Here is a 72089-nt window from a genome sequence, read left to right as displayed (position 1 = left end):
AATCGTGAAATGAGTCTTTTACTTTTTATAACTATACAAACATGTTAGAAAGATGGATGTCACCCTGTCTTTATCACAGTATGGTGATTTTTTTAACCACCCAAATGAAGAATTGAGGTTCATCAGAACATACGTACCTTATTCTCTTACTAACCGTATCCTTTTTCTTACTTTACCCATTATAATTCGTCTCAGAGAGTGAGATTAATTGTATAATTAATCCTACCTTTTGTGCACATGCATAATTAACTTTCTTTAGTTCACTTTAAACAGATTTTAGTTTCCAGATCTAAATAACAGCCCCTCCATTTGTCACATCTTGACCTCTTTACTGTTTGGTACCCTTCCACTCAGCATTGTTTGTGGGATTGTGGTTCTTCTTACCTTCCTCCCTACATTCCTGGGTGCTTTTAGTGGTCTCTTAAATAACAGGATCTGCTCAGAGATTTCTTTTATCTCCTTAGGCCTTGACCTGCGTTTGGTAAAGGCTGCATTTTTAGCTTTGGATTTACTGTCTTTGACGAACCTTTTTCTCTATCTTATGCCTCCCTGGTCAACTGCTGTCTTCGGGACCTCAACCATCCACCACGTACTCTACCCAGATGTTTTCTTCTTTCTTTAACATGTCCAGTTTAGTTGCCTGTTTCATCCCCTACTCCCCATCCACTCACACCTATCCAACACACACACACACACACACACACACACATACACACAGTGCATTCTGGAACCTGGGGTCTCTTCCCCTTCAGGCACCGTATGTAACCCACCCTGCCCCTCAGCTCTTGGGAAATGTTTCCTTTATCCCACAGAAACACAAAAAGAAAAACTGTAGGGATGTGAGTCCCCTCAACCCTTCGACTACATCTATATCATAAGGTTGAAAAGGAAAAGGCAACAGGTTGAAATGTACATCTCTAAGGTAAAGAAACTCCTACTGATACTAAGTATTTAAAATACAGACTTCCCCAAAATTTATCTTTCAGCATAAATATGCCCTTCCCTTTTCTCCCAGCCTTCCTTCAATCTGTAGATAGCCTCCATAATTCATAGCCAGTTTGGGTAAAGGCATTATTTTGAGACATTTAATGAATTTTTTAGGAAAAATGAAAAATGTAGGGTCAAAGATTCAAGAGTATATTGTGTTTTATGTGTAGGCATAGCTTTTAAACTATTTTGGAGTACTTTAAAGTTTTAAAATAACTTACCAGGCTTCCGTATGAAGCATTTTATTCTTTGAAAGTTTTATAAATAATATGATTTCTGGTGTCAGTATGAAAATATTCACATAATTGTAATAACTCTCATGAAATAAGGTAGACTATTCCGTCATCTGTGTTTACTCTTAAAACACATTAGAAAATGGTTGATATCAAAGCTTACAATTTTGTCTTTCTGATTGCCACCCTAAAGCAGACCGCTCCTCAGACCTTCCCCTGGTACACTAATGCTGCTTTCAATGTTGGCAAACCATACAACTCAAAGTGTGGGCAAAACTGGAGGTAGAAATCCAACCTTCATACAGCTTTATCAAAATGACAGTATTCTATGATACTTTTCAAATTACTGTATTTTTCTCATAGAGGTTATCAAATGAAATGAAGCATTTAAATATGTTTTCTAAGTTCAGGAATGTGAGGTATGAGAGCTTTTAACGTTATAGTCTTTAGAGGTGGAAGAGAAAATGAACATTCAGTCCCTTTTCTCCCTAACTCAAGATCTGTGCTCCCTGAATATCATTAGTGCTTCTTATTTCTTCAGTGTTCAGTAGTGAATCATTCATTCACTGATTGTTGAAACAACTGTTGTAAGATTTGGAAATAATATACAGAACATCTTGGAAGTACTTTTTTTTTTTATTAGCAAGAAACAGCTATATGCCAAGTAGTATTAAGAAGGATCATCTCTTCAGAATAAGTGAGAAGTATATCACTGGTATTTTTTTAGATTTTTGCTGAATGTTTTAGTAAAATTTGGGAAGGTAGTTTTTTTTTTGAGTTGGCAATTATATTCTGTCCCTCTTGTTTTCTCTTCCTAAATAATCATTCTTCTCTCTCTCTCTCTGTCTTTAAAATGGGAGCCACAGAGCACTGTGAGAATTGTATACATATAAACCTGAGAACAATGCCTGGCCTGGCACATAGTCAATGCCCAATAAACATTTGTTGCTGCTGTATCTACTGTGTTCTGTTCCCCTTCTATTCAACACCCTGTTTTTTTCCTGGTGGTTTTCCTGAGTACCTAAACAAATAAACATAGCCAAACAAAACAAGAAATTCAGTGCTGATGCTGTGTGCTTTAGAAGCTGGGTCTGTGCTTGACTTGACTGACAGAGATGTGATACTCTGTGTGTGTCTGCAGATAAAGCCAAATTCAAAATTCAAGCGAAACGCCCTTGGACTTGGGAATGAATCAGGGGGACTTTGAACAAGATACTCAGTGACCCTGTACTTCCAAGTTCCCCATCTGTAACATAAGTGGTTTGTTCTCGGAGGTTTCTTCCACCTCTAAAAATTACCATCATTTTGCAACCTTGATGCTTTAAGACTTTGAAGTCCCTGTGGAAAAGAACCTATGAAAAGCGGTCACTGTTTATGTTTCCCCCGTGCATTTTAGTAGCTGCGTAGAGTGTTTTTTGGTGTGTGTCTTCCATCACGCTCAGGTGGAGCTAATGACCTCCTTCTCCAGGGTAGACAATGAAACAAACCAAAACAAAAGCACTCCGTTCATGCACAAAGGCAACCCTCTGCCAGATGCTTAACCCCTTAAATGAGTATTTCGATGACACAGAGGGATCATCACTTCACTTGCCACTGAAATACAGCCATCTCTGGAGTGAAATTTGGCAGCTGTGAAGTAGTCGAGCTGCAGTACTTATATGACAGTTTTGGGAAAAGGAGTGAGACAGAAATAGCAGATTCCAAAATAATCCCATTAAAACGGCAGGGAAAGTGGAATTGGGCAATAAGACAGGAGGATGGTTTGCCCCAAAGTCTGACTTTCCTGTTTAGACAATGTGGACTTCAGCCCCAGAAGCTCTAACTTGTGTCACTGCTGGAATATAGTGACCATAGTCAAGAATCCCCTACACATACCCCAAAAAGGGGGGCTTGTCTGATGTCCCATTGAGCTATCATCTTGTGATTTTTTTTCCTTTTTCCTACTAGTCTATAGTTATCAGGCTGTGTTGGCACATAAATGGATCTTTTTAAAGCTACCTCTTCCTTTTGCCCCCCTGCATAAGATAGTATTGTAGGTAAGCATTTTATGACATCAGAAAGTACTCAGCTGAAAAGGAGTGATGTTAAAGCACCCGTTGGGCTGGCTCTGGAAGGATGAACTGACTGACCGGAAAGGAAAACTCTTCTGTTTAATTCCAGGATCTTGGTAATAACAGTGACAGAGAAGGAAGATTCGAGAAGTAAATGTAGTTGAATACAAATGTAGAACTCTTCAGATTTTCTGGAATGGGGTAGCCATTGTGATAAATATTAAGATACGAGCGTGGAAGTCATGGTGGATAAAATTGAAAGCTACTGAACAATATGCTCAGCAACAGTTTTTAAAAAGCAAAAGGAAGATTTGTCAGCATAGTTAGAAATCATCAGATCCTCAGATAATGAAACATCAGATCTCTCAAATGGAAGATTCCAGGGAATGAAGAAAGCAGATGATAAAGGAACCTGGGCATTTTAGTTTAACCAGAAAAGAGAATGTTACCAAAAACATTTAGGGATTAAAGAGTTAGTTTTATTTAGAAGCACATAAAATATTTATGTAATAAGCAGAATTTATAGTCTACTATTACAAAATAGAACCAAAAATGAATTCAAGAAAAATTTAATAAAATTAATGTAGTGGGAGAAAATAAGATACAATATCAGAAATTCTAGTTTTGAATCTCAGTTCTGCAACTTATCAGCTTTGTGACCTTAGGGAAATCACTCAAAATCTGAGGGTTTCCCCCCATCTTTATAAAATAGAGATAATTATAATATCTGTCTCAGGGGTATTGTGGTGATCAAATGAGATAATGCATTGAAAATGTTTTGTAAATTGTAGAGCCCTCTACATGTGCTATTTCTGTAACTCTGCAGTTTCTTGTGGCATGGAGTGAACTCTTAGAGACAGTAATCACATGGAAATAGCTTAGAGAACCAATCATATCAGAGGCAAAATCTATTGTATAAAAATTTAAAAATTCAATATGAATTATTTTTTCTGCTCCTCATTTTTCTGGCCCAGAAATTCTTCTATGTTTACAGAATTTTTCCAAAAATATTCTGATGAGCCCTGTAACAGAATTGTCCACTCTCTGTTAAGCTGTAAAGCACATGATTTTTTTTTTCCTTTTTTTTTCTTTTTTGAAACAGAGTCTTGCTCTGTTGCCCAAGCTGGAGTGCAATGGCATGATCTTGGCTCACTGCAACCTCCGCCTCCTGGGTTCAAGCAATCCTTTCGCCTCAGCCTCCCAAGTAGCTGGGAATACAGGTGTGCACCACCGCACCTGGCTAATTTTTGTATTTTTAGTAGAGATGAGGTTTCACTATGTTGGCCAGGCTGGTCTCGAACTCCTGACCTCAGGTGATCCACCCTCCTCAGCCTCCCAAAGTGCTGGGGTTGCAGACATGAGCCACCGTGCTTGGCCAAACCACATGATTTTATAGTAAATATTGCCTGTGAGTAAACCTTGAATAACAGCATTAAAGCAGAAGACTGCTATCTTGTGTCATTTAATAATCCTAATTTAGGGAGGTCTGGGCAGAGAAAAGTGAGGAGTGTCTGTGGTCTGGAGACAAGAGTAACGTAAGTAGCATATGTGACGAAGACTTGAAATGGAGACGGTGGAGCGCGGTAAATCTTTACCGAGTGTGGGCTGGTGTGCTGAAGTTCCCTTTATGCATCAGCCCATCTGTCTCATTAGCTTCTTTCTTAATCACAGGCTCCATGAAGTGTCTACTTGTCTTTTTTTAGCTTTTTATCTTAATCTCCTATAAAAGTTAACGAAAGGAAGTCAACTGGCCTGTTTGCTGTTTGTGTATACTCCATGCATGCTCAGGGGCGGGGCCAGCTGTGTTTATGAATGCATGCGAACGTGGGGGTGAATCTGTGTGCATAAGAGCTTATTTGTATGTGCATTCATGAATATGTGTGCGTTTGGGCAGACATGCAAAGACAACACATATGTGCCTCTGCTCTATGCTCTCTTACATGGAAAAGACACATTGACATTAATTAGAAAGGGTGATATGAAACAGTGAAAGCAAAATTCCTTTCGGCAGTATTTACTATTATAATTAAAGTACATGATGTAACATTGTGTGTGCAGGAGAGTTTGCTTATTCATCCTTTAGAACAATAGTAGGAGTTACATATTAACAGGTTTCAGTGTCAGTAAGTGTCTGAATACAGATTCTCTATTGTGTGCAGTTCTTGTAATAAGGCAATGTATTTTCCTTGTGTCTTTGCTTGCTTGGAATTGAAAATGCTTTGGATGAAGAATGTTGCAGAGGGTAATTTGTGGCAGAAGATGTGCCCCCACTGTTTATTTATTATTCCTGAGGACATTAGCAGGGCTGAACTATGGTATGTAGAAAAGAACAGCTTTGTTTGGAAAATACTGTAAGAGCAGTACAAGAAAATTGAATTAAGTAAAGAGACTTGGGGAGTCCATCTTTGACTGATGATATTCCTTATTTGCTCTTCATTATTCCCTGTGAAGGAATAAAAACAATGAAATTGGATTTGAAGACTGGATTAAGACAAATGGCTTTTCAGATTTTTTTTTTTTTTTTCCATAGCTGTTACCAATTTTCCTAGAAAAGCACGTAGTCACTATATAAAGAGTCTGAGTTTATTACTTTAAATCTTCCTAAATAGTGTGCCCTTGAGGTTTGATTTGGGGAATTAGTTTAGAAGATTCAGGGGCTTGGAGTACCTGCTAACTGCGTGATGGCGTGCGTCTCTAGATATTTTATGTGCCCATTGATTTTTATAGAGCAAGCAGAAGAGAAGGGAAGCGGGATGCTGCTTAGTCTTAAGGAGGTCTTTCCTGCCTACAATTGCCACACCCCTTTTTCTCCAGGTAGAGTTGACTTTATTTTCTTCTGGGCTATTGCTGTACTTGCCTAATATTTTTAACAAGGACTTGCAGTTGTGCCTGCAGGTCTCTGCTAACTAAGCTGTAAACCACTCAAAAAGAGGGATTGTTTAATTTATTGTAACTCTAACACCTAACGCAAGGCCATCAACATAATTTGTCAAATGAATGAACAAATGAGCCGAATACCCACTGTGTGCCTGTCCTTGTCTTAGACATGAGGGGCAACCTGTAACACAGGACACAACGTGGCCGTGTCTGCTCTGAAGTGGTGGAATATCTAGCTACAGCTTAGAATAACTGAATAAGGAAATAAATGCTGGATTATAACCCAAAGAATAAAATATCTATTGAGTCCAATGAATAAATAAGTAAGGGAAAAGGGATGACTCTTCCCTACAGCAGAATTTCAGTTAATAAACAAACGAGGAAGGAAGGAGTATGAAAACATCATTAGAACTCATAGTAAGAATTGCCATGAGAAAGTTCCACTGATGGATGCATTAGATGGGCAGATGTGGATTAGATGGATTAGAATGAGTGGGCAAAAGTATATGCAGAAACAGGAAATTTGTAGAATTTCAAAATATCCCTCCCCCAAACATTTAGTAATTACAAAGAGAAAAATAAAAGTTTACAGTGCAAAATCCTGGCAGACATCACCTTAACTGAGTGATCAAGGTTAATGTCACCAGTGATACATATTGACGTCGTGTGTCCCACTGAGAAGGGCATGTCATCTCTGATATCCTCCCTGAACAGGCATAATCTCACTCTAATCAAGAGAAAATAGCAGACAAACCCAAATGGAAGGACATTCTAGAAACTAACTGACCCCTCCCCTTAAAATTGTCAAGGTCTTTAAGGAAGGATTCAGGAACTGTCACAGATTAGATGAAACTAAAGAAATATGACCACATAAAATTCTAAATAGGATCCTGAAACAGGAAAAACAAAAACAAAAAAAATGCCTGTTTGGTGCAAAAACTGGTAAAATCCTAATATATCCTATGGTTTGTTGAGTAGTCGTGACCCAGGTTAACTTTCTAGTTTTGATCATGGTTCTATGGTTTTGTAAGCTGTTAACATAGGGGAAAACGGGGTGGAAGGTACAAGGGAGCTCTGTACTATTTTTGCCACTTTCTGTAAATCTAAAATTATCTTCAAAAAAATCTAGTTGACACTTTGGTTGGCTGAGGAGGGCAGATCACTTGAGGTCAGGAGATCGAAACCAGACTGGCCAGCATGGTGAAACCCCATCTCTACTAAAATTACAAAAATTAGGCCGGGCATGGTGGCTCTTGCCTGTAATCCCAACACTTTGGGAGGCCGAGGCGGGCAGATCACCTGAGGTCGGGAGTTTGAGACCAGCCTGACCAACATGAAGAAACCCCGTCTCTACTAAAAATACAAATAAAATTAGCTGCGTATTGTGGCGCATGCCTATAATCCCAGCTACTCAGGAGACTGAGGCAGGAGAAGCACTTGAACCCAGGAGACAGAGGTTGCAGTGAGCTGAGATCATGCCACTGCATGCCAACCTGGGCAGAGCGAGACTCCATCTCAAAAAAAAAAAAAAAAAATTAGCCGGGCATGGTGGTGTGTACCTGTAATCTCAGCTACTTGGGAGGCTGAGGCAAGAGAATTGCTTGAACTCAGAAGGTGGAGGTTGCAGTGAGCCGAGATCTGGCCACTGCATCCCAGCCTTGGTGACAGAATAAGACTCCATCAAAAAAACAAAACAAAAAATCTAGCAGAGGGCAAAATACTAATCCCCAGGAAGCAATTATAGAGCAATCCACGACAATAGACAACTAAGAATTTGTAATGGGGTGCCAGTGTTAGGTTCAGAAGAGGAATGAGAAATGGCTGGGGATTGGGGTCTCCAGGAAGAGCTTCCTATGAGAAGCAAAACCTGACAGGGACCTTAACAGGATGTGTAGCGATGATAGGTGGAGGAAACTAAGGGGTCTTTCTAGGCACAGTGGCAGCAGGGACGAAAGCATGAGAAAGGGACACAGATGGTCTGTGTGGGATATGTTGGAGGGGCCAGCGGAGTTCTGTGTGCATTGCTGGAGATTGGTATGAAAGAGAATTTGACAGCTGTGGGGACGACAGAGCTAAAGGTCACTAAGACCTGGCGGAGGAGTGTGAAATTAATGCAGCAGGTGACACAGAGTTCCCAGTTCTTGTTTAGGGAAGGGGCTCGGTGAGTTGGTGTGTATCTATCTGAAATGAGTGACAATGTATGTAGGGTGGCCAAAGTTGGGAGAGACAGGGGGCAGGTGAGTCAGGAATTAATAATACATAATGAGAGCTTATTCATTTGAGGGTGTTGGGAGGATGGCAGGAAAGGAAAAGGGGGCAACATATTCAAAGGCATTTGAAGGGGTAAAATAATATAATTTAGTAATTGATGAATTTGGAGAATGGAGAGGAAGGAGTCAAAGATGATTTCTGGGTCGTACTTACTGGACAGGTAGTATTGGTGTCCATAACTGATATAATCCATTCAGCAGATATTTGCATGCCTACATAGAAGAATAATGTATTCTAGGTGAGGAAGGAGGATTAAAAAGAGCATCAACACAGCATCTGCCTACACTGGAATGTGGACCAGAAAGCCTGTGGCTGGACTGAATGAATGGCCAGGTCAGCCTACTTAAGGAGTCCCTGCTGTCCACATAAAGAGAAGGGAAGGATTGCTGTACTCTGGTCCTAGCAGTAGCCATGAACAGTGTTAGAACATCTTTCAAATTGACACTTCTGTCCTCTTGATAAAAATGTTGGGTCTACTGTTGAACCATACTTACACATAAAAACTCTATTAAATCACCATTCTACTTCGGAAAAGGCCATTCATACCCCGCTTAACTCTGCCAAGGTAGAGGATGTTGTGTTCCCAAGGTACCAAAACTGAAAGTTAAAATGCCACAAAAGTACACTGAACTTTATAGTAGAAAAAAAAAAACTGAAAAAAGTGTATGCATGCTTAAACCTCAAACTCTTGATCTTCAGGTACCATGTGTTTTCAACGAAGATAATGTGACCTAGTGGACACATCCTCACATCATGCTGTGGCTGGCATTGGCTGTGTTCTTTTTGTTTTCTCTCAGGCTTGTATCTCACTCTGTGTTTGGTAGGAAAGGGTTTCTGTAGCCTTTATACCCTTGTTTTCGTCACTTATTTCATGAATTTCCACCTATCACTCAAGGATAACCATATTTTTATCTCCGTGACGAGCTGATAGCCTCCCTGCCAGCAATTATAGCCTGTTAGCCCTCACCAAGGTATGGCCTTGCGTCGGTTCAGGGTCAGAACCGCAGGTGTATTCATCTGGGGAAGACTTAGACATACACATTTGATTATGGGTGGCAGTAATCAGATTTATGTTTTGAAGGTCTTCGAAGATCTCCATCCCTTTCTCAGTCAACATTGTACATCATTGTTTCTTAATGGTTGAGTCCTTATACCTTCTTTGGTATCAGTCATTAGGCTAAGTAAACATTTTATTGACAATAGGCAACTGAGGAGAAAATTAACCCTTTTTATAGTTAATTATAAGTGGAAGTTGCTTGATATTCTTAAAAATGTGAAATTGTGGAAGTTCTGGTTCTAGTCTGGGAATTGAGCATTGAGCATCACCTTTACATGTGGACTTAAACTTCAAATACCTTTATGATGCTGAGAATTCCCCATGGAATAGGAACCAGCCATGGCATATCTAAAACATGACTTACATAGCTTTGCATGTTATACTATGAATGCATATTTTATTAGAATTTAGAATTGAGAAAGAGGCTGAATGTGGTGGCTCACCCCTGCAATCCCAACACTTTGGGAGGCTGAGGTGGAAGGATCACTTGAAGCCAGGAGTTTGAGACCAGCCTGGACAACATAGTGAGACCCTATCTCTGCAAAAAAATTTTAAAACCTAGCTGAGCATGGTGGCATGAGCTTGTAGTCCTAGCTACTTGGGAGGCTTATGTAGCAGGATCACTTGAGTCTAGGAGTTTGAGGGGGCAGTGAGCTGTGATCATATCACTGCACTCCAGCCTGGGCAGAACAAGATTTTGTCTCTTTAACATTTTTTTTTTTTTAATTAGCTGAGTGTAATAGTGTGAGCCTGTAGTCCTAACTGCTCTGGAAACTGAGGTGGGAGGATTGCTTGAGCCCAGGAGTTCAAGGCTACAATGAGCCATGATTGCACCACTGCACACCAGTCTGGGTGGCAGAGTAAGACCCTGTCTCTAGAAAAAATAAAATAAAATAAAAGAATGTATAAAAGAATGACATCTTTTGTAGAGCGGACATTGGCAATGGCAGAATACTCCATGAAGTAGCCTCCAGATTCCCTTTATGGGCTTGCTGTGGAAGCACCTATGTTCACATTGGCAGAATAAAGACTCTCTTTATGTCCTTTTAAACTAATGTATTGACTTCAGTGTTTTTTTATAGGGAACATATTTCAAAATTGTAATGGTAGTCAATGGTTCTATATAAAAATACTTTGTCTTTCAACAGACCCATATATACCAGCCAGGTCACCTTCATTCTCAGAGTGCCTGATGAGTAGAGTGCATTCAATACAATAGCTGTCTTGTTTTTTTGGCAGCAGAAGTGGGAGTCACATGCTGAACTCGGGAACCATTTTGAATTTATTCTCATAACAATTGCAAGGTAAAGTCAGGCAGAATCCTTGCTGTGTAACCCTCAACAGAGCTCCATAAGGATTGGGAAACCTATCAGCCATGCTTTGTCAAAGAGAGGGTGCACACAGGCATCAAACAGGTCACTTCTCTTAATTCTTAGGATGCCACACAGGAAGCACATAATTATTTAATCCCTGGATCTTTCTAGAGATGCAACAAAGTGATGAGGGTGGACAGTTTCAGAAAATCGCTGTGTGAGGACCAAGGGTAGAAAGCTGGGGTTTTGGATTAGACAGACTCCATTTCAAATTATATCTTAACTTAGTTTTTATTGTATCCTCCAACAACTTAATGAATAGAATAAGGGGAATATTTACAGAGTTAGGTGTGGGGAATGGTTACAGCTTATTGCCATTCTTCACTTTCATCTGTCTTTCTTCAGTCTCTTCTCCCCTCTTCCATTAGAAGTAAGCCAAATAAATGAATAGTGAATGAAGTGAGCAAGCTGTTTTCAACAAAGTTCACTTGATGTCACTTCCATGGATTTAGTTATAAAAGTGATATGATCCTAGTTTTCTTAGGCAGAATACATATTTCTGTGACCCTCATCTATTTGTGAAATCTGGAAATAATGGGAAAAACCTTCCTGGGAAGGAGAAAAATGACCCACAAAAAAATTCTGAATTGTACTCATAGATGAAGCCCTGGTGAACCCAGAGCCCTGTTGACTCACAAGGACACTCAAAGTAAGGTTAATGATTCAACACATTTACTTCTTCAGTTTCCCAAATGGATTAGAAGGAATAAGAGGGCTTTCTTGGGTTAAACTTACCAACCACAGTGAAGGAAGGAGAAACCCTATAAAAACTTGAGGTATTATAAAATCTCAGCAGTGTGAGGCCATTTCATTTGAGGACAAACAAACCTAGTGGATTGTCCAGCGCAGGTGAATGTAAAGGACATTTCCTGAGATGCAACAAAGAGGTGATGGTACAGTGGGCAAGGATGTTGCAATAACAAGCAACCCCAACTCTTTGCAGTGGAACACAGTACGAGTTCCTTTTTTGATGGTGTTATGGATAATTTGGGGTGTTCTACAGTTGGAGAGGGCGTCTGTATGGTGGTGATTCCCAGACCGAGGGTCCTTCTACCTCAAGGCTCAGAAATTCCTTCGTTGTTGGGAGACCCTAAGGATCTTCTGCACCTGGCAGAAGAGAGAGGTGGGGAAGAGAGAGTGAGTGGTCTCCTGGGAGGTTTGTTGGTGTATTGGCATACACCGCTTCCTTCCATGTTCCCTTGACCAGAATTTAGTCACATGGACATAGTCAACTGCAGGTAAAGCGGAGAATTGTCAGCCTGTATGCCAAGGAGTACAGGGAAACTGTTTTTTCAACAACTAACCAGTTTCTGCCACAACTGGATACCTTGCTGACATCATCTTTACTCTCATCCCAGCCCCAACCGAGGTTTGGCCATGAGTACCCTGTTATTTGCAGGGCATTATATCTCTGTCCCAGGAACAGCAGGAGACCACTGAGTCAATGTATCAGAACTCATTTTTTTTTTTTTTTTTTTTTCTGAGATGGAGTCTCACTCTGTCACCCAGGCTGGAGTGCAGTGGTGTGAGCTCAGCTCACTACAACCTTCACCTCCTGGGTTCAAGGGATTCTCCTGTCTCAGCCTCCCCAGTAGCTAGGATTACAGGCACACGCCACCATGCCTGGCTAATTTTTTTATTTTTTATTTTTAGTAGTGATGGGATTTCGCCATGTTGATCAGGCTGGTCTCGAACTCCTGACCTCAGGTGATCTGCCCAACTTGGCCTCCCAAAGTGCTGGGATTAAAGGCATGAGTCACCACCACGCCAGGCTGGGGCTCTTCATCTTTCAAACCATCCGGGTCTGAACTGACAGTCCCTTATGTTATCTTCATGGGAAGAAGAGCAGGCAGTCATGTGTGGCTCCCTATGAAAAGGCAAGGAACCTTCTAGATACTGACACTAGAAACCAGGTGTGGGATAGAAGCCCTGCCTTTGATCTATACCTATTGGTCAGGAACCTACTTCTACTTTACTTCATTCATCTGCATTTCTTAGGAGCTGGGTCCTGTTCTTGTTTACCATTACTAAATTATGAGGAAATTCCTGAAATTAGCCAGTCCTCCCAGATGACTCATTCTTTGTGTGTATACTCATAGCTTGGTCATGTCCCCATTCCTCTGTCTCAAGATTAGATCTGCTGTCGAAACCTAGAAACAAGTCTTTACTGACTGAGCTCTTTATTAGCCTGTGATTGCCGGATGACTGGACTCGGGAAGGGGAGTTTGGGCAAAGGGGTTAACTATTTTAAATTATTTTGGTGCTCTATTATATGGGCTGGGATGAAGCATTTAGACAGCGGGAGAAGTATAGGAGAGGCAGGCAGATGCCAGGAAAAACAAAACAAAACAAAACACAACACACAACTTTGGGTGTTTCCAGGTACCGAAAAAGAAAGTTCATTTGTAAGTCACCTACCGCCTCCTGATTTCTTCACCTCCTGCCCCCTGCTCATGGTACTAGAGTTTGTCTGTATGATAAGCTTTATAGCTCTTTTTGCCTTCCTGCAAAACTGAGCACTATTTATAATACTGTTTCTCTGAGAAAATGTGTTTGGAGTTTCAAATAAATGACTTACAAATGAACTTTCTATCTACAACTCATTCACAAATTGAGAACTGCCTGTACTGGGCATGTAACCTGGAGATAACTTTTATCTCTGCTTTATCAATATGGGCTTGTCAGGTTGACTTATGTGTACTTCTCCCTGCCTTCGTTTTGATGATAGGCTGTCTCTTAAAATTTAATACTCTCTTTATGTTTGGAGAAACATTCCCTTTGGCAGAGTTTCAAATATTCTTGTGAATCGGAATAGTGATTTTATTTTATCTCCCAATGTATCTTTAGTAGGATTCACGGCTATGAAAATCTTTTGCACAGGCCGCCTATAAATTGTAGAAAAATTGAGAACTATTTGAAAGAAGGGGGCGCAGAAAGAATCCTTTTCTAGTATTACCCTGGGTTGTCAGATATCTTTGCAATATAATTACTGTGTTGGTTTGTAAAGGTTAAAAGAACTCTGACGTTTATAATTCTCTTTTGTGTGTGTGTTCTACACATATAAGGGAAAAATCTAACACATGGAAGCAAAATACTTTTGTTAACATAAAGGTCCTGAGCATTTTGTGGTTTTTCAATACAGATACACAATTCATGGATTTTATATTTGCCTTTACAGCTATCTGGTGAGTCAGTTATTTGCTCCATAGAATCAATTTGCAGATTACAAACCTTGTTTATTTGTAAGCTGTGTGCATGGGTAATGTGTGCACAAAAATGCTCTTGCTGACATTAGACTGTAAAGTAAAAAGGTGGAACACTGGTCCTGGAGATGCACCTTCTCAGGGAACTTACTATCCATATACAAGTAAAAATGTCTCATTGTTAGCAGAGCAGCTGACAGAATATGATCACAAATGTTGCTGATGCTGTTCTGTTAGGAGGTAGAAATAGAATGCCTAGGCCTATGCAAGCTTGTCAGAGTTAGATTGTCAGGGTGATGTGCTTCCATATTAAAAAGAATACTTTGTTCCCCCCTTGCACATGCACCCTTGCAGTGGAAAGAAACATTTATTTCGGAATAAGTGCAAGTTATTCTGACTTGCACTCGTGGGCTCAGACTTTGATGCCAGTGTAGTTAAAATTTAGTGAATACCAGTCATGTTTAATGGTCCTTCCCTTCTGTTTAAAACAGTACTGTAGCCCATGCAAGAAACATTTCCCTTTAATTTTATGCATTTTGTGGTATCTTTTGATGACTTTTCTCTACTGTCAAAACTGTGAGAATAATTTCAATGGCATGTTTTTTTCTACCATCTTCAGTTGGCAGTCATTTTCCCCCAGATTGTCCTCATAGATTCCAGATCACCTTTATGTTTAATCTTCATTAATTGACAAGTACCTTTGAAAGGGTTTTGCAAGAATTGAACTGCAAAGCTGTGATTTAATACAAGGAAGGCTACATCAGTGTGAAAGAAAGCACTTTATGAACCGTAGAGTACTATTTAAAAGTGAGGCATTATAATTAAATATGCTCAGGTTGTTACTGAGCATTGAATGCCAAAGCATAAAAGACGATGCCAGGAGTTCGAGACTAGCCTAGGCAACATAGTGAGAACCCACGTCTACAAAATGTTGTTGTTGTTGTTGTTGTTGTTGTTTTTGAGACGGAGTCTTGCTCTGTTGCCCAGGCTGGAGTGCAGTGGTGTGATCTCGGCTCACTGCAACCTTTGCCTCCTGGATTCAAATGGTTCTCCTGCCTCAGCCTCCCGAGTAGCTGGGATTACAGGCACCCACCACCATGCCCGGGTAATTTTTTTTGTATTTTTAGGAGAGGCGGGGTTTCACGGTATTAGCCAGGATGGTCTCAATCTCCTGACCTCGTGATCCGCCTGCCGTGGCCTCCCAAAGTGCTGGGATTACAGGCGTGAGCCACCACGCCTGGCCTGTTTGTTTTTTAATTGGCCAGGCATGGTGATATGTGCTTATAGTCCAGCTACTCTGGAGGCTGAGGTGGGAGGATCACTTGAGCCCAGGAGTTTGAGATTACAGCAATGTTATGAGAGTAGCTGGAAGTTACTCTGATGCTACAAGAGTTTGGGGAAATCCAGAGCTGTAAAATGCCAACAAAAATTATTAATTAAGGGGGATCTCTTAGCCATCTCTTTGACCCTACAAAAAACATGGTGGTACTGAGTTTTTTAGCCTCACCCAAGCAAAAACAGAATAGGGCATTGTATTTCTTATATCCGGATGCAAAAACATGAAATGTTAAGAGTAGATTATAAATCATGAAGTATCATGGATTTATGTTTTATAACAAGTTGGCGTTTACAGATTTCTAGGCTATTTTTTTCACATAGAGATACATGAAAGCTTTATACTTGTTATTCAACTTAAATCTTTTATAATCTGCTCTCAATTTCTAGGATCCTGAAAAATCCTTTTTCTCTCTTTTTCAAGGCCCTTTCCTCCCCCTGCCATCCAGAGTCATGCAGTTAACAGTTCTGATAGTGCTTGGATTCATTTGTAGACTGTACATACCAAATGGGGCTGGCACCTCTTCATGGAAATTGGGCCCAGTGGGCTGTTTTACACTCGCCGAATGTGCTTGCCTCAGTGGAAGTTTATGTTTTATAGCTGATACTCCATTGACCACAGTAACCTGTTATAAAACATGATGTTTTGTCATTTGTTTTGTGTCTTCAGGGCTGAACATTTTATGGAGAGACTTCATTAACATTTAAAGAGACTTTATGAACCCTAGATATTATTAACATGGTTTACCTGGAAAGTTTTTGAGCAGTGTTTTCATTTGATTCCTGGAATGTTCGAATAGCAAAGGCAGTTTCTGTTTGTGTGCATGTGTATGTTTGTGGTTAAAAGCCAGCATTGCCCAGAGACCTTCTGGTTCATGTGGAAATGATTATTATTACTAGGATTATTGTTATTTTTAAAAATGAATAAATTGGCATTCTGATTTTTTTTAACCTCAACGTTCCTTTAAAAACACTGTTGATTTTTAGGGAGAAGGTTGATTTCCTGGAAGTAATAATACGATGTTAGAACTTCTTAGGCAATTTTTTGGCTTGTTTATCAGATAAACATCAAATAAATCGATTATGGGGAATGATTTTCCAGTAATCTCTTTTTGAAGTTTCTTTCCTAAACAAAATGAAGTGGCCTATTAGGTGGGGTGGTTTGGAGGACGATTGCTCACAGGGACCCTGTCCTTACAGTGTGGAGAAGCAGAAAAAACTCACAGTACTCCAGAGTAGCCCCCTTATTCTTTTTCATAAACTTTAGATATGAAAGACCTGTCCACTTTAAAGCTTTTGCCTGTGAAGATAAAGCAGAGATTGATTTTTAACCACTGTGCTCATATGGGGAAACAGAATGCAGGAGCTAAGATTTAAAGAAGCAGATGGGAAGAAGAGAAATAACCTCTTCTGGCATCCACCTGGAAGTGTCTCCTGAGAAAGAGGATGGACATCTTCTGATATTCACAAGTCAAGGAACTGCTGGAATTCTGCATTCCGTATACAGTATTCTACCTGTCAAGAGCCTCACCCAGGGAAGGGAAGTCTTCTTTATTCAGGAGATGGGGAGCAGGAGGCATTGAGGACTGCATAGCTTACTTTAAAAAAAAAAAAGTGCAATGCATTGCTTTTTAGTGTATTTACAGAGTTGTGCAGCTATCACCATAATAAATTTTAGAACATTTTCATCACCCCAAAAGGAAATCCCATACCCATTAGCAATCACTTCCCATTTTCTCCCAATCCTCTACCCTCAGCTCCTGGCAACCACGAAGCTGTTTCTCTATATATAGATTTGCTTGTTCTAGACATTCCATATAAATAGAATCATGCAATATGTGGACTTCTGTGACTGACTTCTTTCACTTAGCATAATGCTTTCAAGGATCATCCACATTTCAGCATATATCAGTCATTCATTTCTTGTTATGATGGAATAATGTAACATTGTATGGCTATACCTCATTTTGTTTATTCATTTATCAGTTGATGGACATTTGGGTTGTCTCCACTCTTTCACTATTATGAACAGTGCTGCTATGAACATTCCTTTCCAAGTTTTTGTGTAGACATAGTTTCATTTCTCTGTGCAGCCTACTTTTAGGTAGTTACAAATTAAGATTGTAAATGATTTTTTTTTCCTTTTACACATTTGTTTGCTTCACAATGGCTTCCTGTCTCTTCTTACCTATCTCACTCTCCCAAAAATGATTTTTCTTGAGGACATAGAAAAATGCCCTTCTACCATTGTAGAAGGGTAATAATATCAAACAACTTTTGCTAAGTATGAATGCCCAGACACTCTGCTAGGCATCGTATACGTGTTACAATGTTTCTCACTTTATAGATGGGGGCTGAGGTTTAGAGAGACTGCTGAGCCTGGAGGTCATTCAGCTGAGAAGGTGGAAGGGCTGGGATTTGGACCCACATCCTGTTTACTCAGCAAGGTCCACGCTCTCTGTTGATTCCCTCATAATATGACCCCAGATCATGCACCTGTTCAAATCTTAGAGAATTATCCTTCTATTCATGGGCTTCTCCCAATTTGATCCTGAAAAGTAAAGAATATAAATCAGACTCTCCATCCTAAGCCCTTGGACCTGGACCAGGCATTTGTGTCCCCCTGTGACAAAAAGATGATGGAATACTTCCCCCGTGTCTGAGTGCAGTGGTGTCATGGAAGCCCAGGGCTGACCGGTGTTAAGTTTAACCTGACCGTTCTCTCTGCCCTGCAGTTGCTTCATCTCCTCACCTTCAGACTTCACCTCTCCTTCACTTCAGCCTCCCAGAGATATTGCCATACCCTGGACCTGTGTATCAACTTGAACCCCCACATCCCCCACTTGGAACTTTCTAAATCTTAAAATCTCAGACTCTGTAGTTCTCTCTGGGCATAACCTCGTGACCCCCTTGCTTTCCCTCTCTTCCTCAGAACTCAGTTGTCCCCTCACTGTGAGCCTTGACTCATCCGCCACTCTTGGTCACGATAGCCACTTTCTTCAGGCTCTGTGTTCCTGCCCTCTAACCAGCCTAGACCTCACGGCTTGAAAGTTTCACTGTGCATGCCCAATAGCTTAGTGCCATGCAGTCCTTTCCAGGCACGAATCCTGCATGATCTCCATCACCTGTACAGCTGCTCAGAGGGCCCCAAACCCAGCTGATGGATCCTGATGTAAATTCTTACTGTTAATTTGAGGGGAGTCATCATTGCTTCTCTAGTGGGCTCATGATCACATTTCCTATGGGATCTATTCCAAACTTTTCCAGCATCTTCAAAACTTACCCTCACCCTCGCTTTGGTAGAGGGGCATTTATTCTTCTTGCTTTTTTAAAATCTTGAAGAATCCAGGCACGAAGCCTTCCACTCTCTTTTTCCCTTGAATTCTGTCCATTGCTCCTGTCTCAGAGTTGTAGGCAAGCGTGTTGCACGCTGTGCTCACGGATCCAGAGGAGCGAGACGACCTCCCGCTCCGCAAGGCTCTGAGACTCCTGTTTTCTGGATCCCTCTCTACCCTGACTTCTCTGAGGCTTTGTCACCTAGGTTATCTCCCTCTCCTCCTTGATCTTTCATTATCTTCATCTTAACCAAAACCTTATCTTCAGTCTATGAATGTGCCTAGTGATGTGGCCTGTCTTTTAAAAAATAAAAGAGCCCTTATTTTGACCTTGTTATCCTCAGGCAATTTCCATTTCTCTATTCTTTCTTTAACATCAACATGCTTTGAAAACATAGTCTATGTTCTCTTCATCCACATTATTACTACCCACTGAAGTCTGAGTCACCAAATCTTCTCTGTCATCCAAGCACTGGAAACTTTTCGGCCCAATGTCTTCACTGGCCTAAGACAGACTCAAACTAGTAAGCTTTTATTCAGTGGTTACTCCTAGACCTCTTTGCTGTGTTTCCTCTGGTGGCTGCTGCCAGCCTTTTCTTTTCTTTTCTTTTTTTCTCTTTTTTCTTTTCTTTTCTTTCCCTTCCCCTTTCCCTTCTTTCTTCTTTCTTCTTCTTCTTCTTTTTTTTTTTTTTGAGACAAGATCTAGCTCTGTTGCCCAGGCTGGAGTACAGTGGTGTGATCTTGGCTCACTGCAACCTCTGCCTCCCAGGCTCAAGTGATCTTCCCACCTCAGTCTCCCGAATAACTGGGATTACAGGTGCACACCACCACGCCCAGCTAATTTTTGTATTTTTTGTAGAGAGAGGGTTTTGCTGTGTTGCCCAGTCTGGTCTTCAACTCTGAGCTCAAGCAATCCTCCTGCCTCGATGTCCCAAAGTGCTGGGATTACAGGTGTGAGCCACTGCATCGGCCTATTTATTTCTGAAAACACTCTTTGCCTGCCTTTATTTTCTCTTACCCTCTACTGCTCTGATCATTTCTACTTTATTTCTTCCTTCTTTTGTCCCTTTTCCTACTTATTCTTAAAAATTGATTCTGCCTAATTGTGTATACTCACTTTTCTTCCTTGTTTCCATCTTCCAGGTCCTGAAGGAGTGTTGTGACTTGGTTATAGCCTACCTTCCTAACCTTACTCATTGCAGCCCAGGCTTCCCCATAATTATATACATGTTCCTCTCATGCCTCAAGCTCTCTTGGTTTTCTACTTCTGTTGCATCTCTGGTTTCTTTCACCTGGGATCCTCCTCTTGCCTCCCCTCTCTGCGTTTCTATGTATTCTTTTCCAGAACCACATCAAATTCTGTGTTCTCCTTAGGACACAATCTTGAATGACCCCAGGAAGTTATCTTTTTTTCGATTCATGTTTTTAATGGGACCTTTCTTACTTTTACTTGGTTTTCAAATTATTTGTTGAAACACATTTCTTTTAAACTATGGACTTGTCAGACAGTATGTTGATAATTCAGTCCCTGTCCTTCAACACAGTAAATCTTTGGTCAATGTTTGCTAAATGAAAGGGGCGAAAAGTATGGCTCTATAGGAACGTGTTGGTGAATGTCCCATTTTTATTTACCAATGAAGAAAAGCAAAACTTAGCAAAATGTGTGTGTGGAGAGGTGGATGGGGGAGGGTTGTTGTATGGTCTGAATGAAAATAATTAACTATTGTAATTGCAAATCATTGCTTAGTGCACCATTTTGCAATTAACCAGATAGTTTTAGGGGAATATTAAATTATTCTCAAGCTTGGAAAATAGCAGTGAGTGTTACGGCATCACTACACAGCCCAGAATGAACTCCTGGATCCTCCAATCTCTTGTGTCAGATATACTGCATACTGGATACCCAAGGCATCAGGGATTCAGAGAAATTTTTCTGAAGGCCCTCTGGGTAGGAAGCCTGACTTTTATAGAATATTTCATAAAATTCTTTTTATTTAATTTTTCAATAGTTTCTCTACATGGTGTACAAACCACACTAATTACTCACTCCCATTGTCTCCACTAATTACATCACTCCCATTTTGTTCTCCTATGAACAAAGAAGAAAGGAACATGAGGTTGTTTTTTCATCTAGAAGAGGCAAGTTTGATATGTTTGACTACAATAAAGTTGGGATTACCTGTGAATTTCAGCCAGCTCTGCCCTCCAGTCCATCAGGTGGACAGTGGAAAATCGGCTGTGATGCTAAAAATGGTCCTAATCGGGGGAAAGTAAGCTTTACCACCTCTTTTGTGATGATGAATGTGTCTTCAAGGGAATCAAAAAAGTTGTGCTTGACAGGCAAGGTGAAAAACCCAGGGATTTGCTGCAAGAATCTCTGCAGGAGAAGTAAAATGAAAAGATTCACTGGAGTCTGGGACGTTTCAGTTTTGCTGGCCCATCACGCTGAGCACTCTTCTGCTAACCTCCTCCAACACGGGTGTCTGAGAGGAGCTGGGCCCTGCAGACAGATTCCACTCTTCTCTCTCCACCCCGTCCCCTTTAGAACAAGCATATTAAAGGAGTGTCTGATGAGCTCACTATAGTCTTTGTCAAGAGATTTTATTTTTTATTTTTTTAATTTTTATTTTTGAGATGGAGTTTTGCTCTTGCTATCCAGACTGGAGTTCAGTGGCGTGATCTCGGCTCACTGCAACCTCTGCCTCCCCGTTTAAATGATTCTCCTGCTTCAATCTCCCAAGTAGCTGGGATTACAAGCGTCCACCACCACGCCCAGCTAATTTTTGTATTTTTAGTAGAGACGGGGTTTCACCATGTTGGCAAGGCTGGCCTCCAACTCCTGTCAGGACATTTTTACAGCCATTTTTGTTTTAACCCTAACTGATGACCATTGGAAGACCTAAAAATTCAGCTATGCAGAACAAATAAAATTGGTCTTTTTCTTTGCATCCTGAGGATAAATCTAAACAAACCCCTCTCATTGGCATATCTCCAGCTACAACAGAGGGCAAATTTGAATGAATTATGAAGATTGAATTATCCACTTGGTCTTGGAGGTGGTCCCGTCTCCTGTGATGAGGGGGTGCAGACATGTGTACAGGAAGCTTAGCTGAAGGCCTCTGTTTGGGAAAAGTGGAAATCAGTTTCCTGGGCAGTCAATTTTGAGGGTTTAAAAAACTTAATTTTTTTTCTTAAATATATTATAAATAACAAAGCTGTCCAAAATTAGACCACATGCTTTGCTCCATTTATATTTCAGTGTCCTTGGCATGCCTGGTTTCTTTTCTTTCTTTTTGAAGCGTTAATGTTGTTTTGAATTGCTGAATGTACAAAAGGTACGATAGATGTACAAGGAAAAATAACCGTCTCTCTTATTTCTGTGTCTACGTCACTTGAATTCTCACCTAGAAGCAGGTACCATTATCATTTTCTTGTGAGTCCTTTTGAAGATATTTTATGGTTATATAAGCAAAAATATGGGTTTTTAAAAACAATGTTTATACCCTACACACTATTCTGCCCTTTACGTCTTTTCACCTAACAGTGTGTCCTGGAAAACGTTTCTTGTCAGAACATAGAACAGCCTTATTCTTTCTTAGTATCTAAATAGTATTTGATTGTATGATTTTGCCATAACATATTCAGTCCCACATTGATGGACAACCTTTTTTTTTTTTTTTTTTTTTGGTTGTTTCCAATCACTTGCTACTATGAACAATGCTTCAGTGAACAACCCTCTATAAATAGCATGCTGTATGTCAGCAAGGATCTCTGGAGAAGAAATTACTAAAGGGGAATTGTTGGATCAAAAGGAATATGCAGTTTTAATTTTGGTAAACCTTGCCAAATTGCCCTCCAATTTGGCATGCATCCTATTGCATGCTCCTGCTAGCACTGTTTGAGTGTGCTTTTTTCCACAGACGATGTTTTTAAACTTCACGATCTTTGCCAATCTGAGAGGTGAAAACTACTATCTTCTAGTAGCTTTAATATGGGTTTCTGTTATTATGGTGATGGTTGAATATACTTTCGTATGTTTAAAAGCCGTTCCTATTTTTTTTTTCTGGGAAATGTATATTCATGCTCATTGCCCATTTTTCTGCAACGTTTTTGGTTTATCCTGTGAATTGATTTTTTTTAAGGAGCACGTAACAGCTCAAAAGAAATTTAGTCCTTTTGTCTTAGGCTATTTTATTTAAAATTTTTCTGTTTGTCTTTTGACTTTATGTTTTTTCCATGCAGGGTTTTAAAAAATGTAGGTCATCTTATTTATCAGGTTTTTATTTTTTGGCTTTTAATTTTTTGACATACTTAGGTCTCTTCTACCCAGTGATTATAATTTTTAAATTGTCCCACATTTTTTATTAGTGTTTTAAAAATAATCGTTTTGGCCAGGCACAATGGTTCATGCCTGTAATCCCAGCACTTTGGAAGGCCAAAGTGAGAGAATCACTTGAGGCCAGGAGTTGGAGACCAGTGTGGACAACACAGGGAGACTCTGTTTCTACAAAATAATAATAATAATAATAATAATAAATGGCCAAACGTGGTGGCACATGCCTGTGGGCCCAGCTACTTGGGAGGCTGAGGTGGAAGGATCACTTGAGCCCAGGAGTTTGAGACTGTGGTTAGTTATGATCGTGCTACTGCACTCCAGCCTGAGTGACAGAGCAAGACCCTGTCTCTGAAAGAAAATACAAATTAAAAAGGTTTTATTGAGATATAATTCATATATCATAAAATTTACTTTTTTTTTTTTTTTTTGACACAGGATCTCACTCTGTCACCCAGGCTGGAGTACAGTGGTGCAGTCACAGCTTGCTGCAACCTAGAACTCCTGGGCTCAAGCAGTCTCCTGCCTCAGCCTCCTAAAGTGCTAGGATTACAGGTGCGAGCCACTGTGCCCAGCCACAATTCACTCTTTTAATAAATGGGTTTTTAGTCTATTCATAGAATTATACAATCGTCATCACAACCTGATTTTACATTTTCATTACCCCAAAAGGAAAACCTTTACCCATTAAGCACTCACTCCCCCATTTCCTCCACCTTCTGGCCCCTGGTGTCCACTTAATCTATGTTTTATCTCTATGGATTTGCCTGTCCCAGACATCTTATATAAATGGAACCATATAATGTGCGGCCTTACACAACTGACTTTTTCCACTTAGCATAATGTTGTCAAGGTTCTTTTTCATATTTTTATGCTTTCATTGTTTATGTTTAAATCTTTGGTCACCCTGGGATTTATTTTAGTGCAGGATGTGAATTAGGGATCTGTCATGTTTTTAGGTGGCCGTCCAATTATTGGAAGTTCTTTCTCCCACTAAAATGCAGTGACACCCTTATCATTCACTGAAGTCCAGTATTTATTTGGATCGATCTCTTTTCTGTTGACCTTGCTAAGTATTCCTGTGCCCATGCACACTGTTTTAATTTCTAAGGCTTTATAATATTTTTAATATCTGGTATGCTATTCTTTTCTTATTTCTTTTTCTATCATTGTTATGACCATTCTTTCCTGTTTATTTTTCCATAGGAACTTTAGAATTAGCTTTCTAATTGGTATTTTTTGACATCATATACGTTTATAGATAAATATAGAAAGAATTATTCTCTTGACATTGACTTTCTATTCAAGAAGAAGACAGACCTTTGCAGTTGTTCATATCTCCTTCTGTGTCCCTCAGTAGTGTTTAACAATCTTCTTTATGTAGATTTTTTTTGTTTTTTTGAAATGGAGTCTCACTCTGTTGCCCAGGCTAAAGTGCAATGGAATGATCTTCGCTCACTGCAACCTCTGGCTCCCAGGTTCAAGCGATTCTCGCACCTTAGCCTCCCGAGTAACTGGGACTACAGGTGCCTGCCACCACACCTAGCTAATTTTTTTTTTGTATTTTTAGTAAAGACGAGGTTTTACCATGTTTGGCCAGGCTGGTCTTGAACTCCTGACCTGGAACTCCTGACCTCAAGTGAGCTGCCTGCCTCGCCCTCCCAAAGTGCTGGGATAAAAGGCCTGAGCCACTGTGCCTGGCCCTCTTTATGTAGATCTTGCATATAGTCCTCCTTCAGTTTATCCCTAGGCGTTTTATATTTTTGTTGCTATTTAAATATGGGATACCTTTTTACTGGTTGTCCTTTAGAAAGGTTATTGATTTTTGTATATTCTTTTGTTTCAGTTACCCTACAGAATTCTCTAATTAATAAGTTGTTCAACTGACTTGCTCAGGTCATAGCATTTATAATTAATAACAATTTTACTGCCTCTTATAATTTTTATATCTCTTATTTATTTCTCTTATGCAGTTAAATGGGCTAAGATTAACAGATCAGTGTTAAATAACAGAGATGATGGTAGACATCCTCGTGTTGTTCCTATTTTTAATGGGATGCTTCTCATGTTCCCCCATTAACAGTGAGGCTGCCTTTGGGGTGGAGCCTGTTTATTGTCCACTTGGCATTTGTAGGGCTTTTATAATGAGTAGAAAACATTTTGGAAATGCTGGATCTGACTGAATTATTTGCAGAAAGGTAAAGTATGCTGTGTTAGTTCTCCCGCAGTGATAAAATAGTAGTCTGATTTTTCTTACCAGCATTGACAGGAGTTTATGAGTGGGAAGTCTGCGCTATAAAGGAAGAAGGCAGCAATTGTATTTTAATCTCATGCTATTTTTCTTTTGCCAACCAAGTGAAAAGACTAAGAAGCTATAGGAATAGGTAGTAAAGGCTTTTGCTGAGAGAGAAAAGGAAGAAAGGTGGAAGAATGGGATGGAAGAAACGAGATAAAAGTGTACCTCATTTTCCTCAGTGTCCCCCCAAATCAAGTCACCTGATAAACCAAATATTACTAGGGTAGTTTTTTCCCCAAAATATTATTACCAAAAAATGACACAAAGCACTAATTGTGAACAAAAATGATAAAGAGTCTCAGAAGAGGCTTGCAAGAAAATAGTGAAATATTTCATTATTTGTAAGCAAAAGATAATAATAAAGAGTTCCAAATATTGGGAAACCACTAAGAGGAAAAATAATGCCTATTGAAACATGTTTATATGTTGATTCTTTTTGATGGTGCCATTAAAAAAAAAAAAAAAAAAAAAGAATGTTTTGAAAAGTTGCAAAGAAAGCCAAACTGGAGAGGTATTTTATGAGCTAACCCCAAACCTGACATTACTCTAGTAATAAATACCAGGACAGGCTGTCCCTTGCATTAGCAGAACTGGAAAACAAAACAAAAGGCAGTAACAATTGAGGCTTTGATGCTTGTTGGAAACATCTAACATACAGAGTTAGTGTGTTGTGGTCATAAACAAAAGGAGTTTAGGCTGACTCCATAAATTAGAGAAACTGATGCGTCCTGTTGTTTGGAACACACTACACAATCATCTGCATGACAGGCAGGAAAGAAAGCACTGGAGGGCAAACAGACTGCAGAACAGTGTGGCCACCCAGTTGGTTTTAGACACACACACCCCTGGCCTGCAGAGGTGTCTGTTTGACAGCCAGTCTCATGTCAGAACTTTCTTGTATGTGATTTTCCCATTGTAAGAACCACTGGGCTCTGGGTGGGCATCTCAGGCGAGTCTGCCTTAGTGTCAAGTTTGACATATGATAGCATCGTTAGGTGGTGTGTTTAGAAGCCAACCAGGGCCTTGGAGCCAAAAGCATCGAGCTCACTGGCTGTGTGAACCTGACCAAGCTACTGAACTTTTCTGAGCCTAGTTTGTCATCTGTAAGTACTGCCTACAGTTCAGGACTTTTGTATGTATTTATGAGATGTTGTACATCTAGGACCTCACATAGGGGCTTGTAGAGAGCAGTTACTCAGGCAGTGTTCATAAATGGAGCACAGGAAGCAAGGGATGGAAAGAGTATCACATCAGGACCAAGGATGAAGGAGTGTGTGTAGGAAAGACCCCCGAGATGATGGTTGAGATGGATTATGTATAATAAACAGGAAGCATGGTCTTGGGAAGTGCTTCTAAGCATAGAAGGGCAGCATTTTCAAAGGCATGGGTGTGGAGGAACCTTTGAAACCCCGGGAACTGTAGTAGGGTATGGCTGAGTCCCAGGGTACAAGATGGGGAGTTTTACTCATTGAGACAGGACAGATGAGCCAGCGTGGGATTGAGTGCGGTCCCCTGTATCCTGTTCAGACTATAGTCACGATGATGGCGAGTCATTAAAGGCTGCAGACATGGCCGGACACAGTGGCTCATGCTTGTAATCCCAGCACTTTGGGAGGCTGAGGTGGGTGCATCACCTGAGGTCAGGAGTTTGAGACCAGCCTGACCAACATGGTGAAACCCTGTCTCTACTAAAAATGCAAAAAAAATTAGCTGGGCCTGGTGGCATGTACCTGTAATCCCAGCTATTTGGGAGGCTAAGGTAGGAGAATTGCTTGAACCTGGGAGGTGGAGGTTGCAGTGAACCGAGACTGCACCATTACACTCCAGCCTGGGCAACAAGAACCAAACTCCATCTAAAAACAACAACAATAACAACAAAAAGCTGTAGACGTGTGAGGGACAGCATTTCGTTTGCATTTTGGAAATGTGACAATAGTGTCTCTTTGGTGAGTTTAGAGATTGGTGGAGGAGATGAGCTCTGGCCCAAGGTAGTGGTTTCTTCCGTATTTCCCACAAATCTTAGCACAGGGCTAAATGCATAGTAGATTTTCAGGAAAAACCTCTTGATGGACTTGAACAAATGTTATTGTTTTGCCAGGATCATCTTTTCCAGGAATCACTTGTTACACCATTAGTAGATTATTCTTGTGTGGAGGTGATCACCTTAGCCTCCAGATTATTTTTGTCCCTCAGTTACATCATCTTAAATGATTGTGTGTTGTGGCATAAACATATCCTAATCTACTTACAATGTATGGTGCAAGCATCTGTGTCATAAAAGATATCCCCTTCTTTAAAATATGCTAGCCTAGCACTCCATGAAAATGGAGACTCACAATGCTGCCCTGTCCTTCAAAGATGTTTATGCACAAAGGGATAACTGCTCCCACCCCTAAATGCTTTAGGCTTTACCTATACTGCCTTTCAAAGCTTTCCCTATTTTAAGATTTTTTGAGGCCTCTTGGGTCTCTGGAAGGAGAAAGCTATAATAGCTTTTGGTTTCTGATTGTCTTTAAGCAGAGAAAGCTCACAGTCTCGTTTAGGGGTGTGACATATTCCTAGTAGGGATGGTCAGTCCCAGGCAGTAGCTATGGCTATGGGCTGCTGAGGGCCATGGTGAGGGCTCACAGGGTAACAGACAATGGTACCCACGCTGGACTGGGGTGAGTAAATAGCCATTATTCAGAACCATGGATTCTATTTTCAATCAATCTGTCAACTAATATTTTTGAGAGTCCACCAGGTACCAAGCAGAGTGCTAAGTTCTGAAGATACAAGGGTAGACAAGGTAAAAATGGCCCCTACCCACATAGCGCTACGTTATAGTTATTATTGGAGAGTGGATAGAACATATCTAGTCAATTACCGTGCACCAAGAAAGGTGCTGTGAGACGAAAATACAAAATATGGTGGAAGCATCCTGGAGGGACACCTGACCCTCACTTGGAAGGCCATGCAGTATTTCCACGTGAATTGAGAGTTTCCTGAACCCGAACAGGAGCAAGATCTACTTTAGAGAGGTTTTGGGTGAAATAATGCCATGAAAGGGATAATCTTTAATCTAGAAGGAAAAAAATGGAGTATTACACATTTGTAATAAGTGTTCAAGATAGCCACCTTGAAGTCTGTTTACTTGCTGGTCCACGTCAATGATGTGTCCACATCCTAGAGGTGAACAGCCTGAACGAAAGTGGAATTTGAAGAGTACCTCTGAAAAGACTGGAAAGTCATGGTATCTGCGCGATTGCCCACAAGGGGGTCTCCTGAAGTCGAAGCCCTTTGGTTCTCTGGGGTGTTAATGGTTTGCTATTCTGTCATCGGAAATACATGGAGCAGCCACATCCTTAGACAGAAGAGGCCCGGCCAAGTGGCTCTGGAGTAGAGTTTAGTATGAGTGTGAGTGGAAGTTAAACAGATGTGGAAGCGCGGAGTGCAACTGAACATCATTGACGTGGACCAGCAGGTAAACAGACTTCAAGGTGATACACCCCCGTAAGGCAACATTCTGGCCAGCTCCACCAGTCAAGGCTGTACAGCGGATAGTAATTATTTCTGTCACAGCGAAGATAGATGCTGGATGTGGGCAGATGGGGGTAGACTTGTGAAAAGTGTGAGTATCTTTTATAAATTTAGTGAGTGGAGTGGCAACCCACCTACACTTCTAATTTTTGCTGTTGGAAGCTATGTCCAGAAAAGAGAAGAGAAATTTCTCTACCTGATAAATTACACCTTATTCATAACACGCTGTGTGAGTGAAGGTTCTGCTTCCTCTCCTCTCTGCTAATGTAACGGTGTGCACAATATTGTTTCTTTTGAAGCAGCAGAAGGAAATTTTAATAGAAAAATACCTTTATTCCTGTTAAAGGAGTATCTTGGAGTTCTTCACCTGTCTTTATGGGGGACACTCCCCACTACATGGCCTCATAAGGATTTAGGGATGACTCGCTCATTAGACATAGAGTGAGATGGTTAAAAAATGAGTGTGAGTTGGGTACAGTGGCATGGAATGTTTAAAATATTGAGCAATTTAGGATCCTTATTCTGGACTTTAATTGTTTCTAGAGCCAGCCTCTCCACGTGTGAGTAGCATCTTTGAGTGGCAAGAAAACCATTCTGGGTTGTCATTGAGAGCACGTGTCCTTGGAGAGTGCCTTAGCAGTACCTCCTGTGTCCTCTCATCACACATACCCACCTATGCACACATCCACCTTCCTGTATGCGCACAGGTGCATCATGCAGTTTCACAGCCTGAGCACCACCAGAGAGAAATGACTAACATAGACTCGATTTTTCAATGTAAAGATGCTCCTCTTTTTGCTCTTCCTCTCGAATATGACTTTTCTGTTCCTTGTTTATTTTCGGTCTTTTCAAGGAAAATGTCAAATTTTCAGACTTGTAACTTCTGCTAGAATCACAGGCCATTAGGGACGGTAGAGATCTAACATGCCCAACTGGAAGCGCCACAGCAGGGCAGCTGTGTAGAGACACGCAGCAGGCATTCGGAAAAACAGATCTGCATCTTGGAAAGAGAGGTCAGGGCTCAACTTGTGGATTTGAGAGTCACTCACTTAGAAACAGTAGACATAGTACATATCTGATGAAAGCATTCCCCTGTTCAGAAATCTTCAGAAGTCCCTCAGATTTTACAGAATCAACTCAAATTACTCAGCAAGACCTTTGACACCCTCTATCATGTAACCTCTGCTTTCCTCCTCTCCCACTTCTATCTCCCCCCACACATACCTCCAACCACAGGGTCTCTTGAACATATTAGCACACATTTCTTCCCACTTTTTCTCAAGCTGTTTATTCCTTTAGCATTAGCTCAGATTCCACTTCCTTCTGGAATCCTTCTTTCATGAATTCAGGTTGTGAAAGACCAAAGAGAACGTTGGGGCCTATCATGAATTAGAAAATATATTCTCTGTTTTCACCAATCACGAGTCTTGTATGACTTGCTTGGAATAGCTTCCTTTATGTGTTCTAAGGGATATGGGAGCCCGTCTAGACTGGCCTCCTTCACAGTGCTGGGATCCATTCTGCAAACCCATCACAGAAATATATGTGGCTTCTTCCTGCAGTAAAATATGTAGGAACTTATCCAAGATTCTTCTTTTTATTCTTCATTTATGTTATTTTATCTCCAGTTTTATGTCTCCAAGGATGTTAGGTTGAATTATCCCCTCTGAAAAACCGTACTAGTTTTTGAATTAGGATACAGTGATTGTAACTTCAGGTCCACTGTCAACTCATTAGTTTATTTAGGCAAGTTGCAGAACCTCTGCTTTAGTTTATAATCTGTAAAATGGGGCTAGGAATAACTCACTTGAGTTTTATAAGGAAAAATAAGACCTAAAGTTAAAACATTTTGGAAAATGTTTTCAAAGATGGAATACAAACATGAGGTGATATTACTGCTACCATATTGCTCATATTGCTTGTAGTCAAGAAAAAACTTAATCCTTTTTGATAATCTGATATAGACTGTGTCATATTATGTGTTGCAAAAAAAAAAAAAACAACATAGAACTTGACATTCGAAGAGATGAGTATTTTGGCCCTGTGATTTATTAGCTGTGTGTCCATGGCTGACTTACATAACCTTTTTGGGCTTCAGTTTCTTCTTCTATAAATTGGGAATAATGTTGTTGCTATTTATTAGGGTGGCTAAGTAATTCTATTCTGCAACTATTATGCATGAAAGGCACTTTTAAAACTGCAAAAGAGCATAGTCAACAGTAACCATCATGGTCTCACTTATGGCCTAATAATTATGCCTACCATAGGAATAGATCAAAATGTATTTGGATTCCTTTTCTGGGATACCCTCTCAGATTGCCCCAAATGTACAAGGGATGAAAGAAGGAGGAACAAATGTGGGCTGAATATGCAGAAGAGAATGGAAAGTTGACAGGAGCATGTGGTTGGAAGAGGCCATGTTGACATGCAGATTATGTGATAGCCACAAGACCAGAGTTGAGAGGGTGCAGGAGGGAAGGCAAGAGGAAAGCTTTGATATCCATATAAAGCCAATGACCACTTGCTAGGGTGTGTCCATAAGCATGGCATGCCTATTCTTTTTTTTTTTTTTCTATTTTATTTATTTATTTTACTTTAAGTTCTGGGATACATGTGTAGAACGTGCAGGTCTGTTATATAGGTATACATGTGTCCTGGTGGTTTGCTGTACCTATTAACCTGTCATCTAGGTTCCCTCTCCTCCCCGCCCTACTCCCTAACAGACCCCAGTGTGTGTTGTTCCCCTCCCTGTGTCCATGTCTTCTCATCGTTCAACTCCCACTTATGAGTGAGAATGGCATGCCTATTCCTTTTTTTTTGTTGTTGTTGAGACGGAGTTTTGCTCTTGTTGCCCAGGCTGGAGTGCAATGGCATGATCTCGGCTCACCGCAACCTCCGCCTCTTGAGTTCAAGTTATTCTACTGCTTCAGCCTCCCGAGTAGCTGATATTACAGGCATGCACCACCATGCCTGGCTAATTTTGTATTTTTAGTAGAGACGGGGTTTCACCGTGTTGGTCAGGCTGGTCTCAAACTCCCGACCTCAGGTGATCCGCCCACCTCTACCTCCCAAAGTGCTGGGATTACAGGTGTGAGCCACCGCGCCTGGCCAGCATGCCTATTCTTGAATGTGCCCTTTAAGCGGTAGTAGACAACCTGAGGCATCAGTGGCATCCTCTGTGGGACAACAGACACCTATATGGGAGCTGGTTCGGCTTCCCTCACTTACTGCATTTTATAGCCATGTGCCCCATAACAACATTTGGGTCAACAGTGGGTCACATATGTCATGATAGTCCCATAAGATTATAATGAAGCTGAAGAATTTTTATTGCCTAGTAATGTTGTAGCCATTGTAACATCCTAGTGCAACTCATTACTCATATGTTTGCTGTGATGCTACTACCCTACTGTGCTGCCAGTCATGTAAGAGTAGAGCACATGCAATTAGGTACAGCACACAATACTTGATAATGGTAGTAAACAACTGTTACTGGTTTATGCACTTACTATACTATACTTTTGATCATTGTTTTAGACTGTTTTCCTTCTACTTATTAAAAAAAAAAAAGTTAACCACAAACCAACTTCAGGCAGGTCCTTCCATAGGTGTTTAAGAAGAAGGCACTGTTGTCATAGGAGATGACAGCTCCGTGCGTGTTATTGCCCTGAAGACCTCCCAGTGGGACAAGATGTGGAGGTAGAGGTGATATGAATGATCCTGACCCTGTATAGACCTAGGCTAATGCGTGTTTGTTTCCTCGTATTTTATTTTATTTGCTATTTATTTACTTATTTTTTTGAGACAGCCTCACTTTGTTGCCCAGGCTGGAGTGCAGTGGTGCAATCTCTGCTCACTGCAACTTCTGCCTCCTGGGTTCCAGCCATTCTCCTGCCTCAGCCTCCTGAGTAGCTGGGATTACAGGCATGTACCACCACGCCCGGCTAATTTTTGTATTTTTAGTAGAGATAGGGTTTTACTCTGTTGGTCAGGCTGGTCTCAAACTCCTGGCCTCAAGCAATCTACCTGCCTCGGTCTCCCAAAGTGCTGGGATTACAGGTGTGCACCACTGCTCCTGCCTTAGTATTAAAAAAAAAATGCTTAAAATTTTTAAAAAATGAAAATAGAAAAATGTTATTGAATAAAGATATAAAAAATATTTTTGTACAACTTTAAAGTGGATGATGTTTTAAGCTAAGTGTTATTACAAGAGTCAAAAAGTTTTAAATAATGTGTTTATAAAGTAAAAAAGTTACAGTGAGCTAAGTTTAATTTACTATGGAAGAAAGAAATTTTAAAAATAAATTTGATGTAGCCTAAGTGTACAGTGTTTATAAAGTCTGCAGTAGTGTACAGTAATGTCCTAGGCCTTCACATTCACTCACCACCCACTCACTGACTCACCCAGAGCAACTTCCAGTCCTGCAAGCTCCATTCATGGGAAGTGCCCTATACAGATGGACCATATTTTAACTTTTATGCTTTATTTTGACTGTACCTTTTCTTATATTGAGATGTGTTTGAATGCACAAATACTTACCATTGTATTACATTTCCCTGCAGTATTCAGTACGTATCATGCAGTGCAAGTTTGTAGCCAGGAAGCCATACATTGTACCCTCTAGCCTAGGTGTGTAGTAGGCTGTCCCATCTAGGTTTGTGTGAGTAGACTCTACAAAATCCACACAACAGAATCACCTGAAGATGCATTTCTCAGAGCATATCCCATCACTACCCAACACATGCCTGTAGGTGAGGCTGAGGAGGTATCTGTGTTAAACTGTGTCCCCCCCTCAAAATGTTGACATTCTAAACCCCCCAGTATCCATGAGCAATGGCTTTATTTGGAAAGAGATTTTGCATATGATCAAGTTAAGATGAGGTTATTAGAGTGGGCTCTAATCTGATACGACTGGTGTCCTTGTAAAAAGAGGAAATTTGGGCTCAGAGATAGCCTCAGAGGGAGAACGCTGTGTAAAGACTGGAGTTACGCTGTCCAAAGCCAAGAAACTCCAGAGGTATCCAGAAACCCACCAGAAGCTGGGAGAGGGGCATGGAACAGATTCTCCTTCACACGCCTTAGAAGGAACCAGCCCTGTAGACACCTTGATCTCGGATTTCTAGCCTCCAGGACTATAAGACAATGCATTTCTATTGTTGAAGCCCCCCAGTCTGTCGTACTGGGTTATTGCAACCCCAGGAAACTAACACAGGCAGGTAGACCATCGCCACACACAACCACTTCTCTCTGACGCCTGGTGCACAGCTTGGGTCTTGTGGTGAGGCTCCGCGTGGTAGGCATTTGCTGGCAGTGGATGTTAAAAATGACAAGATTTCCTCTGCTTTGGCTTTTGAAAGCAGGTGCATTGAAAGCCGAATCTCAAGGTTTTGGGCAGATTTAGAATGGAATTTCTGAAACATTCTAATTGTCTTATTGCCATCACCTCCCCGAATACTGTATTTTTATGTGCGTTTGGAAGGAACAGGAGTGTAATTGAACAGTATATTTCAGTCTGTTAAACAAAACCTTTTATTTGCTTCTGATTTTTCCAGGCTTGGACACTTTGGTGAGAATATTTGCTGTTCTATTGTAAGTCCGCTTCGGTCAGGGATTTGGCAAGTCCACGACAAAGAGAGGGAATGTTTCTTTTCCCTTTCCTTGGGCTTGCCTGTTCTTTCTCTGGAAGATGCTAGAACCTCCCCAAGGGGAGGGCCTGCCTTTTTCCTCCTTGGGAAATGTTGATTTATATTATATGAAACATTTGTTTTTTATAGAAACTTCCATTTCAGCATGTTGAAATAGATGGTTCTAATTTTTATGTGAAAAATAAATAAACTTGTCGTGGCAATGCTCTCAGGGTACAGTTACGTAATAATTAGGTATGCCTCCCCACCATTCATTAACATAGGAGATCTCACCTCACAGAAGTCATCTCACAGTCTAAGCTTTATGGCTTCTAACAACTTTTACAAAACTCCGTGAAAATACCTTAAAAACAACTGTTACAAGTTGAAAGTCAACCCTTTTTACAAGTATGTCAGAAGTAATTATATCTTGTAGTAGCAATTTCATATCCCTACTTATAGTTGGGACAATTAAGGCTCAGAAAAATGGCAAAACTGATATTAAAATTCAAGATTTCCTGATTTCTAGCCAATGTCATGCTCATTTTCTGTGTTAATGTTATGGCTCAGGATCCAGTTAAAAACATGTGAGGGGAGTGGTAAGTACAAGAGAGATGGGAGTTGGGGGTGAGGCTTGAAGGAGAGCACACCTGGCCCCAGGTGAGAAGACCCGGGCTCCACCCCTGCCTCATCACGGTTGGACACGATGGCCCTGGGTCATTCGACTTCTCAGGACCTCAGGAAAATGAGAGAGCTAAAAAATTCTATGGTTCCTAATGAAATCTTTAGGGATGAAATTACAGTTCTGGGATTTGCTTGAAGACACAATCAACCATGATTTGTGATTGTTGATGCTGTGTAATGGATATTTGGTGTTCTATTGTGAGTCTTTGGTACATGTTTGGAATTTTCCATGAAAAAGCCTTATGCTTCTAAAATGCACACCTTTGATTCTTCCCATTTCCCCTCCTACTGGCTGGTCCTGTGTAGCTCACTCATTTCTCAGGAACAGCAGCAGACTCACTGCTCTGAAAGAAAGAAAGCCCTTCGCTTTGGTCTGATCCTAACGTACATATTATTAGAGACTTTTCCGACACCCTCCCCATTTTTTATTTCTTAACAGCTAATACGATAGCTGTGCTTTCATAATAAATTCAAAAGCTGCTCTCTATTTCTCACCAGTTTGAATTGTAGAAAAGAGTACAAAAGATTAGAGTACTTTAAAATAAATCTCAGCTAATTATACATACAACTGCATTCACTAAATGTGAATATTTTCAGGCTTTCTTTGCTACCAAGTGCCACCTGCTCATGATTTAAATGGGCACAAATTTAGTTCCATTAAACAAAATGCAGCAACTCTTCTCCTATAGTGCAAACTCCTTTAGGTCCTATTTTGAAACTGAGAAGCTAATTCCAGTGTTCTCTTGTTAGCTGTCGGTCCATGTCAACCACACCACAAGGCTGTTTACTTGAATAGTTTGCATCCTTGCTTTAAAAGTTCTAGTAGGCAAATAGGTTTGTTGATGATGAAGTGGTTTGTGTTTCATAAGGGTCCTTATGGTCTAGATGGCATTTGAACTTGTGGTTCCAGCGATTACCAGGTCCCTGAATTGAAGAATATATGCTGTGGCCTTTTCAGCTCATTAAGGAGACTTTTTACTATCTATTGCCAAAAAGAAAAGACAAGAAATCCTTTCTCAAAATGTTATGTGTTCTTAGCCCATACAACTGTCTCCCCAGACGCCACTGGACTCAAACCTCCACTTTGCTACTTGAACATAGTAAGGTCATTTAAGGAGAATTCATTCATCTCCTATTAATCTGGAACGTTCATGATCTCTGTAAGACCAAAGAGGACATTTTGAGGGGTACTATGAAAGTTAAAGCGGCCTTCAAATCAAATGTGAATTATGAAACTCTTTTCCAAGAAGCTTCTACGAGTGACCTAATCAGCTATGTTTCAAGAAAGGAAGTTGAAAAAAATCCCACAACGTGGAATGCATATTTGCCATGCTCATAGAAAAACGGTTTCCTTGTGAAGACTCCTTTGCCTCTACATACCTGGACCTGAACACCTTCCAGGCGTTTCATAAGCCTGGAAGCCTGGCTGTGATCATCTATTAAGGAAGGAGAAGGAAGCTGCTTATCTGTCCTGAAAGCCTTATTTCTCCTCATCTTCTCGCCTCCTTCCACACCACCTCCCCACCTACACACACCCTTGCCCTAAATTCCTTTCCATTTTGTCCTTTCGAAAACTCCTCCCTCCCTTAGAAAAGCTAAAAATAATGGTAATACTTTCCAGTGATCCTCCCTTATTAGGATCTCAGATGCAAGCTGCAGGCAAGGAGCAAAGCCTGCATTGTCGCCGCTGCTCAGATCTGCATGGTTGTAAATCGTGGCTCACTCCAGCTCTCATCTTGGATGTTCATCCTCACTTGAATCCTAGTGCCATCATACGCCAACGCGCCTGGAAAACACCTGCTGTCTATAGGTTGCAGGCACCCCACAGCATCCGAGATGTAGGGTCACAGACTCAGAGCATTGAACACGTATCCAAATCCTCTAACTGTCATGAGGGGGAGTTTCACATGACTGTAGCTACACCCAGGATTTTAAGCCCCCGAAAATTATTTAGGAAGGATTGCAGGCCCATTCTTGTGTTCTCAGGAGGGTCCCGACCTGCAGATAAAGACCTAGGGGAAGGGGGAAGCCTGGAGGCAGAGTCCCCCAAGCAAAGCCCCCACTTGTGTGTGATCCTGCACCACAACTTGGCCAGCCGGCCTGGACAGCTGGCTCTGGTTACTGTGGGAACAATGCAAGGAAGGCCGTTGTCACATTCCTCTGGGGTCAAAGGCACAACCTTCCTCACACACTCAGTCCCTGCTGGCAAAGAGAAAGACGAGGAGCGTGGAATAGGAGACCTGGAGCATGCGAGGGACTTGAGAAATTCACCAACTCCCTTGTTTTACTGATTTGGAAACTGAGGTGCAGAGGAGAACCGTAACTTGCTCAGGATAGCACACCCAGAACTGGAATTTTCTCTCTAATGGTCCAATACCCCGATATTCCTCTCATCGTCTCCAGTGCTTCAGACTTGATAGTAAAAAAGGATTCTTGATAACATTATTCTATTTTATTATGTTTTCCCATGTTGCAATCGAGTCTTTAGGTTTGAAGTGACACCCTGTTACTTTTGTTGTGAGACCCGTAAGTACTCCCAGGACAAATCTAGCCAACAAATAGCATCTTTAGTGACCCTAGGGGAAGTCATTGGCTTCTAGCCCTAAACCCAGAGGTTAGAGTTAATTTTTAAGTGCTCATCTTTAACTCAAGCATGAAGCTCTAAAAGCATCGAGTAGTAAAGCTTGAAAACATCTAAATTCCTCTGAGCCCTAGGCGTGCTTAAACTCCCTCTCTCTCTCTCTTTTTTTTTTTTTCCAGGAAAATAGCTGAAATGGTAGTGGTTAGAACACATGCAAACAGAATTACTGAATAAAATTTGTCACGTATGCCCTGGTTCAAGGCACATTTAGGAGTTCAATTCACATGTAATTGATCGTTCTTTTTCTCTTGGCATACTTTCCCATAAGAGTCTTACGTGCCCTGCCTTTAGCATATGTGCAAGCCGATAAAGGATGTTCATTTAAAATTTTTACTATTTTAGAAATACACACAGAGGGGGAGAAGACTTGTCTTATCCCTAAATGAAAAGAGTTCGAAATAATACTTTTGCCTGTAAACTTCTATCAATTTACCTGTCATGGGAAAACATACCATAAATTACTTTTTATAAGGAAAGTGGTGGTGCTCGGCCCAGTGTCCCCTCCCCGACAGAATGAGAGGTGGTGGTGGCCGCGGGACGGTGGGGAGGAATGAGTAGGACCCAGGCCAGAGCTCAGCTCCCTGGGCTTTGCTTATCTCTCATTTTGTAAACTCAAGTGTCCCGTCATTCCCAAAGGCCATTTGTGGACATGCTGTGATTTTATGCATCACCTTCTGGAAAGAATGTGTTCAGTTCCCTGTGTACTTATCCAGGTTGACACAGTAGTTCTCCCTCACACCCCATCTTCGGTGTCACTTTCTGCTGTTTCAGTTACCCACAGTCAAGCATGGTATAAAAACAGGTGAGTGCCATGCAAAAAGATATTTAGAGAGAGAGAGAGAGAGAGGGAGAGAGATACCATATTCACATAATTTTTAGTACAGTATAATGTTATGATTGTTCTATTTTATTATTAGTTTTTGTTGTTAATCTCTCACTGTGACTTATTTATAAATTAAACTCTATCATGGGTGTATATGTATAGGAAAAAACATAGTAGATGTAGGTATAGGTACTATTCATGGTTTTAGGCATCCGCTGGGGTCTTGGAACAGATCCTCCATGGGTAGGGGGGACAACTGTCTTTTGAATGTGTCAGACACAACAATTGTGGCATTTCTTAGTGTCTTTTTCCTACTTGTGAGTTGTATTCAGCTGCTGCAAACACCTTGGACTCCCACAGTAGTTGAGAATGTGGCAGGCTACGTACTTTTCCTCTAGAGAGAGCCCCAACGTGAAAAACTAAGACAGCCGTGTGTTTGCTGATCCTTGGGACGAGCCGGGGAAGGGCTCCGTGAGGCCTGTGTGAATTAAGGCTGTCAAGACCGAAGTGACAGGGGAGGGAGAAGATGAAAATGCAGCAGCACGTCTCTTAATGTGATCGTTTCTCTTTCCCCTTACTGAAGCCTAGTGCTCTCTGCTATTTGAAGAGCATAATTTAGATTTATATTAAGGAATGAATAAATAGGATGCGGTGATGAAATCTCATCTGGAGTGAATGCAGATTGTGGATGCTAATGACCATGTGGCTGTTCAGAGAGCCCATTGGAAGCCTGGGCGCTTCTCCCTCCTCTGTTCACCCACTAGGCGCTCAAGAGCAACTCAGGCAGTGGGGAAAAGGTTATCTTTTTTTAATGTCTCTCAGTGTTGCGTCTTGCCTTTATAGCGCCTTAAAGCACTTGACAAGCCTTCAAGTAATTCTTGGTGGTGACGTTTTCCCCCAGAAGGACTTAAGAGATGATTTTAATAGATGCACCTATCAATTTATTCCTAACTTGAGCAATTTGCTGTCTTGCATCATTTGACATCACCAGAAAGTCCTTTGGTTACTTCTGTAGTTCACATCCTACTTCCTGTCTTTAGAGTTTTGGTGCTTAGGGGCAAGATGTCAGAAATCCTGAGTTTTAGCTGTGCCGCTATGTAGCTTTGACCAAGTCACTTCGCGTTAGCAGGATACAATTTCCCTGTTCATTAAGTGAGGAGACTGGACTGAAGGCTCTTAGAGGCCCCCTCTAGCTGAGATGTTCTGTAACACTCAGGGCTTTCTGCCTCCTCTGATTTGGCGGTGTCAGGGTACAGGTCCAACTGCAGTACTGTGCCTTGCAAAACTGCTCTCTCTCGCTGGCCAGCTTTTCCACCACCGTGGAATGAAGTCTGCCCCTTGGAAGAATTCCAGATTTGCTCAAAGGTGTCCAGTCCTAGGGAGCAGCATGCAAAGCTCTTGAGCACACTTTGACTTCTTCTGCCCTGGCTGGTGATGAAAAACCAGGTCAACAGAGGTTGCCCTGTTTCCAGTGATCAGCCCTCGGGGCTGAAAAAGGAACAAATACAGAAGAGCTCCAAAGAAAGAAACAGAAAGAGATGCGCAAGCAGGGAGGCTAAGAACAGGTCCCTCTGCTGGGGTGGAAGGAGAAAGAATGTTAATCCTCTACCTTCCCCCATGGGTCAGAGTCGTAAATGGGTGAGACATGAAGGTGTGGTTAGTCACCCTCTCTGAGAGTTGCAGGGCTGGGTCAGGTGTCCTGGTAGTGTTGTGTGGTGCAGTAGTGAGTCCCCAGCCTACACAAGTCCCAGAGGTTCCCCATAAACCTTGGGGCTGTGGGCTGCCCTCAGCCTCTCTTGACTGGGGCAGCTTCTCCTTCAGCTCTGTGATATTCTGAGGCTATGTAAAATATATTTTTTAGAAAGGTCCTGTGGTTTAAAAAACGTGTTTTAAACCACTGGTTTAGTTACGATGAGCTCATATTCAAAGCAGTATGACCTTAGACAAGTCATTTGATTTTCCCAAACCTCATTTTCCTTATTTGAAAACAAGTTTAATCATATATTCTCAGCCTATCTCCCACAGCAATTTAAGGATTAGTTAGAGTCAGTTATTCATACCTTCACTCTACGAACACGGTATTGAACACCTTTCAGTAGAAGGCTCTGTCAGGAGAGAAACTCCTAAGTAAATACGTGAGACAGTCATTCCAAGCAGAGGGGAAAAGCATGTGCAAATATTTTGTAAACCGTGAAACACAAAACAAACCTGACATTCTGTATTATTGCTGTTCTTAACCAGGCAGTTTAATATAGTGACTCTAGAGCCTAACTACTTGGGTTCGAATCCCTACTGCAGTCAATTTATCAGTGTTACTTCAGGCACTTTACCTACCCTCTTGTGCCTCAGTACTCCAATCTGTACAATGGGAATAATAATAGAACTCATCTCACTGGGCTGTTGGGAGAGCTGAATCAGTTCCGGGCGTGGTGGCTCATGCCTGTAATCCCAGCACTTTGGGAGGCCGAGGAGGGCAGATCACCTGAGGTCAGGAGTTCGAGACCATCCTGGCCAACATTGTGAAACTGGTCTCTACTAAAAATATAAAAAATTAGCCAGGCGTGGTGGCGCGCGCCTGTAGTCCCAGCTACTCGGGAGACTGAGGCAGGGGAATCGCTTGAACCCGGGAGGCGGAGGTTGCACTGAGCCGAGATCACGCCTCTGTACTCCAGCCTGGTGACAGAACAGGACTCCATCTCCAAAAATAATTATGATAATAATTAAGGTACTGACAAAGAGTAAGCACTCTGTAATGTTTATTATTGGTGATTTCACCAATGCACTGTGAAATTCTGTTTCTTGATTCTCAGCATTGCAGTCCCTTGTCGTTGCACTTCCATCTTTCTCTTCCCCAGGAGATGCATCCCGTGTTCAAGTGGAAAGGCAGGGGAAATATCATGTCAAGAGAAGAGTTCTGAACAGTACTCTGTTTCTGTGACATGGATCCTCTTTCCTCTCCTTTTCTCCTTTTTTCGAGGTTGGATTGGCACTCCTCTCAGACTTAAACAAAGGCTTTGCTTTGCAGAAAGGATCTTTCTGCCTTCATGTGTCTTCTGCCTTTAAGGGTGTAATTTGTTTCTGATGCATGCAGGGTGCCCCCTTGAGAAGGTTTTGTTGATGTTGTGCAGAGGCGTCCTGTATTGATTGGTGATAGAACTGTTCTATAGTGGGTGAATGAGGTAATTCTCATCAGGTTACTCTAGCCGGTGACCTTGAGGCTGATCTGATGACTAAGCCACAGAGGTGGATCCCTGCTTACAGAATGTCCTTGTGTAAAGGTAAATCGGTGTGAGAGTGACTAATAGTTTTAAAGAAATGATGGCAAGCAAATTGCATGCCCTTTGGTGAGAGACACAGTCTGTATCAATAAGCTCTGAGGCCTCCCAGATCTGGGTGAGACATTGGGGCTGATTTTCAAGGGTTCCATTATCTCTCTGCTCCTCTCTTACCTCTTTTCATTAGATTCCAATTCTCCGTCACTTCCATGACCGTGTATAATACAGTCACTGCCATGACTGTGTATATCGTCAGTGTGAAGTTCAGAGCAAAATACATAGGCCTCTGAGCTAGTTGGCTGGGTTTCTTTTTTCTTTTTTTAAAAAATTCAACAGTGGGGTGGGACAGAGCTGAAGATGAAAAGATGCTTGATACAAGAGAAGAGAGAAAGTAAGCGTCATGATAAAATCTGCATTCAAAAAAACCCTTGTTATAAAAGGAAAAGGGGAATGAATCATTAGCTATACATTTAAGCTGGATCAACACGTTAGCCTTGCGGATAACAGTTTCTGAACGTACATGCCAACATCCCTGCTGTTGCTCAACTGGCCCTTTCTGCATGGGAATAGGTAGAAGTCTAAATGAACAGACTTAGAGTGGGTGGGCAGGTGAAGGATAGTGGGGGTAAGTAGTGAGGAGAAGATAGGTTAGAATAGTTATTTTGGGCTGGGCGCGGTGGCTCATGCCTGTAATCCCAGCACTTTGGGAGGCCGAGGCTGGTGGATCACCTGAGGTCAGAAGTTTGAGACCATCCTGGAAAACATGGTAAAACCCCATCTCTCCTAAAAATAAACACAAATTAGCCAGGCACGGTGGCTGATGCCTGTAGTCCTAGCTACTTGAGTGGCTGAGGCAAGAGGATTGCTTGAACCTAGGAAGCGTAGGTTGCAGTGAGCCAAGATAGTGCCATTGTACCTGGGCGACAGAGCGAGACTCTGTCTCAGTTTTAGAAAAATAGTAATTATTATTATTATTATTATTTTGGAATCATTGAATAGCAGTCAGCTGTTTGTATGTTGGTCAATAAAAGCAAACACATATAATACTGTTCTAAGTGCTTTGTAATATATTAATCCTTTAATCCTCGCAACCTTTATTATGCAAATTTTATATCTGAGAACAGTGAGGTTAAGTGATTTGCCCAAGGTCATTTAAACCCAGGCATTGGCTCTGCCCCTGGTGCCCTTAACACTTACAGCCTCTCACTGTCCTGGGTGGTGAAGGTCTTGAGAGCAAAGAGAGAAAGGAAATTCCTATTCTCAGTGGACATATTTCTTGTGCTGGTGGAAGGAATTTAATTACTATTACAAAGGGTTTCACCAAATGTACTAATCTGGGAAGTTGCCAGCAAGCTGACCATGAGCAAGTTGGGAGATGGTGGTCTGCAGTCCACGCATATCACCATATCATTCCTGAGGTGTAAGACTTTTTTTTTTTTTTTGAGTGTTGCCCAGGCTGGAGTGCAGTGGCACGATCTTGGCTCACTGCAGCCTCTGCCTCCCGGGTTCAAGCAATTCTCCTGCTTCAGCCCCTCAAGTAGCTGGGATTACAGACACCTGCCACCACGCCTGGCTAATTTTTGTATTTTTAGTAGAGACAGGGTATCACCATGTTGGCCAGGCTGATCTTGAACTCCTGACCTCAGGTGATCCGCCCACCTTGGCCTTCCAAAGTGCTGGGATTATAGGTGTGAGCCACCTCACCAGGCCAAGACACATTTTTACCTCCCAAATCAAAGTCTGTTTTTTGCCTGTATCTTGGTTGTATTTCAATTAGAACATTCTTTCTTTTTTTTTTTTTTTTGAGACAGAGTTTCACTCTTGTGGCCCAGACTGGAGTACAATGGCGCAATCTCAGCTCACTGCAACCTCCGCCTCCTGGGTTCAAGCAATTCTCCTGCCCCAGCCTCCCGACTAGCAGGGATTACAGGCACCCACCACCACGTCCTGCTAATTTTTTGTATTTTTAGTAGAGACAGGGTTTCACCATGTTGACCAGACCGGTCTTGAACTCTTGACCTCAAGTGATCCATCTGCCTCAGCCTCCCAAAGTGCTGGGATTACATGCGTGAGCCACCATACCCGGCCAGAACATCCTAATACATAGACAGCCACTCATGCACTAGAGACCTTCTCAGAGGGTGAGCAGAGTTGGCTCTCCCTGTCGGTGGCATCACATTGGCAGAATACACACACTTTTATCCTGTGGCGGTTGGCGAAGCCATTGATTTGCTGAGTAGAATAGCAAGGAAATACTCTAGACAGGTTTAACATTTGCTAGCGCTAATGAATTTGTCAAGCATCGGAATTCAGGGACAGTTGATGCACACTTAAAATGCTCTGAAATAGATTTTACTTTTTATAAAAGATAATCTCATATTTGAATCAGAAGAGGCACGTTTTCCTTAAATCATTTAATTAACTCCTATTTCAAGAAAAACCTCCTATTCAAAAAAAAAAAAGAGAGAGAGAGATTTTACGTTACCTAAGGCCAAGTAAGAGTTGAAGGTAGAATGAGTAAATAAGCAAGTTTATGGAAACTGTAAAACAAATAGATGTGTTATAAATGTGCTATTTAACGAAAGCGTTTATTGACTGGAGCAATAATGATGTATCTTTGACCATGACAAGTACCAGTGCTGAAATCCATCCAGGCCACAAAAATGATTGGAGGGTCCATGTGGAATATAAAGCTCTGCAGAGTCTAGAGCTCATATCCTATATGGCTTTTTGCTAATTAATAAAGATTGGCCTTTTGTCTGTTAATAGCCTAATTGCAAGGCATTGGCAAAAGTGCTGCCTTTCACTGCTAAGGGGGACAGCTTTCTGTAAAAGAGGTTAAAAGGAGAAATCAGGAACCTAATTTTTTATTAAATGAGATGTCCCCCAAAAATCAGATACATGCATATTTGGGCTGAATAAATCTTTCCTGGGAAACTCTTCTATGACTGGGCACCGTTGTTCATGAGAGACTTTTCCCTCAACATTTTATTATGAAAAATTGCAAACATACAAATAAATTGTAAGAATTCCACAGTGAGCACCCATAGACTTACCATCTAGATTTTGCAAGTAGTATTTTGCTCTATTTGCTTTGTCAGGTATCAAGCCATCTGTCCATCCTGCAGTCCGTCATGTTTTAGTCAATGCCCTTCAAGGCTAGTTAATGTGTATCATTACTCAATCAAAATAAAATATTGGCTTTAGTTCTTGCTTTTAGGTAAATTTTATTTTATTTTATTTTATTAAATTACTTATTAGTATTATTATTATTGAGACAGGGTCTCACTCTGTTGCCCAGGTTGGAGTGCAGTGGTACGATTTCAGCTCACTGCAACCTTGACCTTCAGGGCTTAAGCAATCCTCCCATCTTAGCCCCCTGAGTAGCTGGGACTACAGGCATGGGCTACCACATCTAGCTAATTTTGTTTTTGTTTCTGTTTTGTTTGTTTGTTTGTTTGTTTTTTGGTAGAGGCAGGGTTTTGCCAGGCTGGTGTCAGACTCCTGGGCTCAAGTGATCCACCCTCTTTGGCCCCACAAAGTGCCCCACGCCTGGCCAGAAAAACCCAAATTGAGGGGACAGTCCACAAAATCATTAGTCTGTACTCCTTAAAATTAGCAGATTGCTACTTTCATCGTATCATATGTGACCTATCACGGGCTGTTGATCTTGATCACCTGAGCTGAGGTTGTGTGTGTCAGGGTTTGTCAACTTTAAAGTTACTCTTTGTACACAGACACTCACACACACCCTTTTTCATAATGTGCTACTCATTGGAAGGAAGTCACTGTGCGCAGCCCACACTTAAGGAGTGGGCATTTACACTCCACCTCTACAAGGGCAGAACATCTGCATGAATTATTTAGAATTCCTCTGCGCAGGAGACGTGTGTTTTCTTCCCCTTTTAAAATTTATTTATATCAGTATGAACTCATGGGTGTTTATTTTATACTTTAGGTTCTAATCCAGTACCATGTTGTTTATTTTGTTGCTCTGGTTGTTTTAGTTCTGGCAATTGGCAGCCCTTTGAGAAATATTAGGAATATTGTCCCCTTTGATGTGCCCCCATTACTGAGGGGTATTGATTTATCTATTTAGCATTTTCCCACTTTCTGACACTACAAGACACTCCATGCTCATCTTGGATATTTCCTGTCGCAGTACTAGAATCAGCCATTTCTCCAAAGAGCACTCCATTTTATTGGAGAACGGTGTTAAGAACTAAGTTCTGGGTGCTGGGGCTTGCAGAAATTTTATGTCCAACACATATTAGCTCTCCCGCTTCCTTTTGTGGAAGTTTGGTGTGTGCAGTAGTGAGTGCCCTGTGAAATCTTCACGCTACAGATTCACTTTAGTCCCTCACCAATCCTAGTTCACTACAGGAGGAGCCTAGCTCACTGTGGCAGACTGGACAGAAGTCAGCCCGGTCAGTCAACTCAACAGATTTCATTTATTCAGCTCATTCCAGGTCAGACTTGGTGCTGTGCTTATTCCTGTGGGCAGATGCCCTGCCCTCACAGAACCCTACCCTCTAGAATCAAATGACAGGACAGTAACAGAGAAGTGCTGTGGAAAATCAGAATACAGAAGGGCTGGTGGGACCTAGCCTAAGAGCATTCAAAGAAAGCTGTTTATACAAGAGCAGACTTAGCAAGGTTTATTCCAGATGAGGCGGCTGGAAGCAAAGACATGGAAGTGGGAACAGATAGTCTCTTAAATATCTATGGATAAGAAGGATGCTGAAAATAATGAAGGACTTTGCTTCTTGGATTTGTTTTAGGTAGGAAGTAGGGTTGACTTCTCTTGGTGGGATGAGGAAATGGACCAGTGGTGTGGTGGAGCCAGCTTGCACGCACTTTTATGAGCCAAGTATTAAATGTTCGGGAATTTGGGGAGCAGGTTGACATCATGTTACTACCTTGAAATTGGCCATGGTGGGAGTGTTTACACTACAGAAGTCTGCAAATGCTACAAATCAGGGGTCCTCTCTCCCCTCCCACTTTTATTAAACATTTCTCCACACACCACTGGCTTCAGCTACCTAAATATCTAGTATATACTCTTACCCTGAATTTATTTTTTTTTCTTCTAGCAGTCTTTTGTATGTCCACATTTTTATTCGGTGCTTTCAATTCTCTAAAAAAACTGTCAAAAAATGGTTGCAGTAGAGATGTGTGCCCCTGATTGAAAACTGCATTTTACTGCATATTGGTTAAAACTCTTTAACAGTCAGAAAATATTTTGCTTAACCAGGTTATTTCGGACCCTCTAATGGCCATTCTCAATAACTGAGTTGGAAGTGCATGATTCAAATGTACTAGACCATTACGCAGCCTTCTACTTATTTTGGCAGCATGGGAAAACCTGTTGTCACCTGAAGGTCGTCGTCAGTGTCATATATATGTGGTCGTAGGATTTATGGTTGGGCTGGCTTGGAGGTATCTTCTGATTCTTACCAAGAATATAGGAAGAAATGATATCATTTTCCTTCAGCTGAGAAACCATGACTCAACATTATTCTGCTTGTAGTAGGTAATGCAACCCTGTATCACTTTGACTTTTGCAAGGATGATACCTGAGTAATCCAGGGAATAGTGCTATGCAAATAGGGACAGTTTCCATGAGGTCATCTCTTGTGCATGGTATATGGTGTTAAGTGTTATGCTGAATTAGACTCAAAGGAGCTTACATTTCAAACAAGTCACCTAAAAGCAGTCATGTGCATGACAAAGGAGAATAGGGTTAGGGAAAGAAGAAGACTCCTCTTACTCATAACTGGAGATTGTGAGTTTTCACTGTGATCCTGAAAGATAGGTTGGCTTTGCCTTAATTATGGGGATTTCTTTTACCTCTTTGCCCTTTCTTATGTCCCTCCATTAGTTATGGTAAATTTTCGTAGCTTTTGTTCCTATCAGTGACTTTACTCCTGGTCCACTGTCAAATGGAATCTCTGAGGTTGTAAAACTCAGAAAAGGATATTGCAAGCATTCTGGCCGTATTACAAATCTCATGTGAGAGCTCACTCTGAATCAAAGGAACTCTCGTATTTTTTTTCAGTCCAATGATTGCCAGATGTGGAAGCTGATTTCCTGGAACACTCAAAGGAGGCCACAGTTCATCAGCTGCCTCCCATAAACCAACACTCTCAAGCTTCAACTCTCATTTGAAACTTCTTGGGGTATCTTGATCCAAACAGATCACCTGAAAAGCTCCCTTATAAGGTCAAGTGATCACAGGGGTCTTCTTCCTCTTCTTTGTGTTGTGATAAAAGTCATCATTTTCCCCATTTTTAAGTGTACAGTTCAGTGGCATTAAGTCCATTCACATTATATTGCAGTCATCACCACCATCCATCTTCAGAACTTTTCATATTCCCAAAGCAAAACTGTATATCCATGTTGCAGCATGTGTCAGAATCTCCTTCCCTTTTAGAGCTGAATAATATTCCATTGCACATATATGTCACATTTTTTAATCTATTGATCCATTGATGGACACTTAGGTTGCTTCCACTTTAGGTTATTGTGAATTACGCTGCCATAAACACTGGAAAACAATTATCTGTTCCAGTGCCTGCGTTCAGTTTTTTGGGGTATATACCTAGAAGTGGAATTGATGAATCATGTAGTAATTTTTTGATTTTTTGAGGAACCATCATGGTATTTTTCACAGCAGCTGCACCATTTTGCATTTCTATCAGCAGTGTACACAGAGTTCCAGTTTGTCCACATCCTTGCCAACATTTGTTATTTTCTTGTTTTGGGGGTTGTTTTTTGTTGTTGTTAATCAAAGCCATCTTAATGTGAGCGAAATGGTATGTCATTGTGGTTTTGATTTGCATTTTCCTAATGATTAGTGATGTTGAGTGTCTTTTCATGTGCTTAATGGTCATTTCCATATTTTCTTTGAAGAAATTTCAATTTAAGTCCTTTGGCCATTTTTTAATCAAGGTGTTTGTTTTTTAATGTTGCTCAAGAGTCTTCTTGCATTCCTAGATAGTACACTGCTTCAAGAGGCTATTTAGCATTTATCTGGGGTTCCATGGCGCAGCCTGTTCCCTTTGCACATATGTAATGCAGAGATGAATATGTAGAGACTTACCACTCCGGAAAACTCCACCTGGCATTCTAAGATTTGCCCATATCTGCTTATTGTGGATGAGGTTCAGTGGTGGATGCTGCAGAATACACCACTGACTGCTTTTGGATACTGTATGATATTGTCATCTAACTTTTCACTAAGAAAAATAATCTCTTTAGAGGAGAGGAAGGAAGTTGAGAGTCCATCTTATAATTGTTCAGTGTGATAATATTCTAGACCAGGTATTGACAAACTATGGACCGTGGGCCAAATATCACCCCAGCCTGTTTCTGTAAATTAAGTTTTATTGGAACACTGACATGCCCATTTGTATGAGTATCTTCTGTTGCTGCTTTTGCACTACAATGACAGATTGAGTAGTTGCAGCAGAGCTGTCTGGCCCACACAGCCTAAAACATTTGCTCTCTGGTCTTTTGTAGAAAAAGTTTGCTGCCCTTTGGCTGTTCTAGGTGTTTAAGAAATACTATTTTACAAACCATATATATAATGTAGTGATGTTGACTGCAAGCTATTCACTTTGAAAACAATAAAGCTTATGTAGTAGATATTACTGTTTTAAGTATTAATTGAATAAGATAGACCCTGATTGGGGCAATGGCTTTCATGTTCTTAGCATCACTGAGGCTGTTACCAGATGTGACCAAAAGGTTTCTAACATGAGTAGCGCTGTTTTTTGTTTTTTGGTTTTTTTTTTTTTTTGAGACGGAGTTTCACTCTTGTTTCCCAGGCTAGAGTGCAATGGCATGATCTCGGCTCACTGAAATCTCCCATCTCTCAGGTTCAAGCGATTCTTCCGCCTCAGCCTCCCGCATGGCTGAGATTACAGGCTCCTGCCACCACGCCTGGCTAATTTTTGTATTTTTAGTAGAGATAGGGTTTTGCCATGTTGGCCAGGCTGGTCTCGAAGTTCTGACCTCAGGTGATCCACTGGCCTCGGCCTCCCAAAGTGTTAGGATTACAGGTGTGAGCCACCACGCCTGGCCTGGGTTGAACTTTTTAAAGTCACAGAATCTGACTCCTGCCTTTCCCCTGTGATATTTCCTATCGTACTAACCTGTGGTGAAGTAGCTCTGATCTTTAGCTGTGGTGAGAGGAGTTATGGAAGAGGACCTGCCCCGAAACGTAGACCACAGGCAACTTGCTGCCTGGCACCCTAAAGGTAGTTTCCTGCTTCTCTTCCCCTCTGTCTCCAGGTCAGAGGTGCAGTGATTGCCAATTTTGGAATTTTGAGATACTGTTGATGTGCTGATTTTTTTTTTTTTTTTATTACAAATTCTGTTCAATGCCTTGACCATGTATACAGTAAACTTATGCTAGCTGTTAGAGGACTTGTTAAGGTGTATGGACACTGTCTTTGAAGAGTTTATATGGTATGTTTTGGCAGTTGAAGAGTATTAAGCATTGACTTAAAAAATTATGTATAATACCAATTGAGATAATGGGAAAGAAATCCTGCACATGCACACACACTCATACCCACCCATGAACACAGACACCCAGGAAATCATAAAACCTGATTGACAGCTACATGTAGGTGTTTTTTTTTTTTTTTTTTTAAACTTATATTTTAAGTTCAGATGTACGTGTGCAGGTTTGTTATATAGGTAAACTTGTGTCATGGGGCTTTGTCGTACAGATTATTTTGTCACCAGGTACTAAGCCTAGTAACCATTAGTTATTTTTCCCGATCTTCTTTGTCCTCCCACCTCCACCCTCTCCTAGGTCCCAGTGTAGATGTTTTCTTAAGTAAAACGGTGGAGTAGTCATTTTGTACAGTGCAAATAAGATTCTGACAATGGATGAATCTGACAAGAGGTTACCTTTTGCTCCACATACAATGTTTATCTAAAAGCAAAATGAACCCTTAACCCTTTCATGGAATCTTACTGCTTCACTTTGTGAGTGAAGTAATGGGCATTGAGACAGTATTGAAAACTTTCATGCCCTTTTCTTTACTTTTTGACAATTTGACCTTTTTTCCCCCCTGAAATATAGCAATCAGTATTTCTCTTCTGGATCTGGTTCTACAACCTATGTTGATTTTAATTACATTCCTTGAAAACCATTCTCAAAATACTGTCTGCCCCTTACATTTTAAGCTTGAATGTTGAAAATAGAGCTTTGATAAGAGTCCCTTTGAAAATGATTTTCTTCAGTCAATATCAGAGGAGTAGTTCTTTATTTTTATATTTATATGTTTTAATTCCTTAAGAACAGATATGTACCAAATTTCATGGTATATATTTATAATCGTCTTTTCAATTTTAGACAAATTTTGGAATTCAGATGTTGCTCTTTGAAATGCTAGTGACTTCTCCAACTTGGGGACATTCACGGACTCAATAAGCATGCCTTTTATTTATGATTCTCTGAGGATTCATTCATTTCTGCATATTTTGAATGTCTGCTACACAGAGATAAATGATGTAAAATCCAGGCTATCAGAGCTGGGTCACAATTTAGTGGAGAAGATGAGTACGACAAAAATTTACCATGGAGTGTGAAAAGTGCTCCTCATAGAGACATGTACATCATGCCATAGTAAGTTTAGGGAATTTGTAAACTCACTGAAGTCCTAACTCAATTTAAATTAAATACGTCTGTTATAACCAATGGGCCCCCAGCAAGGCCAGTGCTCTTGAGCCATTATTATTCCTGCACATTCTTTGTGTTTGGGTTATTAACATTGCGCTTAGGTCAGATGAGCGTGTGTTCAATCTGCCACGCTTTGATAACTAAAGTAAAATGCTGATGGAGATCATTTAAGACTGTCTCTATGCTGTTGATTGCATGCTTGTGGCTCATAATCAGAATGATGCAAAGTAATTGTTAGACTGACTTGCCAAGGCTACATTTTGTGCCGTTGCCACTGTCAGCACTTTGGTCCTGCTGTGCTGCCTGAAGAACGCTTGCCTGGCACCTGTTGGGCACTAATACACAACTCTCCACTGAATGTCATGGGTAACTTTTGTTCTCACATCCTCGCTTGCTACCCTCAAAAAAAAAAAAACAAAAACAAGAGTCTTGCTCTGTTGTCCAGGCTGGAGTTCAATGGCACAGTCTCAGCTTCCTGCAACCTCCACCTCCCAGGTTTAAGCAATTCTTCTGCCTCAGCCTCCCAAGTAGCTGGGATTACAGGCACACACCACCATGCCCAGCTAATTTTTCTATTTTCAGTAAAGATGGGATTTCATCATATTGCCCAGGCTGGTCTCGAACTCCTGACCTCAGGTGATCCACCCACCTCAGCTTCCCAAAGTGCTGAGATTACAGGCATGAGCCACCGTGCCTGGCTGCAAGTGCTTATCTTTTGTTTGTCAGAATGCTTACGTATCGAGACTTTAATCTCTCGTGCATGTTGCCAGGCAGCTCATCTTTTCTCTTTGGCCATGAAACCCAGACAAACCTAGCTTTGTCACTTACTGGTGACTTTGGTTAGGTTACTTTTCTTGAGCCTTATTTTCCTCATCTGTACAATGAGGCTAATAAAACCTATTTTACAGAGATTTTTTGTCAGGATTAGAGATAATAGATAAAAATGTGTTCATACAAATTAGCCACTTAGCAAATGGTTGTGGCAAATATTAAGGAATTTAATGCTTACTCAGGATGATACAATACAATGACAAGACAACATTTCCAAAAGTCAGTTAGTCTGAAAATATGATGATAACGTAACTGTGGAACATATAGTATCAGCACAGTTTTCCTGGACAAGTCATTTTTACCAGAGACACACAATTAGATTTGGATGTTAGAATCTAAACCACATGGTTTTATGGCTAGGTCTGGAATACAGGATATGTTATGGACTCTCCCATGTATACCTTCAAAGGATATGGAGCTACCTTTGGAAGCAATGTATGATTTAGTCTTTTTTTTTTTTTTTCTGAGATGGAGTCTCACTCTGTTACCCAGGTTGTAGTGCAGTGGTGCGATCTCAGCTCACTGCAACCTCCACCTCCCGGGTTCAAGAGATTCTCCTGCCTCAGCCTCCTGAGTAGCTGGGATTACAGGCATGCACCAGGACACCTGGCTAATTTTTGTATTTTTAGTAGAGACAGGGTTTTGCCATGTTGCCCAGGCTTGTCTTGAACTCCTGACATCAAGTGATCTTCCCGCCTCGGCCACTGAAAGTGCTGAGATTACAGGCATGAGCCACCACACCCATCAAGATTTAGTCTTGATGGTGTAAAAAAGCCATTATATAGCATACAACACAGCCTGACCATCTACTGCTCACTCATGGAAAAGCGGTGACTACAAGAGAGTTGGGCAAAGCAAAAACTCTGTCCCTATAAGAAGTTCATTGTTAGATCTAGAAACATCTCACCAGCTTCTGAATTGTACCAGGAAAAGAGATTTGTTAAAAGTAGCGCAGTTCATATTCCATGATATTGTAAGTGCCTAGAGTGAATTGTCTAAGAAATGCTCTCTCTGACTCCGTCCAGTGCTGACATTTAAGGTCTGTATTCTTTTTTCCTGACGTTGATTCTATTTCACATGGTCAAAATGTAATAGACATGTTTTTTCTAAGAGCATGACCCCCACCACAAATTACCACTCCCCTTAAAAATTGCGTCAGCTGGACCAGGGTTGAAGCATTTAGGGAGCATTTGTTGTAAGGGACTGTCACCTACCATTGGTTATGCACCCTGGTTTCACAGATCAGACTCTGTGTTGCTCTACTTTGCATCTCCACCTTTGATCTCGCCAGGATTTTGCAGCCGGTATCTGTCTCCTATGGCATTTCTTTGCTGCTGCTGTGTGTTCTTTCTCCTCTGCTGCTCTCTGCCAGCCCTATCTGCTGCCTGATTCATGGAGCAGTGTTGAATACTCAGAAAAGGTTAATTGCATTCGTGTCTTCATGACTGGAGACATGATTTCCACACACTCTGCCCATTGCAGGGATACACTCACTTCCGCAGGCTCCCCTAAAGAGTGGGATTTTCCTGGAGTGTCACTAGTCGCTGGGAAGGTATGGCACCCTTAATTGAGGGCAAGGGTGTGTCATGTGACTTCAGCAAATCCTATCACATATATTTTTAGCAAACCAACCATTCTCTTTCAGAAGGAACTTGGGTTAGAAATATTAACACCAAATGAACATTTTAATTTTTGATACCTTCTAAAGAAATATGGTAAGTCCTGATTTTTTTTTTTTTTTTTAGGTTTTCACCTTCAAATAGTGATTTAATTTCTAGGATCCCTCAAGATCATACAGTTTTCAGTTAACTTTTTCTCTGTATCATTAAGTAACTCTACCATAATTGGGCCGAAAACAAGGACATTTGCTTAACTTCAGACTTAATGATTTAATACTTGATCTAGCCATCACTATTCACCCTTTATCCCGAGTCTTTAAGGTTGAGTCCTTTTTCAATATGTTGGACACCCACTGAATATTCTTTTTTTTTTTTTTTTTTTTTTTGAGACGAAGTTTCACTCTTGTTGCCCAGGCTGGAGTGCAGTGGTGCACTCTGGACTCACTGCAACTTCCACCTCCCGGGTTCAAGCGATTCTCCTGCCTCAGCCTCCCGAGTAGCTGGGATTACAGGCATCTGCCACCATGCCCAGCTAATTTTTGTATTTTTGGTAGGGACGGAGTTTCACCACGTTGGCCAGTATGGTCTTGAACTCCTGACCTCAGGTGATCCACCTGCCTTGACCTCCCAAAGTGTTGGGATTACAGGCGTGAGCCACCGCACCCGGCCACCTACTGAATATTCTAATGTGTGATTCTATTCCCTGTGGTATATGTGTTAGTTTGTGTTCTTCTACGCTACACCCACTCAAACCAAAACACTTTTTTGCTGTTAAGGCTTTTTATATTTATTCAGCCTGCCTTTCTCAATCTTGAAAAATGTAGAAGAAAAAAAACCACATGCTACCACAATATGTAGTCATTTCTTATAAACTTGGGACACTTTGGTAGATTCTGTAAATTCAACAAATAAATATTTATTGGTTCATTCCTTCAATGCAATACTCTTGCAGTCCTCAAAAATTATGATGTTGATGCATCTATTGATGTTAAAAGAGATTTTCAATATAATTAATAAGTAAAAAAAATCAGACAGCAAAGTACTATGAATACTATCATAGTATGTTATAAATAGATTGTATGTTTATATGTAGATTTATTTCTAGATGTATATGTACAATATACTCTGTATACTTGGGCATAGGAAAGAGTCTGGGGTCATATAACCAGAATGTTAATAGCGATTATTGGTGGGACTTCTGTGGATTTGTATTACTTGAGTTTTTCTGTTTATCTAATTATTATACAGTAAACAGTTTTATTTTGTTCTCATTTGTCTCATCCACTTTTTTTGACTGCATAGTCCTGTAATTTTTTTTAATTTAAAAAATTTTTGCGGGTACATAGTAGGTGTGTATATGTATGGGGTACATGAGGTGTTTTGATACCGACATGTAAAATAAACACATCATGAAGAATAGAGTATCCATCCCCCCAAGCATTTATCCATTACATTGCAAACATTCCAGTTATACTCTTTATTTTAAAATGTACAGTTATTATTGAGTACAGTCACCCTGTTGTGTTATCGAATAGTAGATCTTATTTATTCTAACTACTTTTTTTTACCCATTAACCATCCCTACCTCCCCTCCAACACCCTACTACCCTTCCCAGCCTTTGGTAGCCGTCCTCCTACTCTCTGTGTCCATGAGTTCAGTAGGTTTGATTTTTAGATCCCACAAATAAGTGAGAACATGCTAAGTTTGTCTTTCTGTACCTGGCTTTTTTCACTTAACATAATGATCTCGTTCCATCCATGTTGTTGCAAATGACTAGATCTCATTCTTTTTTATGGCTGAATAATATTCCATTGTGTGTATATACCACACTTTCTTTATCCATTCATCTGTTGGTAGACACTTATATTGCTTCCAAATCTAAGATGTTGTAAACAGTGCTGCAACAAACAGAGGAAGTGCAGACGTGTCCTCAATATACTGATTTCCTTTCTTTTGAGTATATACCCAGCAGTAGGATTTCTGGATCATATAGCTACTTGTCTCATCTACTTGTGAGGGGTGAGGAAAAAGGGAATACGGTGCAGGTACTCACATTCTGGTAATTCTTTTGTTGTTTTTTGTTTGTTTGTTTGTTTGTTTTGCTCTTGTTGCCCAGGCTGGAGTGCAATGGCATGATCTTGACTCACTGCAACTTCCACCTCCTGAGTTCAAGCAATTTTCCTGCCTCAGCCTCCCAAGTAGCTGGGATTGCAGGTGCATGCCACCATGCCCAGCTAATTTTGTATTTTTAGTAGAGACAGAGTTTTACCATAGTGGCCAGGTTGGTCTCAAACTCCTGACCTCCCCACCCCACTCAGCCTCCCAAAGTGCTGGGATTACAGGAGTGAGCCACCACGCCCAGTCACATTCTGGCAAATTATTAAGTCACCAAAGCCTCTCCTGTGTCTTTCCTCCATTGTTACAGAGATATGAACATGTTGTGCCAAATGGTGATAATGCCTTTTTGTTTTATTCAGTCTCTTCTGCGTACCAAATGCCACACTAAAAACTAGAAACATTCTATGAAGTCGGTATTGTTATTGCCATTATACAAATGAGGAAAGGGTTCAGAGAGTCTAAGTGACTGGAACCACACAGCTCCTCTGTGACTGAGCTGAGGCTCAGACTGAGGTCTGACTTCGAAATCTGTCTTTGTGGTCTCAAGAATTCGTACTGTAGACATCTCGTCTGTTGTTAGGATGAAAAGGTCAATGTGTGTGAGTGGATTATAAAGTGTTGCTTTAAAACAAAAGAAGAGACTCAGAGATTTTGTCAGTATCTACCGTTTTTCAATGTTTGCATGGTTTTCTGGCAGTTTTTTCAATTGGAGCATAACCTTTGTCTTTGCAGCCCCACCTAGCCTAGGATAGTCCGACTGCATAGTCAGTGTCACGTTAAATACTTGTGGACTGCTCTGTGGGACTTGGAGGAGTGCCCTTTAGATTCTGAGAAACTGAGTCTGGGAATCTTCCTACAGGCTGGTGGGCCATCCTGAAGAAGCTCTATCCTGCCTTGGTGGCCACATGCAGTCCACGTCCTCTGAGGAAAAGGGCGGGAAGGCTGTGGCCTTCCACAGCTCATAGAATGAATCCCAAAGGTTCTGGAATCCTGTGCAACTTGCCCACAGAACGTCAGGAGCTGGAATAGATTTGCCTCACAGCCTCTCTTAAACCTGCAAAGGCGTCTTTAAAATAGTCTCTGGAAATTATTGTTGAGTTGGATCTTGAACTTAGTTCCTTGTGTGGTGTAGATTAAACAGTCTGTTGCCGTCGCTCCCTTATCTCCCTTTGTCTTTCAGGCTTCCTCTGTCCAACATTCACATCATCTCTGTTCTTTCCCACACTTTGTTTGACCCGTCAGTATCTCAGACACCGTGGCTTCCTCACGGGATTACTTAGTCAGCCTGATATGTGGCCTCCAGCGCCCCTCTGCCAAGTCCACATTCCCATATGAGCCTAATTACATACAAATCACTGCGGGGAGTGAAGCTGTGGGTATACCATTTTGGGAAAGAGCAAAGTGCAGGAATGGGGTACTTTGGTTATTTACTAAGACTTCTTCACAGCCTGAGCAATGTAGCAAGACTCTATCTCTGCAAATAAAGAAAAAACACAACATTTTAATCCAGGTGTGGTGGCACATGCCTGTAGTCCCAGCTACTTGGGGGCTAAGGCAGGAGTTTGAGTCTAGGAGTTTGAGGCTGCAGTGAGCTATGATGGCACCCCCATCCACGGTCACTGAATTCCCCCATGAGAGGCACTTTGGAGGGAGGATCCCAGGGTCTGAGCTCAACTCTGCCACTCACAACCGTATGCACGTGAGCAAGTGGCTCAGTCCCCTGGGCCTCAGGGTTTCCAACTATAAAATGGGCATGGATCTATGACAAACCTGGGTGACAAAGCAAGACCCTATTCCAGAAAACGAAACAAGGCTGGGTACAGTGGCTCAAACCTGTAATCCCAACACTTTGGGAGGCCGAGGTGGAAGGAGCGCTTGAGGCCAGGAGATCAAGACCAGCCTGGGCAACATCTCTACAGAAACATTACTTTTAAAAAAATACAAAAAAGGCTTCTTCAATAAGCATCATGGTGGGCATGGAGGACATGGCATTTTAAAAAAACGCACCTAAAAAATTGATTTCTTGGGCACCACAATATGGACTCTTTGTCACAAGGACCATACATCTCATGATAAATGAATCATGCCTGTGATTGTTTTCTACGTATTGATTGTTCAAAGCTCTGCTTTTAAACTTCATATAGTCAGCCAAATAATCATGCATCTATTGTTCTTCAGACATTTATTGTGCACCTAATAAAGGCCAAAATGCTAGGGGCTGGAATTTCTTATCACCTCTAGGCCTGCTCATTTGGACTGATTTAGAAAATGGAGTTATTAATTTTTTTAAAAAATCTCTTTTTCTCTTCCAGTTTTCCAAAGAAATTAGACCATTTTCTTCGTGAAAAGAAATCGACCTGCTGTTTTCATAGGGTGAGTGATCCTTTGAATCTTTCCTGTATTTTTACCCACATCAAAATGTTATCCAATTACTATGATGTGCCAAGAAAAAGTGTGTGACAGCATGCATTCTCTAGTTTTCTCATGCTTGGAACCAAGGTATTTTTCCTGGTCGTCGACTCTCCTCATCACTGGGTCCTTTGGAGAGGATGGTTTCCCTTGTAGATTTTTTCTGCCATTTCTTTTTGGTGTTCACATGCTTTGCCTCTTGTGAGGTCATCTTCATTGCTGTTGCCTTGTCCAGCTCGCAGAGAGGAAGTTTCTTTCTCTCAGCAACTGGTGCATAGAAATACAGCTGTGGGCAAGGGGGAACCATCCAGTTTCTTCAAGTGACTGTGATGTCTCTTGAATTCCATGACCAAGAATAATAGGATGTGAGCCCCAGATGAGACCTGAGGGCTTGTCTGGCAAAGGCCCTCAGTACAGATGAGGCAGCTGAGGCCCAAAGGCTTCACATCACCTTTGTGGGGCTTCTTGGAGAGTAGCAGAGCTGGGATTATGACACAGGTGTGTTTGGCTCCTAGCTGCATGATGTTTGCCCTGCACAAGACTGGTTTTGGAATCTGCAGATTCTTTTTGAGGCTGTAGAATTATAGGTAGTTCAACTTAAAGTGGTCTTGGTCATCTAACAATGATCACCCCTAAGGCAAGGGTCAAGACTGATGCTGATAGACTATTTGACTTTCTCATAATCATAGTTGGCTACTAAGTAAAGGGGTTGGCAGAGCGAGTGTACCCAGAACACTTCTGTTACAGACGTCATCTGAGAAAGCTTATTTTCCTTTGCGCCCTTTCCAAACCACTGCATCTGCAGTGCCACGTTGTCACATGCTGAGACTTGGTGGTACATCTGCTTTGCAGCTAGAAGTCACGGTACACCTGCAGGTGTGTGCAGTACAGCTGCCGACCCACACACTCGACTCGCGGTTGTCTGCACCTGCAGAAGAATGCCCATCAGGGTTCCTATATTGAAGTACAAATTTGACCTACAGTCATAGAGACTTTTGAGAAACATTTATTCTTTTATTTTATTTTATTTGTTTATTTTTTTGAGACGGAGTCTCTCTCTGTCGCCCAGGCTGGAGTGCAGTGGTACGACCTTGGCTTACTGCAAGCTTTGCCTCCTGGGTTCATGCCATTCTCCTGCCTCAGCCTCCTGAGTAGCTGGGACTACAGGCGCCCGCCACCATGCCCGGCTAATTTTGTATTTTTAGTAGAGATGGGGTTTCACAGTGTTACCTAGGATGGTCTCAATCTCCTGACTTCGTGATCTGCCCACCTCGGCCTCCCAAAGTGCTGGGATTACAGGCGTGAGCCACCACGCCCAGCCCCATTTATTCATTTTTTTAAAGTTACGTTGGTTTTTACATAAGAGTGCAGTTGTGCGATAAGATGGAGAGAAGTTAAGAACAGGATTCTCAGTTAGAATCCCAGAAGGTAGACTTGATTGTGTATTTTTTTTTTTTTAAGACATGCTAGGTTAAATCTGGCTTCAAATTGTGTTCATTTAGGTTGGTGAAGTAAGTGTGCTTATTTCCAAAACATTTCATCTCACCTAGGGAGTGGTCAAAGCGTGGCATTAAGAGCTTGTGTTTATTATTTTATCCAACTTGTCAACTTAATCACTTTGTCTTCTTTCTTAATTAGAGTCATTATTGTGGAACTTGATCATCTCCTTATGTAGATACAGACATAATTGGTTTCTACCAACATATTGAATGGAATATAGAACATAGATTGCTGATTTGTGAGGGATCATCTGCTGACTTACCCTAATATTGATCTCTCCTGTCCGCAGAGCTGGGTCTACACGAGTTAGCATTCCTGTTTCCATATTCCTGTCTTATCTGAGAAAAGCCCAGAAGGTTTATCCTCAGAGCTCACCACGATACAGTGTGGGCCACTGACACCTGTTGCTGTCTGGGGAATGTAAAGGTCTCTTTAGAGTCAAGAGATTAATTAGACTAAAAGAAGGGGGCAATTAAGGGCCTCGAGAAAGTGAAGAAATGTCCATTTCCATACCTACATCATAGGATTCCTTGGGTAAAGAATAAACTGGTAGAGAAGGGTCTGAGGCACGAAATGGTGAAGGAATGAAAGAAGGACCGTCTGAACCCATGTAGACCACTTGTGGCTACTTTGCTTTCCTTCTGGGGTCATGTTTGATGTCGACATTCAAGAGGGCATCAAATTATTATCCAATATTTTGGATAATAATTTGATGATCCAAAATTATCCAAAATTTGATTATCCAAGCCGTTTGCTTTTACCAAATAAGAAAAAACTAAACACAGATAGAAGCCATGAGTATTTTTTTTTTCCTAAAAAGAAGCTCAGAAGCTGGCCCCCACATGCACATACACCTTGTAAAACATGAGTCCCTGGGTTCAGTTTCATAGTATGCAATGGGGCTGGGTCTTGGGAACAATGCTGCTGTTGTTTCTAAGCGCAAACAGCAGTCACCATCAATGGTATCTCTTTAAGGGAAATCCAGGGAAATGCTCTTGCCAGCACTGTGATTTTATTTGCTAGAGGCCAGGTGGCAATGACATGCATTGGTTCCATAGCAACATGACTGTGCTGCCAGAAAACATATAATGACTGTGACAGCCAGTGTATCCTGGGCAGGATGAGGGCAGCCCTGATACCCTCTTTTATTTCCCACCTTATCCACTCTTGCCTTTCCCCTCCTGGGGCCTGTGATATGCGAAGAATGTGGTTTTCGTAATTGTTACTATCTACTTCTGCCATTAACACTTGCCTCCTGTCCCGGTCCATCTTGGGACTTGATGAGAGAGAAGGCAATGCCTGTAGGACCGTTCTGCAGGCCTCTGAATGGGTCAGCAGGGTTGGCAGCACCTGCCTGCCTTAGCAATTGAAAGGAGGTGGAGAGTCTGTGCTTTTCATCCTCCCTGTGGCACAGCGGCTCTGTCAGAATGGCCTGGTGGGGAGGATACTTCCCGTGCATCATGGTCAGCTGCTCCTGGCTGAAATGTGTGGGTAGCGACATGGAGCAATGTAAAATCCAGGGAAACAGAGTGCTCATTTAATACACTGCAGATTGAGGAGACACCTACCAGTGGAGCCTGCCATGCCAGGCCCAGTAGGACTGCACAAAGAAAGGCAATACCCATTTCTCATCTTCTGGGAGCTTGGACCAGAGAGGCAGTTTCTAATTGCAGTTTCTCTACTGATGTGCGCTTGGGGCTTTCACATTTCTGTAATGTTTTCTCATCTATACAATCCTTAATGAAAGCATTGTAAGGACTCTTAGTTTCAACAGATGCTTTTTTCCCTCTGAACTCCTGAAGCATTTTAAAAAATCTTTACCATCCATTTGACATTGCTCTTGTATTTCCTTTTTTGGTGTCTATTGCTTTGGGGGCCTGAGTGGCTTTCTAGGTAGAGGCTAAGCCCTTCAAGGATAGGAACCATGTATCTTCTTCTTCATCTTCTTAAAAAAAATTCTCTAATGCTCGCAACTGAGCTCTGCGGATAGTAACCATGACATTAATATTTGTTCATGACAACGTTGTATTCTCACTCTATCTCCCAAGGAAATTCTGAGGCAAGTGTGTAAATATATTGGAAATGTTGTTCAGTTCTTCAAAGAAAAGATAAACTCAAGAAATTATTTTCCTAATGTGGTTTTCTTTTTAATGTAGATATAAAGTCACAAGGTAAGAATATCTAAAATCTTCACATTTCCTCATCTTCCTCTTTGTGGCTACTGATCATAGCATATACCCCTGGGTTTTATACTGGCACCAAAATAATCCTTTTTCTCACCTCACTCCCAATATTCACTGTATTGAATTTGTCTTTGGGACGAGACTTCTCAGTCTAGCAGTTTTTTTGAACTATTAAGTAAGAGATAGGAGGGATTTTTTCCATTAAGATGACAGATAGATTAGGTTTGATAGATAAGGATAGTGATTCCTAATTTGGTTTTGAGGTCCGTTTAGGGGAGGGAAGGCTTTTATCTTATGAAAACTTTTATCTTACAAGAGTTCTCTTCCCGTCCCAAGTTCCAAGCCCACTGAGAAATAGGACAAGAGTATTGAGGCAGACGGGGGCCAGAATGCTGCTATGTGACTGAGGGCAATGTGCTAACTTGCCACCTGCCTGTTCCCCAGTCTAGCTTGGTCGCAGGCCACCTGCAGGAAAGTTTTGAGTCTACAGGCACCTGTCTGTGTGAAGAGGCCCAAATCCCTGCTAACCCTGCTCAAAATTTTATAGATTAACCCTATCCAAGGAGAGGGGCGTAGACCGTGTTGGCTTTAGCGCCAGCCGGGTTACTCATTCCACACCCTTGAGGAAGAAAAGGTTGGCGCAAGAGGTCAGAGGGTGTAAGGGAAATCCTCCCCCATAGAAAGCTGGGGCGGGGCGTGGTGTTTCCTTCCTGCTCTGACCGTATTTCTGTTCCCTGCACTCCATCAGACCTACCCGCCCCCAGCTCACTCAAGCCTTCTTACCTGTTGTGTTTTCTTCATGGCGCTTGGGCTTCTGCATCCAACTGTGGGTTTATTGTTAGTCTCCTCTATTAGAATGTTAGCTCAGTGAAAGCAAAAGCCTTGTCAGTCTCATGGACTGCATGTATCTCAGTATTTAAAACTGTGTCAAGCACATAGGAGGCATTTGATCAACATTTGTTGAATGAATAAACGCATAGATGTTGTTTGATGCCTCTGCTCACACTCTTTAATTACCTGGAAATCCCTGGTGCCCTGTCTTGTCTGGCAAGCCTGTAGGAGCTAGTTCAGTGATCGTGGTCTCTTCTTGTTCTGTATGTGGCTCATCAGTTGGCAGTAGTTGGCATGTGTGCATGTGTGTGCTCTCATGTAGGTGAGCGTGCACATGTGCATCTTTGTGTGCATGTGTGTGCACCTACATACCTGTGTCCTTTTGTGCATATGTATTTGTATATACTTGTGTTCTCTCTCTCTCCGGCTCTGTAATACTTCACTTATTTGTTTACATATCTATTACCCTTACTAGATTGCAAATGCCTGAAGAACTGGGGAACCTGTTAATCCTTCTTGTTCCTCTAATATCTGCCATGTAGTAAGTGCTCAGTAGATGACAATATTAGCATTCTGAGCACTTACAACATGCCCAGTACTGCTTTATCTTAAAATTTAAAATAACTTTTATGTATCTTGCATATATTAACTTGTATAATTCTCACAACAACCTGACAAGATACATTTTAAACTCTCATTTTGTGGGTAAGGAAACTGGGAACATAAAGAGGTCACGTGGCTGGCCCACAGTCTCACAGCTAGCCTGACTCCATAGCTTTTATTCTGTGCTACTGTATTTGTGTGAATAAACAAATGACTGAATGAGAATTTTAGAAGCCCAGACCAAAATCATTAAGTAGACCTAAAGACATTAGGGTCAACACAAATAAGTAAAAATGATGAGCCATGGTTGACATAGAATCAAGGTCATGGCTAAAATAAAGTCACAGATGAATAGCTAATGCCCTCTTGTAACCATTGCACTGAATTCCTGATTATCCATGCCTCCATAGTGGTATTGGTTAATGCAAATGGATAATTGTCATTACATATTGGGAATTATTTTCTAGTGGGAAAATATCAAGTCATCAGTTAAGAGTTAAACAGCTACTGCTTGCAAGGCTCACAACTAAAGTTTTGGGAAAATGGTGAGGGAGGAAGGAAAATGTGAGCTGGAGGGTGAAAAGGTAAGCCCTGAAAGTACAAGCCAGGGTCACTGTCTTCAAGAGGCTCCTGTCTCATTAAGTGGCAAGGAGTGAGTAAAGGTGACATTAAGGCAATTAAAAGATATTGAGGGCGGTAAATATAAAGCCTATCATGAGGCATTGTTAGACGTGATTCATTACCAAATGGTAATAATAGAGAAAATAAAAGCTATTATATTAGTCAGGATAGGAAAAGCTTTTGTTGCAGAAACGATCAACCCTAAACTTTCAGTAGCTTAGCAAAATAAAAGTTTATTTCTCATTCATGCAGTGACCGCTGTGGATGCGGTATCTCTCCAGGACAACTGTCCTCCATGCATAACTCCATGATGCAGTCCGCTTTGATCTTTTTATCCAGCCATCTCGGGGCCTCTTTCATGATCACTGGAAGAGAGAAAAATTGGAAAATTGCACCAGCAATTAAATGCTTAAAAGCTTTGGCCTAGAAGGGACACTTGTCACCTGCTATGTCCTAAGCATGACTTTTAGCCTTTTATATAACTCACATCATCCCAGTCCTCTCACACAGCACACGGTAAATGCCTGATGAATGTGTAGGGTAAAAGAATGGATGAACATAAGAAAGCATTGTGACTCGCTCCTGCTAGTGCTGAAGCAGTAATATACCTGGCAGCCGCCAAAGCCCAGGCTTGGAACAGTCAGATCTGGCTCAAAAATATTTACTAAAATGGAAAGAGCATTAATAAAAATCACAACATAGTTAACATTAATTAGCTATGGTGATTGGACAATCATAAGGACACGGGCAAATTAAACTCAATGTAGCAGGTGGCTAAACTTATATTAAAGCCCTGGCCTGCCAGACATTGGCCTTGTCTTAGACACATCACTGTCTAACAGTCCACAGCTCAACTCACAGTTCACGAGTTATCTGGTCCCATCTTGTCTTTCTAACCTGGTTCCTCCTGAATGAAATGGAGATCATTATGCTTGCTAAAAATTAAGAAGCTTTGTTAAGGCAAAGTTAACCTGTCCAGGATGCTCCCATGATTGCATCCCAAGGTGTACGGACCACCTTATACCATCCTCCTCCTGTATCCACTTCTCTCATGCTTTCATCTTGCATCTGGGGTCCTGGTGAACAGACCACAGTTCAGCTCCAGATCAATGAAGAGGGACTTCCAGACAGGGGCCACACATATGCTGAGCAAAACACAGCAACCAAACATGTAAAGTAAGTGGGAAGCTCCATGTGGGACTCAATGTGGAGAATGGAAAACTCAGAGAGAGAAAGAGGGAGACTGCCTTGGACAGGGAGATAGGGGTCACACCACATGTGTCAGACCAAAGAATGAGGACCCCTCAACCACATTCGCTGCGTGTGTATTATATGGTGAAGAGAAACCTGCCTGCCAGGAGGATCGAGTCCCAGCCACTGACAGATTCCCAGGACATGGTGCTTGTTGTTGGTATGTGGTTTGCGGGTGGTGGTGGTGGGAAGGGAGGAGTGGTCACTGTGTAAATGGGCAGTGCTGTGGGGAGGGGTCCTGAAGTGGGGGTTGGCAGTCACTGGAGACTTTTTAACAAGTTGGGGATGTGACCAACCATGTTTTAGTGAGATGAGCTTTACAGCTGTATCCATAGCCTGTGAGATGGTGGAGAAAACAGAGACTGGGGTCCCAGAGGGAAGGCAGTTGCAGGTGTAAGGAGATAAGGTTTTGAGAACTACCATGGGCGTGTTATAAAGGGACAGATGTGGGGAACACTACAAAGAAAGAGTTGAACAAACTGAGCAACTGTTTGGATATAAGAAACAAGGAGGCCGGGTGTGGTGGCTCACGCCTGTAATCCCAGCACTTTGGGAGGCCAAGGCGGGCGGATCACAAGGTCAGGAGATCGAGACCATGGTGAAACCCCGTCTCTACTAAAAATACAAAAAATTAGCCAGGCACGGTGGCAGGCGCCTGTAGTCCCAGCTACTCAGGAAGCTGAGGCAGGAGAATGGCATGAACCTGGGAGGCGGAACTTGCAGTGAGCCGAGATTGCGCCACTGCACTCCAGCCTGGGCAACAGAGCAAGACTCCATCTCAAAAAAAAAAAAAAAAGAAACAAGGAAAGGAATGGAGTCAGAGATAACCCAATTTTTGAGCCCAGGTGGCTACTGAAAGTGTCCTGTGTTATACTTTGTGGATATTGTTGTTGTTACTATTATTATTATTATTTTGAGACAGTGCCTCACTCTGTCGCCAGGTTGGAGTGCAGTGCCGCGATCTTGGCTCACTGCAACCTCTGCCTCCCGAGTTCAAGCGATTCTCCTGCCGCAGCCTCCCAAGCAGCTGGGATTACAGGCTCCCACCACCACACCTGGGTAATATTTTGTATTTTTAGTAGAGATGGAGTTTCACCATGTTGGCCAGGCTGGTCTCAATCTCTTGACCTCATGATCTTCCCGCCTTGGCCTCCCAAAGTGCTGTGGATATTATTTTAATCACAGTGTCATCCCGTGAGATAGACAGCCTGTGGCAGAACCCAGGGATCGCCTGGGACCCAGATCTGCCCACTGTGAGTATCTGAGTTGCCGGAACCCCACGTCCCTTTCTTCCAGTCCTCCCTCCCCAAGGTTTAGGATCAAATCTTAAATCAGCAGCAGAACTGCCAGGCTGAAATTTCATCTCCGTCCTGGCCCTCTAGTGGAGATAAAATGGTTTAAATGTGGGCAAGAAAGTAAAACGGAGTATGTGGTTGCCGAGTCTAGCTGTTGATAAGAGAGGGCTCACCATCCACCCATGAGAACCGTCTCTCTCCTGCTGGTGGGCCTCGCTGTCAGACGCAGCCTTCCCATGGCTCTAGGACATGAGGGGTAATGTCTTGCCGGTTGGTAAAATTCTTACAAGCTGACAGTCTTTTTTTTTTTTTTTTTAAGCTCCACAAGGCCACTGCACGTTGCGTTCTTGGTCTTTGTGATCCAACAAGAGGGAGTCAGTTTTGATTTGCGAGAAAGGAGGAAGAAGGCTGTTTGATGGGCGAGAGGAGGAACGTATTGCATTCCCATTTTGCTTTCTGGGGCTGGCTTGTCGTGTCACTTTTCATAGCCGCCAGGCTCTAGTGGTAGAAGAGAGTCTAATGAGAGAAGTCACGGCCGTGTGCAGCTTGCGCACAGCGACTCTTCAGCTCCAAGGAATCAGTGAGCTCCTGAGCTCCCTGGGATTCAGGGGTGCCCCAGCCCCAAATCTTTTTTCCCTGCATTTAGGCTAGAACTGGAAAGATGCTGGTGGGAGAGAAGAGAATTCCTGACATCCTGCCTTTCTTGTCTGCTTTCTGCTTGGCTCTGTGGAGCAGCCACCTCTGGGTAGAGGTGCAGGAAGTGTGACAGAACAGGAAAGCTTTGAAGTCACTGTCTCCCTCCCTACCACGCCCTAGGCTACCCTTGCTGGTCAGAACCTCCTGCTTACTCTAGTGGACAGACACCTGAGTTGCTGCTCTTGATGAAGGTTCTCCCACTTCTTCAAACCAGCACGGCATAGGACCCCACTTGACTTGGAAGACACGTGGTGCTGTTGATCATTTTAATCCCTTTTACATCCCCGTAATATCACCGTGGCCTGTTAGATTGATTTGTGAGTAAGATTCCTTGCAAATAGCAAGATGATCGGAAGCCGCTATCTTTTCCGGGGGAGGTGCATATTTAAACAGACAGGCTAAGCTATTTATAGATTATAATGTATTGTGTTGCAGGGAAAAGGTGGAAGTCAACAGTACTGTTCTGTTCCCTGTTTCCTATAGTTTCAAGCATATTTTCTTGCTAGTCCTGGAGACTTTAAACATTTAGAATCTCCAGTGGTATCTATATTCTTTTGATGTACTTTGTGTAGAAACTCAAGCAGGAACAGGCTTTAGAGTCAGCTAACCAAAGAATCTTGGGGCTTTTGATCACTTTCCATTAGCACAAACAGTAATCTCTGCCCTGTTGGATTTTGTTTGAAAGGACATTTGCTGTTTAATGAATATAAACATGTTACTGGGTTTTTAATATGTCTCCTCAACTCAGGAGCTGAAAAATGCAGACACGTAGAAGGCGTAGAAGGGATTCTGCGTGCCCCAAACATTTTCCTAGCCGTTGGCTGAACTTTTGAAATGTGCTTACACAAGAACAGATACCGAACAGATATTTTACTTAGAAAGCCTTCCGTTTCAATGGTGATTCCCAGGGGCCACTCAGCCACATCTTACTAAATAATATTTGGTCAAAAGAGAAATGTGAGTGCAAGAAGGACACGTGATCACAGCCACTAACAAATTCCTAGAAAGTGCTGCTTGTTGTCATTTCTGGTTAGGAGGTGATGGTGATGGCAGGCAGAGGGTCTAAGCCACTCTCCTGTCTCTCTTCTAATGTACATTCTTCTGTTGCTGTAGCTCCTGGCATTGGCTCTCACCCTCACTTGCGGGAGGGAGGGAATGACTGTTTGTTGCTGTTGGTGTCTGAAAATCTGTGGGCAGAACTTTTAGAAAAAGCAGACCACAGAGCCTGCTATATATTTTGTTCAGCCCATTCTATTTCTCTTCACTTTTTAACCGATTGGGAGAAAATAAAAGGGCCTGCATTCTAAAGTTGTCTTTATCTTTAGAAGAGAATACCTTTTATAAATGCTGAGAACTTGGAGATGCTGTTGTTTTTATTCAGTATTTGAAATGCTAAGTATGCTGACACTGTCTTGGGAGTGCGGCCCCTCATTGAGAGAGAGCAGTAAACACAGCAATGACTTGGCTTTTAACTGGAAATGCCCTACTCTTATTAGAGCCGAGGGGTGATTTGAGATGTTCCTGTTTTCACATTCAGCTATTTCCGGGTTCTGTGATCATACTAAATTCCATAGCTCCAAAACATTAGAGCAAATTGTGTCTTCTGTAGGAGTTATTTACGGATACTCAAACAAATGGTGCTTTCTGAGGAAGAAGAACTGTGTATGAAAACTATGTGGTAAAGCCTTTCATATCTGCCGTGGTGGCAGAACTTCTGAGGAGCTGGCTTTGAGGGTAATGATATCTTTATCGCCCTGATGCTGAATGGAGGGGAGGCCTTTGTGTGTTCTCTTGCCAGCTAACACCTGGCTGCCTCAGGGCATCCTGCCTGGTAATTAAACCCATGAGTATGTACAAAGATTAGGGACACCGTTTGAGGAGAAAGATGGGGGCTGGAGTGGCGAGGTTAGAGTCTTGCCATTATAAGCTTAGGTGCAGAAGCAAGCCAAGCTACCTGGAAGGCCACCTCATGGCAAAGACACCCACTAAGGCAGGGCGGTGGCCTGGGACTGACCATCAGTCACTTCCCGCTCATTCTCCTCAGGACTGAGGACTGTTGTCTTCAGTCTTCCCCAGCCTCGCTTATCTTCCTCCTACTTCCTCAAGGAAATATCCTTTTGCAATGGATAGATTATCAACTTGAATTTTTAGCAAGCAGGCTGGAGAAGATTTTGGAAGTTTTGGAGACATGGGTGGTCTTGAATTCCTGGGCTCAGGCAATCCTCTCACCTCGGCTTCCCAAAGTGCTAGGAGTACAGGTGTGAGAAGTTTTTGGGTTTCGGACTTGCTGCTAGGCTGATTCTGAGGGAGAAAAGACCGATGCTATTCAGAACGTTGTGGACTTCTGAAGAATGGAAATTGGGCACCCTGAAGGAAATGTATGTCAATCCTTGTCCTGCAGCTAGCGTGGCTCAAGTTTATTCCCTTAAATGTCTACTGTGTTAAAACATAAAAAGGGTTTAGATATACTTCCACATCTTTACAGTTCTCAGCTCTCTGGCCATTTATAAGGGGAAAGGAAGAGTGAAGCAGTAGCCCCATTAATTCCCATGCATGGTGTCTACTGTTTGAATCCTGGAAATCAGGATGATTTTATTCACATGTTAATGCCCTCTAGTGGCCAGTGAGGTGCCCTCTAAGCAGGACTTTCCCCAGTTTCCACCCTTCCTATCCCTAACTAAATTAAGCACCCACTTTACAGTAGTTGAGTATGTGTCATATCAAGTCTGTATTTTCTTACTAAGATTTGTCTACCACGTGGGGAAAAAAAAATCAAAAGCTTTGTTACAGTTCAAAGAACGTAGTGCTGTTGCTACATCAAATGAGGATAAATCTTCCATCTGTAGCAATCTGTATTATAAGTCTACTGGATGTGACAGAAAACTCTTTAAAACTTTGATGCACATATTTTCACAGCCAACCGATTGCATTAAAGTGGGAGAAGTGTACTATTGGCAAGCAGTTTTTCTGCTGACTTCCCACCCATAAATAGACAAGCTTTATAAAAAGACAAAATCTTCCCAGATCTGTTTGGTTGGCCAAGGTGACATTTGTTTTCCTCCCTCAGAAGCTTGGTAAAATTAAACTTCTGCTTTCTCTATACCTTTACTGTATTTTGATTTCTATTTATTTATTTATTTATTTATTTATTTATTTATTGAGACAGGGTCTCACTCTGTCACCCAGGCTGGAGTGCAGTGGTACACTCACAGCTCACTGCAGCCTCGACCTCCTGGGGCTCAAGCAGTCCTCCCACCTCAGCCTCCCAAGTAGCTTGGGACTACAGGTGTGCGCCACCATGACCAGCTAATTTTTGTATTTTTGGTAGAGATGGGGTTTCACTATGTTCCTCTGGCTGGTCTCGAACTCCTGGACTCAAGTGATTCTCCCACCTCAGCTTCCCACAGTGCTAGGTGTGAGCCACTGTGGCTGGCCCTAGTTTTATATAGTTAAAGCATTATTCACTCACAGTGGTCTTTGAATGAGTTATGTAAGTTATGTTTGTTTTCTCATACTTTGTTTTCCTAGTCAGTTCAACCAGTCAAGTATGAGATGAGTGGCTGCTGTGAGCCTGATCAAGTGGGTCGGAATCCCCTGGGAATACTGTTAAAATGCAGGTTCTGATCCTGTCGGTCTGAGATGGGGTCTGAGATGCTGCTGGTCCCAGGACCACACTTCGAGGAACAAGTTGCTAGGTGATGCAGAAGACAGGAGCCATATTTGATTTTCAAAAATCCTGTGATCTGAAAAGGAACTAGGAAAAGTATACAAATAAATACGGCATAAGACAGAAGGCGATAAACTGTATATAAAAGTAAAAACATGCTTCAGAGGGTTAAAGATAGAAGTGATCGCTTCTGATTGGGAAAATCAGGCCAGTTTCCACAGAGAAGGTGATTTGGGAATTGGATTTTAGTTTGCAACAGGGATCGGGGGGAGGTGTGTGAGGGCTATTGAGACCAGAGACACAGATTCTGGAAAGTGAAGAGTACATTCTGGGAACTTAGGGGCTGCCCGTATGCCTGTGATGGGGAAAAGTGGGAGATAACAGTTGGGAAGGTAAGTGGAAGCCATATTGTAGACTGTCAGACAGTCTGGGATGGAAACTCTGGACTTAATTCAGGAAGCAAAGAGGAACCAGCAACAAGAGATTTTGAAACGAGAAAGAAGATTGAAACTGCAGTTTAGAAAGATTCATCTGGCATGTGTATGTAGGATAGACGGGAGTGGGGAGTGACAGCCCATTCCAAGAGAAGGAGTAATAGATAGGACAGATAGCATGATTACTCTTAGCAGTGGGAAAAAGAGAGAATAGATGCGATACAGAGAGAGAAGGATCAGAAGGTGTCCAGGGGCTGTCAGGGTTTCAGTCCTGAATGGTTACAGAATTATCATAAATAGGACAGTCAGAATGAGCTATCGAATACTTTTGAAGGGAAAAATGACCTGAATGAATGCACAAATGTCACCTCCAAAAGACCTTCCTTGTCCATCCTATCTAATATAGTATGCCAGT

This window comes from Mandrillus leucophaeus, unplaced genomic scaffold, assembly GCF_000951045.1.
Source record: "Mandrillus leucophaeus isolate KB7577 unplaced genomic scaffold, Mleu.le_1.0 Scaffold82, whole genome shotgun sequence".
Lineage (NCBI taxonomy): Eukaryota > Metazoa > Chordata > Mammalia > Primates > Cercopithecidae > Mandrillus > Mandrillus leucophaeus.
The sequence above is the reverse complement of the archived record's forward strand: the minus strand, read 5'-3'. Positions refer to the sequence as shown.